This window comes from Adiantum capillus-veneris, chromosome 12 (genome assembly GCF_014529385.1).
Source record: "Adiantum capillus-veneris isolate H3 chromosome 12, ASM1452938v2, whole genome shotgun sequence".
Classification (NCBI taxonomy): Eukaryota; Viridiplantae; Streptophyta; class Polypodiopsida; order Polypodiales; family Pteridaceae; genus Adiantum; species Adiantum capillus-veneris.
This window is the reverse complement of record NC_140942.1, coordinates 114,171,527-114,243,615: the sequence shown is the minus strand read 5'-3', so window position 1 is coordinate 114,243,615 and position 72,089 is coordinate 114,171,527. Positions and strand designations below refer to the sequence as shown.

At 42.8% G+C, this 72,089-nt stretch overlaps 1 protein-coding gene across 3 annotated transcripts; it reads right to left on the bottom strand.

Moving 5' to 3' along the window:
• Positions 1–13,483: 13,483 nt before the first annotated feature.
• Positions 13,484–52,208, bottom strand: EMB976 (Tetratricopeptide repeat (TPR)-like superfamily protein). Of its 3 annotated transcripts, XM_086525601.1 has the most exons (4): positions 51,584–52,208; positions 15,121–15,649; positions 14,251–14,541; positions 13,484–14,160 (listed from the first exon to the last, which is right to left on the bottom strand). In XM_086525601.1, the coding sequence occupies exons 1-4, from the start codon at positions 52,133–52,135 to the stop codon at positions 13,868–13,870; spliced, it is 1,665 nt and encodes a 554-aa protein (XP_086381727.1). In that variant the 5' UTR covers positions 52,136–52,208; the 3' UTR covers positions 13,484–13,867. The 3 variants fall into 3 exon arrangements, with proteins under 3 accessions (XP_086381727.1, XP_086381726.1, XP_086381728.1); XM_086525600.1 differs by having other exon boundaries at positions 14,251–15,649; positions 51,584–52,207; XM_086525602.1 differs by having other exon boundaries at positions 14,251–15,659; positions 51,584–51,718.
• Between the last annotated feature and the right edge of the window lie 19,881 nt (positions 52,209–72,089).

The following is a 72,089-nucleotide window of genomic DNA, read 5'->3' as shown; positions in this document are numbered from 1 at the left end:
CCTGCTTGCGATATAGACATATACAGTAGCCACATCACAGTTTGATGCAATGATAAACACAATATTGTAGCCGCCTACAGAATTTGACAAGACACAAAAACAACAGTCACCTGCAACACTCCTGCACACACACACACACACACACACACACACAGTAGCCTCGCATCTATCAACATCAATTTGTTTTTCTTTCAAAATCAACCACACATATTATGTTCACTTCCATATAAATTTGTCAATAAGATTTCATAAGGACTTCTACCTTGCCTACTTTCATCCACCCCCCTGCCCCTCAGCATTCTCTCTCTCTCTCTCTCTCTCTCTCTCTCTCTCTCTCTCTCTCTCTCTCTCGTGGTGCGCACATGGTGCAGCCACGAACGATGTTCAACCAGTTTTATATAACCTAGCCCACCAGGTTTTGGGGTAACGTGGAACGCTTCACTAACGTAGCCACCACAATGAACCTCCCCTCTCGACATGTTTGCGACGACCACACAGATCAACAGCAAATCTGTTTCTTTGACTTCTTGGCAGCGTTTTTCTTCTGCTTCAATATCCCTTCCTAGCTTGCAAAGTAAGATCTTCTTCTTCTTCTTCTTCTTCTTCTCTCTCTCTCTCTCTCTCTCTCTCTCTCTCTCTCTCTCTCTCTCTCTCTCTCAAGTCCCTGCTCCCTTTCGAGAGGAGCGGAGTACCTTTGATAGGTCTCCAATCCTGAGAAACAAAAACCAACAGACATTGCCTTAGCTACTACTTAGCCACAAGCATGAACCGTTAGTGAAGGATTGGTCATATCTCGTTATGGCGGAGCGTGACCACCATAACCCTATCTAAAAACTATCTATAATCAATTATACCTAAAGGTATACATCTTAGAGTGACCAACCTATGCGCTTTTTTTCCCATGTTTCAGAAGCACAACCGCCATGGTTCGTCTCTTTTAAGATTTATGAATTAAAAAAAAGAAAATTATAGCGTTGGAAAGTTACGCGACTCATCGAGTCCACCCGTCCATAGAATGATATCATGAGGGTATCATTCTCCCACTTTCCACAACACACTCACCCTTTTTTTTTTATATAATTACTAACACACTGTTTAAACATACATGTTCCTTTACTTTATTTATGATACTCGTTCGTTAAAACAACCCTTCAAACAGTATTACAAACAATAGTCAAACAAAAAGTCGTTCAATTTTAAACCAACAACCCTTGGATTAGGTTCACTTAAGAATCTCTACTTGCGTTATTATGTCCGATCGCTATATACATTATTCATAAAAACCCTCGTCATCCTGAGCGTCCCATATTGCTCGACAAGTACTCGTTGTGCTAATCTAAACGTACTCCCACCACAACAACAACGATGCCAATCTGGGCGTCATCCTCACGCCACGGCAAAACAAAACTGTAATATCTAGCTGGGCTAATCTGGGTGTAGTCCCACCACAACGTCAACGGTGCCATCCTGGGCGTCATCTCACGCCTCGGCAACTGCCACATAATGCCAGCGCTAATAAGTAGAGAGACTTGAGAGAAACCATATCGAAGGTTTTGGACAAACATTCTTTCCTATAGCAACCAGTTTAACCAGACATTCTTTCCTCCTTGTCAAACATATGCCGAGTTTCTTGTGGTTAAGCCCGTTGGTTTCGGTCCGTGTTTTCTTTTCATAAGGTAGCTAATATATTTCTGTGGTTTCGCATATGCAATGATGCATAACTTGAAGCTGCAATACTAACCTATACCATAGCTCCGATTGATCCGATTGGTGGAGACATAACATGTTCCGCAGGAGTTCCCCCGTTACTTGTACGAGCTTCATGATCATTAGCGCCTTGGGTTCTTGCACGCTTTAGAGCCATTTTTTTGTACTACATGTAGGTTATACACTTAGAACTTTAAATTGGTTCCGTAGTAATTTCCTTGAAATCTAAGGTCGTTTTTACATATAAGTAGCTTTGTTATTTTTCTTGAATATTACTTTACTAAAACTTTCTAAAGAGAGTCTGTAATTTGAACCCTCGCCAACTCGGATTCGCATTTAGTGTTATTGCACTGCACCTAATTTCTATAGATAAAAATCTTTCCTATTCTTAATTAATAAAAAATTAAGTGTGTAAACTACGAAATTGAAAGTTTAGAAATGCATTACTTTTATGCATGTCATTTATAATCCAATTCTAACTTCAATTTCTATACTTCAACTAAATCAATTTTTAGTATTATTCAAAATACTAATCAATCTAATTGACAATAAAATTGGTGAATGAGAATTTCATCATGCATAATAAGAGTGTGATGAGTACTCTTATGTATTAACTTTCAATTAGCTATGCATAAGTTAATAGATAAGATGTACTAACTAGAGAGAGTAGGTATACTTAGAGAGATTAGAGAAAGAGAGAACACACACACATCTTTTCTAGAGCTAATTGAATCTTACTAATTCATTAAAAAAATTAGAGTAAAAGAGAACACACACACATTTTTTCTAAAGCTAATTGAATCTTATTAATCCATTAGAAAGATTATAGTAAAAAAGAACACACACACACATCCTTTCTAAAACTAATTGAATTTTACTAATCTATTAGAGAGATTTGAGTACAAGAGAACATACACACGATCTTTCTAAAATCAATTGAATCTTACTAATCCACTAGAGAGATTAGAGTACACTACAAGAGGCTATTCATATTAGCGACGCTCACACAGCGACGCTCAAAAAAAAAAATCCCGGCGTCGCTATGAGCGTCGCAAATTTACAAAGAAATTTGCGACGCTCATAGCGACGCCAGCTGGGTAAAAAAATAACCGAGCGCGCCCAAAAACTTAGATCTCAGATCTGAGTTTTTCGGCGCCCTCAAGCAAGGAGCAGGTAACGCTCTCCCTCACTCTCTCTCTCTCTCTCTTTTTCTTCTCCACACACACACACACACACACACACACACGAGGAGAGGAAGGAGAGCCAGGTATGCTCCTTCCCTCTCCTCATTCTCATGTTCCCTTCCCCTCTTTCTCTCTCCCTCTCTCTCTCTCTCTCACACACACATAGTGTTTTTGAGAGAGAGAGAGAGAGAGAGAGAGAGTACAAACAAAAACAAAAACGCACACACACATACATAAACAAAGAATGCACACACACATTGAGAGAGAAAAAGAGAGAGAGAGCATGCATAAACAAAAAACGCACGCATTGAGAGAGGAAAAGAGAGAGAGAACATGCATAAACAAAAAACGTACACATTGAGAGAGGAAAAGAGAGAGAAAACATGCATACGATCCAAAAAAACGCACACACATTGAGAGAGAAAGAGAGAGAAACTAATTTAACGTCGTAGGAAACTAATTAAAATTAAAAGACCTAAAGATCTAGCCGACGAGGAGTTGAACTCAAGACCTATTATTCAAGAGGGAAATGGCATAATCAATCTATCATACTTGGCATGGGTGATAGAAAGGTTATACCATTTATCTCTTTTTATTGGCACACGCGCACACACACAAGAAGAAGAGAGTTATAACGTCGTAGGAAACTATCTTAAAAGACGTTAAAGATTAGGTTATATGTAGACTTACATTAAATTAGATTTAGGTTTATTTTTAACTAGATTTACGTTTATTTACGCTAGATTTAGATTTACGTTATATTAGATTAGATTTAGGTCTCCATAGACTGCGATGCCTGCATGAAGCGGGTGAAGAAAGCCCTCAATGGAATATAGGGTATTGCTACCTTCACTCATGGTGGGCTCCGTCGATCCAAAAGTACTGGTGAAATGTCTTCAGAAGATAGGGAAGAAGGTGGATCTTCAGGGCAGCAAGAGTCACTACATCCCCGACACAATGACCATCTAGACAACCTCTAGTCATTAGACTTACGTTAAATTAGATTTAGCTTTATTTTTAGTTAGATTTACGTTTATTTAGATTTACGCTTATTTACGTTAGATCGAGTCCACGCAAGAATTACTTACGGTTTAGGGTTTAGAGTTAGACGAACAGTGAAAAGATCTACTGTGAAAAGATGTTAAGATGCTGTGAAGTGCTACAGCTAGAGAAGAGGCAAAGGGGTTTTGTCCACTACATGCAGTATCATGTAGACGTGGGTGTGTAGATTTCTTGTACCCACAAATATAGGTATTGACCAATAAAGACGAGATTATAACCCGGTGGTTCTGATCTCCGTGCACCTCTAGACCGAGGTGTGCGGGGATTGGACATGACTAGAGAATGTGAGGTAGAGAGAGAGAGAGAGAGAGAGAGAGAGAGAGAGAGATAAGACGAAGAATGCCAATAGAATATTAAATTTGTTGTCCAGGTTATAAGTTTTTTATCCTCATTATGAGTAGCGACGAGGATGTGGGACCGTCCAACCGAAACACCTATCTCTCAACGAGGGTCTTATGTCCTTGTAATCAATGCAAGCATGCTGTGCGACGGACAAGACGTGTTTCTTTGCAGCACGTTCGCGAATTCGGCGAGTTCGATCCATCTATTATAGATCGAGTTGTTGCCAATTATAACTCGTCGGACTCTGACGCTGGCCAACAAGCAGCAATCTTGCAACCCAATAGACGTGTTCGTAGGCGCTTTGGTCAAGCAGCATATGTGAGGCCACAAGATGTAGCCTCTGACAGCTCGGGGGATGATCATGCAGAGCACATTCCCAACGAGGCAATGTTTGAGCCCGAGATTGATGAAATGATTGAGACGATCATGGATTCAGAAAGGCTTATCTATGATGATATGAAAAGTGAAGCCGATACGCCATTGTATAATGGAGCACGTATGTCTAGATTGAAAGCACTCCTGGTTCTTCTCAACATGCAGGCAAAGTTTGGATGGAGTGACACTAGCGTCACAGCGCTTTTCAGGTGATCTATTACAATTAGTTTACTTTAATAAAACTCTAAATGTATAATGATCTGATAGATTTTTACACGACTGTATCATATTTTTATGTTGTGTAGATTGTTAAAAGAGCACATACTACTAGCTGACAATGTGATGCCAGATTCCTGAGATGAAGCAAGAAAGATTTTGCGAAACTTGGGGATGGATTACAATTCTATCCACGCTTGTCCTAATGACTGCATTCTTTTCAGAGGGGAATACATAGACATGGAGAAGTGTCCGAAATGTGATTCCGAAAGATATCGAGTAGATCTCCACGGGACAAAAATTCCACAAAAGGTTTTGCGACATTTCCCTCTGCTTCCTCGTATCAAGCATTTCTTCGAATGTAAGTCCATGGCCGCCCTAGCATCATGGCATGAGGAGAATAAATCTTCGGATGGTGTGCTATGAATTCTTGCAGATTGCATAGCGTGGAAACATATAGATGGAACATGGTCGGATTTTGCCAGGGAAGCTCGAAATTTGCGCTTAGGCCTGGCTATGGATGGCGTAAATCCATTTGGTCAAAGATCAACATCTTACAGTGTATGGCCCGTTGTCATCGTCAACTACAACATTCCCCCGTGGTTGACTACGAAGAAGGGGCACCTATGGCTAAGCTTGATTGTGCCAGGGCGATATAAAGTGGGGAATATGGATGTGTATCTTCGTCCACTATTGGAAGAGCTACAACAATTGTGGATTGGCATAGAGGTGGTGGATATGAGCCGACACACAGGACGACGGAATGCTTTGATCAGAGGCATTCTAATGATGACTATCCCGGGCTAATCGAATGCTCAGGTGATCTATTGACACTCCTCACTCAGACACTGTAAATCTTGTTTTTTCCCATAGTTGATCTATTATCATGTGTATACATGCAGGGCTTCAAACAAGCGGATACAGAGCATGTGTCACATGTGAACCTAAACTGAATGCACGTAGGGCACCCTCACTGAAGAAGCAAATCTACGAAGGTCATCAAGCATATCTTCCAGAGAATCATGTGTTACGCGACGGCTTTTTGGGAAGAGAGCCACCAAGGATGTCTGCACAAGCATGGTTAGAGCAGAAGGAGATGTGCGATGACGGATTGCCTCCAGGGATGAAGAGACTATCTCTATGGTACGAGGACCATACTGGCCCCGACTCATGATCAATCACTTGCTCGATCCAATGCACATATTCAGAATGTGGGTAATCTACTATGGGACCATTTGACCGGCAAGAAAGATACTTTGGGAGCCAGAGTTGACCTTAGAAATGTGGATCGTATGGAGCAATATTGGCCGCAAACAGCGTCTGATGGATCGATAAAACTCCCTAAAGCACCATGGATTTTCACAGGAGCCCAAGAACGCAAAGTAAAAGAGACCATTCGATCTTTGCGGACCCCCACTGGCGTAATGCACTCGCTCTGAACGTGTTTTACTAAAGAAGGAAAGCTTACCGGTTTGAAGTCACACGATTGGCATAAAATGTGTCAGGTACGTTCATAGTGGACTTTAATATCATTGCATAAAATGTGGACTTTAATATCATTGCTGCACATACTTTACAGTTTATTTTACCGGTTGCCATTGAGGGATGTTTGTCTCTCGACATCCGTAACACTATCTACAAACTTGCAAAGCTGGTGCAATGGATCTCACAAAAGGAGATCAACGTAGACTCCATACCATTCGCCAAACTAAATGCTGCGGAGCTTGTGTGCATGTTTGAGAAACATTTTCCTACTACAATGCTAACCATTCACGTGCATCTTCTTGTTCACATAGTTGATGAGGTGGAAATAGCTGGCACAGTTCATTCCAGATGGATGTTCTTCTTAGAGCATTTCATGAAAACGCTTAAGGGATATGTGCGTCAAAAGGCACGTCCGGAGGGTAGCATGGCAGAAGGTTGGTTGGTATCAGAGTCCCTAGTGTACATTGGAGAGTGGCTAGACGGATTTGATAAATCCCGGGACACGCTATGGCGAACCATAGATGATGAGCGCATATCTGGGATTGTCATGTGCAATCTCGGTGTTGAGAAGAAGATGACGGAAGATCTAGAGGCTAAAATCAACCGATTTTGCATGCTTCACAATCCAGTGATGCAAAAGTGGATTTCACAATATGAGGATGCAAAGCAAGAGCGACAAAGAGCACGAATCGAGTGGAGACGGGGAAGACGACCACCGATGCACTATCCAGCGGTTCTGGAGAGCCTACCAACCTTCATGAGCTTAAGATGGTTGCACAACCAATTGAAAAGCGCACAACAATGCGGTGACGAAGTGACTGAAGAAGACTGGGAGTACTCTCGGGATTGCGCGACCAAGGTAAGTTTGCAATGTACGACTAGCAAGTGACTTTATTTATAAACGTTTGAACGGCCACTCATAATCTTTGTTCGTTGTAGTATAAGTCATACACAGCAGCATGGTGTAAAGGTCGACATTTTAGGGTGGAACGAATCGACAAAAAGCGTTTTACTCAAGATTGTGGAATCATGGCAAAATTTGAACAGTCTAGTCGACGACGTTCCTCTGATGCAGATCCTGTGGTGGCGGAACTCACTTACTTCGGCACGCTGTAAGAGATTTTGAGGATCGATTACAGAGGATTTTTTGTCGACTTGTTCGACGTGCAATGGTTCAAGATAATCATGGAGGGTCGCAACGCTACTGTGCGTAGAGGAGAGTCTGGTTTTCTTGAGGTGGATTCTACTAAGAAATGGACTGACCTAAGAGACACTTTCGTACTACCCGAGCATTGTGAACAAGTAAGTATGTAAATAGTTAACATCCCCCTTTTACAAGTTATGTGCTTGAAAGCTCTCATGTAAGTTATGTGGCTCTGGCAGGTAATATTTCATCCTACAAAGTCTACATCAAACTGGTGGTACGTCATAGAGGTAGCCCCTCGTAGTGCAAGGACGTATGAAGGCTACCATGTGCAAATCACAACGACATCAATGGAGGAGATCAGAGAAGATGCTCAATCAGAAGCCGCTGCGGTGGTGCCAGACGAGCATCAAGATGCTACTACTCTATATGGGGTGCATGCAGAGGAGCTACAAAATGAAACAAAGGATATGTGTTTAAACGGAGAGCTCTATATAGATATAGGAAGTTATGCTGAGTTATGCGAGGATGAGAGAGAGATCTCTTAAAGCCACAAATATTGTATTTGAACAATTTTGCTCCGTGTTGTAAAAGCTCTGGCTCTCTAAGTACCTTCCATGGTGTATAACGCTCTTTTCTACTCGCACTCACATCTTTTGATTGAAAATTCTGAGTTTTCGACTTGCCTCTTCTATCACTCAATTCATTGCGTCATTGTATTTATATGCGTCATTACGTCATTGTATTTAATGGTCTTTGCGTCATTGTCTACTCTATTTATTCAATATTCAGTTTAAATATTCGTGTGTTTAATGCAGGTATGGATGATGAGGAGTTTCTTTCTTCTTTGTCACCGCAGCAGAGACAGTGGTACGTGGAGCGTCATCGCGCGTTCCTACTCCATCCGCATCTCCCTCTCTTTCGGAGCATTCGGCGCGCTCCGAAGCTTCGGCGTCGACGAGACGAGCTTCACACTCGTCTAAACACCGGCGCTCTAGTGGTGGCGGTGGCGGTTGTTGTGGGGATTCCGCCACCGATGCCTCCACACCGCCTCGTGTTCGACGAAGCTCTTTACCCTCCCCTTCTTTGCCCGCCCCCACACCAGCCACAGCATCGCCATCTACGTCAGGTTTTGCACGGCTGACTGTTCCTAGAAGCTACACACCTCTACCTACTCCGCCAGGAGCCACCCCACTCGACACTCCTCACTTCGGGGCCCAGACGCCAGTGGAGACACCTGACGTCCGTACCCCCATCGACACGCCGCTAGAGACCCCTGCCGGGACACCCAGGTTCACGCGTCACCGGCCAGAGGGCTTGCTTTACTCCGTCGACATCAGCGGCGGCATCATCATGGATGATGACGGCAAGAAGGTGATCTCGCGCATGCATGGTCTTTGCTCTCAGCTGTTTAGACACTACATACTAAACAAATGGAGTGAAGTACCAAGTGATTTAAAAAACAAAGTCATCAGCATACTTCATGATGAGTTTCCCGTTCCAACACGGGATCAGCGCTTCAATGAAGACCTGATGAAGATTCGAATGCGCGAATACTGCAAACACAAGCGTTCCGAAGTGCAAAAAGCAATCAAAAATGGGTGGAACAGGCCAGATTGGCTGGCCAAAGAAGATTGGAAGAATGCGAAGAAAGCAGCGCGCGAGAATCCCGACAGGTGGAAGCAACAAAAGGATGCAGCCAGAGCGCGAGTAGAGGCAGGGAGCTCGTACCACTTGGGGAGCGGTGGATGGGCATCATTTGAGGCCGATTTTGTAAGTGTTTTCACATTGCTCTTTATGTTCGATAGTTTAAGGTTTATGAGTTTTTTAATTCTAACATAATAAAATCTTTGTATGTTTTGACAGTGGTCGATGACAGGACGTGATCCCACACCGTACGAGCGCGAGTACGCAGGCAGGAAGGGCTTAAACGCCCTGATGGACATTCTCAGTTCTCGCGGCGGCATGGTTAGTATTAGGGTTTACTCTTTTTTATTTTTTGTATTGTTTTATAAATGTCGTTATATGTTTATACTTACTGAAAGCTGTCTTATTGTCTTTTTTTGCAAAATCCGACAGATACGCCGCTTGGACGCGATGAGACGTCTGACTAGACGACGTCAGTTTAGCCGTAGCTAGATAGCATTAGTTTAGGGTTTCTCATAGCTTATGTATCATGAGACGGATTTTATACGTCTTTTTGAACCATGTATATTATTACATTTGTCACCGCAGTTCCTTTTGCCAATCAATTCTTTATGCCTATGATGTTGTACAATTGTCATTATTACATTTGCCAATCAATTCATTTTGCCTATGATGTGTACAATTGTCAATTTTGCAAACAATGTGTCTTGTGGGTGACTATTTTGGGTCTATTATCTACCCTTGCACTTTTTTTAAAAAAGTGAATCAAGTACAATATGGTTGATGGGTGGCAGGGCATTCAATGCCCTGCCACCAAAAAAAAAATCTCTAGGGCGTCGCTATGAGCGTCGCTATTTATGGCTCTGTAGCGTCGCTATGAGCGTCGCTATAGTCTTTTGTGTAAACGTCGCTATAACCGTCGCTATGAGCATCGCTATATAGCGACGCTTATAGCGATGCATATAGCGACGCCTATAACGACGCATATAGCGACGCTCTCGTAGCGACGCTCTTAGCGACGGTTTTAGCGACGCCGGGGGTTATAAAAACCCAGTGTATTTCCGTCGCTAACAGCGTCACAAGAGCACACAACCTCTTGTAGTGGTAAGAGATAACACATACACATCATTCCTGAAGCTAATTGAATCTTACTAATCTATTAGAGAGATTAGAATAAGAGAGAATACACACATCATTTCTAAAGCTAATTGAATGCTTAATTAATACGTACCTTACTAATTCAGTAGAATTTTTGCTCTCTTAGTGTTTTATGGACGCCGTCTCTCTAAGAGAAGTGACAGCACTTCGTGAGCGCTATAGAGACAATATTTATGTTTAAAATGTGAGTATGGATGCTCTATTAATAGCAGAAAAAAAAACGTCCAACTTTTGTTCCAAAAAAGAAAAATATAATTTTTTATAGAATTTTACTTTTTTTTAAAAATTCATACTCGCGTTTTTGGTCCTCTTGTGGTACCATCAGCTTGACCAATTTGTCCTCATCATCAAGAGATAAGGCCACACAACCCTCCTCATTAAGATTAATCAAGACTAACCTCTCCTTTTCATGTGACTATGTGTCCCACTTTGTCCCCTTTTATGTGAGTCCCAGTGAGTCCATGAGCCTTCATGTGTCCTCCATGTGTATCCTTTGACTTTATAATTATTTTGTCCCCTCCAATGTGAGTTTAGGTGAGTCCATGTGCCTTCATGTGTCGTCCATGTGTATCTTTTGACTTTATAATTATTTTATTTATTTCTTTAATGATAACTTACTTTACATTTTCAAGCTAAACTTTATAGTCTTAGACTAACTTTACACTAGTAAGAGAAAATTATACAATCAGTAAATAAGTATTGTAATAAATTAAACAGTCTTTTGTATAGCTAAACATGTCAAAATTTTGTAGCGTAAATTTTAAATTCTAGGTTTTCTCAACATACGGTTCATAATTTGAACTCGAATAATGAGTGATGGTTGAAAAATTCAAATGCATAATAGAACTTGTGTGAAATTCGGAAGTAGAGACCTTACTCTCTCTCTCTCTCTCTCTCTCTCTCTCTCTCTCTCTCTCTCTCTCACACACACACACACACACGTGCGCACGCGCATGTACACATGTTGAATAGATTGTAGCAATTTCATTGCTTTTTCCTTCATACACGCACAACAATATGGTTTTTATTCAAATCTTCTCGTTCGTAAAAATATGGTTTTCCCTCAAAGCTTCTCGCTCATCAAAAAATGGTTTCGATTTACAAATTGGGTCACGGATTTCATGCGTACAAGGATGTGATCGACGTGTCTAGCACTCTCATGCACTTTGCACTCACATCTCCACTCTCTTTGTTTTCAATGTCCAAAGAAACCAAATCCGTTTAATTCACAAAGAAATTTCAACGCAGAAACATCATCGAATTTTGAACAACCAGATTCTACTAAGGATAAAGGAAAATCTGTGGTCAATACGATTCGTGTCTCAGAGGATACGACTATTCTTATGAAGCATGCTCAGTGCAATTCTTCAGTTTTGGAGCCTCTCTCAAAGCAAGTTTTGAGCTTTCTTGGAACACTTAACGGTCGCTCCATCAATGTTTTGGTGGACAGCGGATGTTCTAATAATTTCGTCAACACTCAGATAGTTCAACAGCTTGGCTATGCAGATCTAGAGGGTGTTTTCTTCTTGAAGTCGTTGTTCTCGAAGCTCTACTGTCACACATGTCTTCATTTTAGCAAGTGTTGCCGAGTGGATTTCGATGACCTTGGCTTCGACTTCTTTCACTTTGTTGGTTGTAAGATCGGCCATGGACTCAAATCGTGCCTTAAGCTTGCTAAGGCGAGCTTTGAGATCGCAATTCTCCTCCATGACCCGATCGAGATCTACTTGGAGTCGCTCGATTCGATCTAATTTGTTCGGTGCCGCTAAGACGGCAGCAATGCTCGGTCGTGTTCGCCCAACGGTCTTCGGGGGTTTTTAGTTGGTCGTCATGCTTCCAAAGGAAAGCTTCTCTTTCGCTGAGTGACCACACAAAACCGACAAACCTCTTGCTTATGTGTAGGGTTTGATTATTATATTAAGCCATGTATTCTCTTACTCGGGCGGAGGCTACACAGGCCAGCGAGGGCATTGCTGGCGACTGTTAGGCGGCCGCTTCACGGGGCAGTACCGTCAGCGTTGCTGGACAGTACCGACAGGGCCGATGCGGGCGGTGGTTGCAGGAGTTTGTTGGCGCACAGGGTCTACAGGGCGTTGGCTTGCACGGGGCAGGGCTGAGAGAGAGAGAGAGAGAGAGAGAGAGAGAGAGAGAGATTGTTGAACCAACCAATCTTGGCAATGAATTGATACTTTTACAATGGGGACAATGGGTTGCATATATACCCACCTAAGTAAATTGCCCTACCCAAACTTTGACAAATAAGTAAAATAAATACCTAAAGGCCAAAATAAATAATGAGATCACATTGGCATTTCATTTGAGATGACATAACTTTAACATTTAGTCCCCTCAGCCACCAGTTCCAAAGTTGGTGGTTAGCATTATTTCAAGACCCTTATCCCCCTTTGAGTCAATTGCGCTAGGAAGGAGAAGGGGAGCCAGGAGAAGGTAGGAGCCGTAAGGCAGCTAGCGCGGAAGAGACTCAGATAGGACTGCTGAGGGGGCAATCAATTGAAGAGAAGGGTCTCTTATAGTGCTAAAGAGGGATTTGACAATGGAAGATGGGTTGCTGCTGAGGCATGGGGTCTCCTTTGAGTAGGCAGGCCAGCGGTCAAGAGGGAATTCGCCATCCGGGTGAACTGGAGAAAGGTCCTCATGGGAGTCTCTTTGTGTACTAGGCGCAACCTCTCACTGAAGGGAGCAAATAGAGATTTTTTTCATGGACACAGGAGATTTCGGGGCCACATTGAGCATAATTTACATATAAAAAACTCTTGTCGTTGTATCTTGAGATTCCATGATAATGTGAGTTTTAAGCTGTGGTTGTGAGGGGAGGTCTAAGTCATTTACATGTTGAAAAGGAAGTGAGTCTAGTGTATTAGACATATAAAAAGTGTTTAGAGCTATTCAGAGCCAGCTATTAAAGAGAAAAAGTGTTTAATCTTCGGTCTTCTTCAACGTTCATACAACATTTCATTTGTCCCCTACATCTCTTTGACTCTCTATCTGATTACATCACTCTATAGCAAATCACCAGCTCTCCCCATGGATTTCCTTATCTACAGCGAGAGATCTCTCTCTCTCCATACAATTATGAAATCATTCTGAAAAAGGAACCAGGACAGCCTTCTGAAACTCTAGTGGTTCATGCATGGACACATGGTTGGACAGAAAGAATTTTTAGTCAAGCTTGGCCAAAACACATACAACCCAAGATGCCTCATGGATGCTCATTAGAGCTTCATTTCTATGGTTATTCAGTAAAATTGAGCCTTCCTCTGTTTCTTTTCAAAGTTACAATGCTGGAATGACAGCTTTCAGAAACTTGTATTTGGCCAATGGGTTGGTGATAGTCACAAGCTACACGATGAGGCAGTCCAACACTTAATACCATGAAAGGAAACGAAACACAAGGCTCTTGGTATGCTACCTTTACTTCCCATTTGTAACTACCCAACGGAGAGTTTTTTGCGATGTAAGTATGCACAAGCATGCATAGATGAGTGCAACGAGACAGAAAGACAAAGAGGATCAGCTTGGGGACCTGCTACTTTGACACATCGCAAGCAACCTCGTCAGAAACCAGCTTCTCCATGGTCTGAAGTAGCATTTCAGCTTCACTTTCTTGCCCACACTTGTTGCATGTATTGATCATTGCATTATAAATTTTTGTGCTGAATTGTAAACCAGCGCTGTGCCCTTCCTTTATAAGTTTCAGTGCTCGTTCGCACTGCTCGGTACTGTTAAATGCATTGACAACAGAGATCAAAGTCTCTTCGCTTGGCAGAATGCCCTGTGTCAGCATTTGAGAACATAAAGATTCCACCATATCCCGAGCACCTGGAGCAGCCCAAATATTGTTCCATATTAAAGGAGTAGGAGTAGCAGTTTTCATCTACCGAAAATTAGCATAGGGAAGACAGAACTTACCGCGGCTGGTATATTTGGATATAATTTTATCCGATAACTTTACATCACATTCCAACAAGCATCTGAAAAGCCCCATGGCTGCTTCCTGGTTCCCAAATTCATGATGAATAGTGAACATTATGGATGTTGCCAATGGATCCACCTGCTTGAAACTTTGATAGACCGATGCTGCATCAGCCACCCTTCCCACCTTTCCATAAGCCCTCATGAGCATAGTCTTGACAGCTTTATCAGTAGAGAAGCCCTTCATTTGCATCAATGAAAAATAGAAATCTGCTTGTTGCAGGAGGCCTGCATAACAGAGATGACTGAGAATGGCATTATAAAGCTCTTCATCAGGCAGTACACTTGAATTTTCTAGCTTCAAAATCAAAGCATTCCCAGCTTGAACCATCTGCATCTTTTTGTACAGATTGAACATCCAAGTAAATGCGACTGCATCTGCAAAACCTCGGTCCAACATGGAATCAAGTACGGACTCAGCGTGACTTAGCTGCTGCTGCCTCAAACAGCATTGTAGCATGACAATCCAGGCATGCTTTGTCATTTCGAACCCCCGAGATTGCATCTCATCAAAAAGCTCTAGTGCCAAATCAAACTGGCCCGCTTGCATCCTCACCCTAGCCATTAACACAAATAATCTGTCAGACACTAGTAGTTTCGCTTCATCCATCTCTTTGAAAGCCTCCTCAGCATCCGCAAGCATGCCTAATTTACCGTAAATTGAGATTATTGTCCCATATATCACTTCATCTGCTGGAAAACCCAGACTCTGCATTTCAGAGAAAAAGGCAACTGCTACTTGGAACTTACCAATATTGGTAAAGAAATGCACCAAATAGGTGTAAGTGTGCTTAGTTAAAGTCAAACCTTGTAATTTCATGCGCTCATAAAGCTCTAGAATGTTGTCTAGCCTTCCTAAATCTCCCATCATCTTGATGACTGTACTGTAAAGAATCTCGTCAGGTAGATGCCCCTCCTGTACCATCTCCTCAAAAACATCAAGAGCCTCTACAGATTTCCGTTCCTTTCTGAGAACATTGACAATCACTGCGTAAGTGTATTCGTTGGGCTTCACTCGAGCAGTAAGCAAATCTCTCCAAACTTCAATGGCATTATTGTACAAACCTGCTTTGTACAAGGAAGAAAGCATAAAATTCAATACCACAATTGGTGGGACAAGGCCTTGGGAGCGCATCATTGTATAAAATGCCATCATGTCATTTATTCGATTTGCCTTTCCAAATATACAAATTAAGCTGCATATCACTACTTCATCTGGCTCACAACCTTCCCGCAACATCTCTGTATAATAAGTTTCGACTAGATCAAACCTGCCTGCTTCACCACACTTCCTCAACAGCATTGTATATGGAATGACACTAGGTATGTAACAGCCCTGAAATTGACTTTCAAGTGATACATATCAAAAAGGGCAGTGTTGCTCATCCACAATTAACATACTCATAAAGACACATCAGCAAAAGCAGCATATGGTTTGACATCAACAATATAACTGCTCATAAGGACACATCAGTATAATAAGATCGATCATCTTTCCTGTCCTCCCTTTAAGGTATTATGAAACAGGGTTACCTATATATCACCCTCAGAAAACGACAACAAAGATAACAATTTTCTAAGAGAAAATTCCACGACACAACACTAGCTTGCCAAGGCATATGGCACCAGGCAGCTAGACATAAAATTACACCTTTTTTGAAAGCATTTTCAAGTAAACAAGGCCGACACTAACGTGTAGACAGCGGCACTGCCTGCTGTTGAGAGAGAGAGAGAGAGAGAGAGAGAGAGAGAGAGAGAGCACTTGACTGCTTTGAACGACAGAGGGAGAAAGATAATCTATTTTTACTAGGAAGCCTAAAAAATAGCCTAGAAAGCGTTAAAAAAAGCCTAAAAAATGTGTACACAATTTGATAGGCACCACGCCTATATCACTACCTGTAAGCGGGCACTGCCAACAAATGGGTTTTTACGAAGGTAATTTAGCTTTTCTTCTTTGTCCATTTTCTTGTGTACCTTGCTTTTGTGTTTTTATGAGTGTTTTAGCCTCTCATATAATTCGTAAGTTCAAGCTATTCTAACCTTCAGGACATATATATGTGAAGTGGTCCAATTAGGTACCCACCATTTTGGAGAAATGAAAAACCTTGCAAAACATCTAAAATGCAAAGTGAAAGATGATTGTTAGAAGATGAAAATCCTTAAGGTGTGGGAAAGTCAAAAGACTTTACATTCTCTTTATATAAAGAGGTTAGAGCACGAGCATGCTCCATTTCTTTGCATTCCATTGTCTTTTCTTCTTCTTAAGGTTTCTTGAATTTTTACCTTTCCTAGTCTTTCTTTCTCCTTTTTTAAAATTGGTAGCCAAAAAGAGATCCGGTTAATTTCATAAGAAGCTTCAATACTGAAACAATTTGACCTTCAAATATGTTGTCCGCTCCAAAATGTCATCTGCCTACTAATAGAAAAATTACTCCAAAATTTTCATGGGTGGAGCTTGAAAAGTTTCCAATCATAAGACATTCCAGACCAAACATTCTATCCTTGCTTCCTTCTTTCTTGTGTGACTTGCTTTTGTGGTTTTGTGAGTGTTTTAGCCTCTCTTATAATAGATATTCTGACCTTAAGGCTTATATATATGTATATATATGAAGTTTGGTCCAATTAGGCCCCCACCATTTCGAACAAATGAAAAACCTTGCAAAACATCTAAAATGCAATGCGAAAGGTGATTGTTAGGAGATGAACATCCTTAAGGTATTGAAAAGTCAAAACACTTTACATTCTCTTTATATAAAGAGGGTATAGCACGAGCATGCTCCATGTCTTTACATTCCATTGTCTTTTCTTCTTCTTAAGGTTTCTGGAATTTTTACCTTTCATAGTCTTTCTTTCCCTCCTTCCATACAATAGATAACCAAATGGAGATCCAGTTATGATCATAAAATGCATTAATACTGAAACAATTTGATGATGTCCATTCCGAAATGTTATCTACCTACTAATAGAAAAAAAAAGAGAGTTGATAGTCTTGTGACAAGTGTGTTAAAATAATTTATTTAAACTCTCACTGGACCTTTTAGTCTTCTGGCCAATAGGAATCAAGCAAGACATTGGGCTGTTGGATGCTCATTGGACCCCTTGGTAGACAGTCCAATATACTTCTAGGGTGCTTAATTTCTATTGGTTCTTTTATCAAGCATTTTTTAATTGATTAGACTAATTTTACTCTAGCCTAATTCTCATTGGTTCATCTCTATGGCCATCCAATAGGATTTGAGGGGAGATTGGGGGCATTTGGGCTAGAAGCCTGCCTTGTCTCCATTATTCCCTTTGTGTAAAGGGAGAGCTTGGGAGTGTGTATGTGTGTGTGTGTGTTTCTCTCTCTTCCCCTACCTTTAGGACTCGCCCCCTCCTTCCTAGGGATGTGGGAAGACTTTTTAGTCTTCCCATAATCATCAAATATTCCCCACTTTTGGCCATTGGACTTTTTAATTAAATTTTGGAACCTTAGTGTCACGTGACACATCCAACCCTAAGTGTCTGTGTAGAAGCTACAGCACGACAAGGGTTCAGTCAGTCCAGTCAGTCTAGATTAGAAGTGATCTGGCACTTTTGTGAGTCTATTCGTAGATCGTGCATGCCCAGTCACTTAGTGTAGATGCATATCCTCTGGTTGCACACAGCATGATCATAAGCATTCCCGTCAGAATCCATCAAAATCCTTCAAAGGAATTTTCCAGTGCATTTAGCCTATTTTACCTATTTTTGGCATTTTTCACGTATTATTTTTTAAGTGACTTTTGTTGGAAAGTAGGTAGGGCAAATTGAGTAAGTTTATATATAAGCAAACCTAGACTAGCACTAATTGGCAAGAGAGGCAGCAGGAGCTCCACGCTCAACAGGCATCTTCTCATCAGAAACCCCCCCAAGAGACCTAGCGTTTTTGGAGCAGAAGCCAAGACCTAGCGTTTTCATCACCAGATCAGCTAGCGATTTGCTTTGCAGATTCCGGCGACAGCAAACCACAGGCTTCGCGTTTTGCATCAGATCTTCACCGCATAGCCATCACAGGACATAGCGTTTGCATCAGCAACCCATCGCCAAGCTTCAAGCAGCCTAGCGTTTTTCATCCCATCAAGAAGCGCTGCAGATTTTCAGCCTTTGGATATTTTCAGCAGGTGCATTTCAGCCCTCTATTCATAGCCATTCCGACCCCGACACAGCAACAGATTTTCAGCCCTAAAGACCAGCAGAATCAGCGTTTTCCTTGGCGTTTTCGGCAGCAACAGATTTCAGCCCATAGCGCTTTTGGACAGCAGATAAAAAATTGCAGGTTTCAGCCCTTAGGTCGGCTTCGCTATCCCCGTCGTCATCGCCGACATAGCCTAGACTTGCATCAGTCACATGCATTCAGTTGGTACTAGTTTGTGCAATCATAAGTAGACCACTCTCGCCGACGAGAGTGGGCCTTCGGAGGAGGGTTTTACAACGTCTCTGGTGTCGTATCTCTCTTCTCTCTCTATCTCTCAGTCTCATACACTTGCACGCACAGTGTCCATTCACTTTGTTATGATCATTGCACTCTCTCATTAAGAACGGAAGGCTCTCCCTTCCATAAGAACAAAAGGAACCTTGAGCACAGTTTGGAGCACTCATCTTGAGCAAAGTTCAAACATTCATTCCACTGCACTTTATATTGGTATCAGAGCTTTGGCAGTGCTCTGTATCACTTAAGGAAAGAACCACAAGAACCACATAATTTTTTTTGCTTGTTGCGGTCGCACCCAAGTTCACTTGGGCGTGACGATTCCTAATCGTGTTTTTGAAGAGTGACAGGAAACTCAAGAAAGAAGGGCTTGTCCAGCCTCCCCTTGTGCCTCTTTTCACTCATTGAGAGCGGACCATGCACTTAGCGGCCGGCCAATCGACGTGAGGTGGGAAAAAGAAACCTTGGTGTGAGCGCAAGGCCCCCAAGGGGTGCGCCCGCGGAAAAGAGTAGAACTCGGGTGAAGAGAAGATCCTTCTCAAACACAGATTGCAAGCGAAAGAAAACCTCAAGAACCTCAAGAACCTTAAGAACCCAAGAACCCAAGACCCTCAAGAACCCAAGTTCCTCGTGAACTTAAGAACCAAAGATCATAGTGCATGGTCATCACCCAAAGCGGAATGGATACTTCGCATACAGGTGATGAGCATGAGAGAGGCGACGAAGAGTTCTCCCCACCAAGAGATTTTTCTGACCCTCCCCCTTCTCCATCTACGCCACGAGTTGTACCAACTTCCATGGAGGTGATGGTCAAGTCGATGTTGGACATGATGGCCCAGCAACAAGAAGCCAATCGCGAAGCAACTCGCCTTGCGCTGGCACAACAAGAAGCGAATCGAATTGCGTTGGCACAACAAGAAGCAAATCACATTGCTGTAGAACGCGAGCACGATGAACGAAAAGAAAGAAAAGTACAAAGAAAGGAGGAACGGGAAGCTCAAAAAGCGGCCTTGGAGGCCAAGCGTGAGGCTCAAAGAGAACTACGCACTCAAGAATTGGTTTGACAAGTACTTACCTCGAAGTCCGAACCAACCAAAGATCGTGGGAGTTCCTCAAGTGGCGCAAGCCACGATGCGGATTCCAACAATCCAATCACAGAGAAGTTGACTTTCAATAAGTATGATGGTAAGATGGATGCTACGGTTATTCATTCTTGGTTGCATCAATTTAATGCTTATTTTGCGACAACTAAGAAGACAGGGAATAGCAAGGTTTTGAAGGCAGCTATGTACCTTGCCGGTGATGCCATCAATTGGTACCACACATGGCAAGAGGCACAGCTAGCCGCGCACCTAGAGGAAGCCGACGAATTCACGCCCCTTTCCTTCAATAGGGCTGATTTTCAAGACAAGCTCAAGGCGCGGTTTATGCCACCTCAATACCTCACACGATTGAAGGACGATTGGTGCGCTCTCAAGCAGAATGGTATGCCGGTTATGTCTTTTTCTAATTGTGTTTTGCAGCTAGGTACCCAATTACGCAAGTCGGATGATGAACACAAAGAGGCATTCCTTTATGGATTGAACGAGTAAATCAAGTACGATGTCGAGGTGCTCGATCCAATCGATCTCAACGAGGCGGTAGCGATTGCTCTCGCACAAGAGATAAAGCACAACAAGGGAAAGCCTAAGGAGAACAAGACTTCCACAAGTACCTCTCAGACTTCTCAGAACCCTCGGAACGGTAAGAACGGTAAGACTGGTAAGAACGGTAACTCTTCTAACCAATCTTCCAACAGTCTCTCAGAAAAGAATTCTTCCAATGAACCTAAGGGTAAGGCTAACACAATTGCTAAACCTAAGCTCACTCCAAATGAAAAGGTAGCACAAGGAACTGTAGGAGGATATATCACGTCGGAAGAACAAAGCACTTATTCTAAGGAAGGTCGTTGTTTTCATTGTCACATTAAGGGTCACATAAAAAGACCATGTCCTAATCTTGAATCGAATGAATCTAAAGAATCCACAGAACCCACTTCCTTTGTCAATGCAATTACTGATAACACGAGGTGCCCCAAGTTTCTCTTGACCCTCCCATTAATGGTTCTCTCATTAAATGTTATGGTCATATGTCGGGGCAACGTTTTGTCATATTGTTTGACCCAGATAGTATGCATGATGTGATCAATCCCTCTCTTGTTGAGAGGGCCCGCCTAGAAGTTAGTCAGAAATCTCCTCTCGAGGTCTTTGGCTTTGTTCCCGGTATGGACTCTCTCATCACGCAAGAGTGTCTTGGTGTGTTGTCTACAATTCAACAAGTTGCTTTCACTAGAAGATTTTTTGTCTCTCCTCTCTCAGGATGTGATATGATTTTGGGCATTCGATGGTTTCGTGAGCTTAACCCTCTCATTGATTGGAAGGCTAACACTTTCACTCTCTATGCCAAAAGTGACTCTCCATTGTCATTCGTGGAGAGGAAATTGTTCATTCTCCCTCTCTTATTGCTAATATGCAGGACAAGATTGAAAGGATTCAGGAGAAGGAGACTCTCTCAGTCTCTTCTTCTCCAAAGCATGACACACAAGATTTGCATGATTATGAGAAGCATGATGATGATTTCATTAACAATGATGAGCATGATGAATTGGATGATAATGATGAGCATGATGATTTGCATGATCAAGATGTGATTTCTCACAAGCATGATAATTTGCATGAAGAAGACGTGATTGTTCAAAAGGATGGTGAGTTAGTTGATGCTTTTTCTAGCGAAGCTAACCTCGTTGCAGATTCGATCAATCACGAAGGATCGATCTTAGCTCTCGAGCCTCGGTCCAAAGAACCCCTTCAGGAAGAACCTATCTTGGCTCTCGAGCCTAGGTCCAAAGAACCCTTACAGGAAGTATTATGTGTTCGCATGATTGATACGCACGCATTGTTCGAGTGTTTCACTCGTGATCGTTTCCTGTATTTTAGTCAGCGTCTTAATGTGATCCCTTTTCCTAGGCATGACATATTGTACGTTGAGCACGTTTCACTCATGGATGAGCACGAATGTATGCGGATTATTTATGAAAAGCTGAAATGTATGCATTCAAGGAAGTCACATTTTATGTCTCTTCCTTGGCACGACACAATTGTAGAAAGAGCACATGAAACTATGAGCATCAAGAGTGGGCATTTCCATTGGGTTTTGCCACACTTGATTGATTTAGATAAGCACGACACAATTCGATCTCATTGTTTGCGAGTGTGTGATGAACGGTTTGGCACTCCATCTCTTTGTTCATCTACATTGCATGCACAATTTTTTAGGAAGACGAGATTTTTTCCATTCACTTTACATGGAATGGGTATGTTCATGTTTTTGTGTTGGAAGTGGTTTCAAGAATTTTCAGCCATGGAGATTCTTGAAGAAGAAAGAAGCATGACTCTAGACGAAGTTGAAGCATCGAAGGAGCCACAGAAGACTTTGTGTCGCTTTCGGCGCGGCCCAAAGAAGCAAGCATTGCAGACCTTTCTGAAGTTCAAGTACCGCACGACCCACACATCCGAGTGGGCCGGCGAAGAGTCCCTTCCAGGATTCCGGATGCTATTGGCGATCTCCCTCGACGCCATACAGTTCGGTACCAGTACCTTACTTTGAAAAGGAGGGGATGTCACATCACACATCCAACCCTGTGTGTCCGTGGACAAGCTACAGTACGACAAGGGTTCAGTCAGTCAAGTCAGTCTAGATTAGAAGTGATCTGGCACTTTTGTGAGTCTATTCATAGACCGTGCATGCCCAATCACTTAGTGTAGATGCATATCCTCTGGTTGCAAACAACATGATCATAAGCATTCCCATTAGAATCCATCAGAATCCTTCAGGGGAATCTTCCAGTGCATTTACCCTATTTTACCTATTTTTGATATTTTTCACTTATTATTTTTAAGTGACATTTGTTGGAAAGTAGGTAGGGCAAATTGAGTAAGTTTATATATAAGCAAACCTAAACTAGCACTAATTGGCAGGAGAGGCAGCAAGAGCTCCACGCTCAACAGGCACCTTCTCAACAGAAACCCCCCCAAGAGACCTAGCGTTTTTGGAGCAGAAGCCAAGACCTAGCATTTTCATCACCAGATCAGCCAGCGATTTGCTTTGCAGATTCCGGCGACAGCAGACCACAAGCTTAGCGTTTTGCATCAGATCTTCACCGCATAGCCATCACAGGACATAGCGTTTGCATCACCAACCCATCGCCAAGCTTCAGGCAGCCTAGCGTTTTTCATCCCATCAAGAACCGTGCATACCCAATGACTTAGTGTAGATGCATATCCTCTGGTTGCACACAGCATGATCATAAGCATTCCCATTAGAATCCATCAGAATCCTTCAGGGGAGTCTTCCAGTACATTTACCCTATTTTACCTATTTTTGACATTTTTCACTTATTATTTTTAAGTGACTTTTGCTGGAAAGTAAGTAGGGCAAATTTAGTAAGTTTATATATAAGCAAACCTAGACTAGCACTAATTGGCAGGAGAGGCAGCAAGAGCTCCACGCTCAACAGGCACCTTCTAAACAGAAACCCCCCCAAGAGACCTAGCGTTTTTGGAGCAGAAGCCAAGACCTAGCGTTTTCATCACCAGATCAGCCAGCGATTTGCTTTGCAGATTCCGGCGACAGCAGACCACAGGCTTAGCGTTTTGCATCAGATCTTCACCGCATAGCCATCACAGGACATAGCGTTTGCATCAGCAACCCATCGCCAAGCTTCAGGCAGCCTAGCGTTTTTCATCCCATCAAGAAGCGCTGCAGATTTTCAGCCTTTGGATATTTTCAGCAAGTGCATTTCAGCCCTCTGTTCATAGCCATTCTGACCCCGACACAGCAGCAGATTTTCAGCCCTAAAGACCAGCAGAATCAGCGTTTTCCTTAGCGTTTTCGACAACAGCAGATTTCAGCGCATAGCGTTTTTAGACAGCAGATAAAAGATTGCAGGTTTCAGCCCTTAGGTCGGCTTCGCCATCCCCGTCGTCATCGCTGACATAGCCTAGACTTGCATCAGTCACATGCATTCAGTTTGTACCAGTTTGTGCAATCATAAGTAGACTACTCTCGCCGACGCGAGTGGGGCCTTCGGAGGAGGGTTTTACAACGTCTCTGGTGTCGTATCTCTCTTCTCTCTCTATCTCTCAGTCTCATACACTTGCACGCACAGTGTCCATTCCCTTTGTTATGATCATTGCGCTCTCTCATTAAGAACGGAAGGCTCTCCCTTCCATATGAACGAAAGGAATTTTGAGCACAGTTCGGAGCAGTCATCTTGAGCAAAGTTCAAACATTCATTCCGCTGCACCTTAGCCTATGGAAGTCTTAATGGAGCTGAACCTTAGGTCTTTTAAGCTCTATAGATGCACATTGCTCTTTTGCAGACTGTCCCCCTTTGGAGCCCTATTTTTCCTCCTTTGGATCACTGCTGAGAGCGGTTTGACAGCCTTACCAATATTCTAGCTTTTACTCCCGTGGTACCTCCTCATATTAAATGATCAGTTTAACATGAGAAAATCAATCGGGAGAATTAGATATTAGTTATTATGGCATTACCTCTCTCTTGAAATCATAGTCGTCCTCGACTATGAGATAAAGAACATAAAGCCTAGTCATTAGTCCGTTTGCTAGTGGGTAGAGGATCCCTATTTTACCTTACGACACCGTTCCAGAATGGATGACTGGTCCACTTGGTGCTTGAGAGCTTTAGCTGCCGCAAGCATCTCTGCACATTAGTCCGTATCAATCTTCCATAGTAGAGTGACAAGCTCTACTTGGTGTTCAGGAGACGTCGTCTCCACAAACATGATCCTAAGCATGCATACTTATTAACATTTGTGCACAATAAAGAAAAAGAGAGTCTTATAAGACAAAAACTTTGCTCATTTATACATATTTACATTTGCTTACTCTAGGAAATCATTGTAAGCATTGACAAGGTTTAGGTTATCCTTTAATTGTATGCCTTGCATCCATCTAGCATCTTCAAAAGGATAATTTTTAAACTTGATAAAATATCGTCGGATGGTCTTACTGCCTCTCAATACCTTGTCTTCATGTCGGAGAATGGACTCGGGCTGCAACACCTCTTCTTGGTCCTCGATCTCCGATGGGTCTTCAATGGTTGCTTCTTGATGTGGCTCTCCTTTGTAAGGCTTTAGTAGGCTCACATGGAAAGCATTGTGTATGAGCCAATGGTTTGGCAACTTGAGCTAATAGGTCATCTCATTGATCGGCCTAAGAATCTGAAAGGGACCATAGTACCTTTTTGCTAACTTAGTGTCACAAACTACTGACGTGTCAAAGCCCTGAAGAATGGAGTCAACTTGCAGATCCTGGCCGAGGGGCCTAAACCCTAAGAAGAACAAGCAACAACAGAAGAAGAAGTCCTACCAACTTATGGGGACCCCGTACGTTGCAGCTGTACGAACGCTCCGGATTTTCTATTGGCTGATGACGTGGCAAATTGTATGGATTTCCGCGTTTTGCACTGACTGCTGACGCGACAGACTATACGGTATTCCATGATTTACGCTGGCAGCTTTTTAGTATTGCTTTTGGACCAGAAGCTTTTGAGTTTGAAGGCTTTTCATGTAAACTGCTTTTGGGACCTAGGGCCTTTGAACATGAGGCCATGGGCTCATTGTCTGGCACGCTTCCTGGAGAAGGTGTAGAGTCTGGCATACCGGCTTGTACTGAGTTGATGCAATATAAAGAAATATCGAAAGGGACGCCAAGGTTTGGGGCCAATACTCTCTGGGGTGGAATTCCCCCACTCCGTGTCGTGTGTCGTCTTCCCCTTTCAATTCAATTGTTATTGAAGTGTTAAAAGTTTGTTCAGTCTGTTCTTTTCTATTGGCACGTGGTGCCCGTCTTGTGACAATGGTATCGAGCATCAAGCGTGTGCTTTTCTACAAACATACCGGTCCTACAAAAGAGCAGACAGAGCTATTGGAATATCACTTGAAGAATCTTCGTGCCCCAATCTCAAACTTATTAGCGACTCCCACCCATACTTCATCGCGCATTGAGCACGCTCCTGTCTTCACCACTCATGTCTTACACGGCATAAGCCCAAAAAAAAAGATCACTTGCAAGAGAAGGATCCAAGATTTGTTTCAGGTCCCTGTTTTTCCTCAAAAGCAGTGCCATGCAGATATTGATGTCTATAGCTACCAAGCCGCACACTTCCAAGGACTTGGCAAGCTTTGAAGAAAATTTTTGTCCGAAGTTATATGGTTTCTGACATCTTCCATCGGAGTGCAACTTCTGGCAGAGTGGGGTATCCTAAAATGCTTGCCATGGAAACCCTAGCAGATTATATCTTGAAAATTTCTCAACATCTCTCAGTAGATGTCTCTTCTCGAGCTGATAACCTTGGAGGTCCAATGTGATTGCTATGTCTTCGGACTACCATCGCCGCCAGAGAAACACTATCTGTCCAAGAGCCGATGGACCATGTTGTGGTGGGCTACGACCTCATAGAAGGAACCTAACCCTAATTTTTGGTGCAAGTTTCAGGATGGAAAGTCAGTTGACTTTTCGAGCTCGACAGATGTCGAAATTGCTTTTTAAGTTTAAATTTTGTCTGAGAATCTGTTTGAGAACTTGTTTGGTAATCCTGTTTGGAATTTGTTTGAAATGGATGCTATCTGTTTTAAACCTGTCTTGGTGTCGATGTGAATTGTTTGACTATGGTTTTAATACTAGTTTCAATGATTGCTGATTTTACTCCCGGGTTGAGAAGTGAGAAATACTATATGGGTATTGTTTGAACCTCGGAACGACGCAGGCCGATGCTTGGGGAGTGTTTCATTGTATGTTTGAAAACCTCGGAAACGACGCAAGCCAATGTCTGGGGAGCATTCCGTTGTATGCTAGAAAACCTCCGAACGACGCATATCGATGCTTGGGGAGCGTTTGGTTGTATGCTTGTAAAATAATTGTTGTTGCGACTCCCAGCCCGCACCTGGATGGTTATGCGGGAGGAGTATTAAGAAGTCTGAGCAGTGGTTACTCTTAGCACCTCCAAACGACGCAGGCTGCAGTCTAGGGGACGTTTCGTTGTAAAAGGCCTCTATATCTCCTGGCCCGGACCTTTTTGGGTTATGCGGGAGGAGTGGTGAGGGAGTCGTTGAATATCTCCCGGCCCGAACCTTGTGTTGCGGGAGGAATGTTCATCGGCGACTTTTTGTTTCTATGTCTTGTAACATTCATATGTGAGCATTTGTGTTGCATTGTGATGTGCCAACTATTGAATATTCCTAACTGGATGAGATTGCATGGGTATGTAATTTTAGTGCATCAAGACAACCGTGGAAGATCACTGCGGTATGCGTGTGATGGCTAATTTTACTACGCCAGCATATCAAGAGTTCCGAACTGGACGAAAGGAGAAGCCAATTCCTTGATCAAAAGAGCCGAAAGGAGAAGCCAACTCCTTAACAAAAAAAAATAGCAAGTTGATTGTGCCTCGGAATGTCCCGTGGAATATTTTTGAGCTAACTTGAGTTGTTTTACAGATATGCTCTAATCCCGGACGATTACTTTCTTTCAAGAAGGGGGGATGTGTAGCACACTTGGACACTCCAAGTCAAGAATCAATCACCACAGCACCAAATAACCACTTCAAAACAATTCACAGATCACAATAGATTTGCATTGGCCCGGCGGAGTTCCGTGCCTAGAGATATTGGCCCCAAAGACTGGCGCCCCTTTCGGTATTTCTTTATGTATTAAATCAATGTCAAAGTACAAGAGAGCGGTTAGGGTTTCACTCTCAGACTCTGCGTCCAGATGCTCTGTAGAGTAAGCCCTAGTCCACCAATTTATTTGTTTACAAGGGATGCCCAAAAGCAGAGCCCCAAAAGCTTCCAGAGTTAAAAGCAAAAATTCTCTCTCTCTCTCTCTCAGGAGAGTAAAAATAAAGCAATCAGTTTTTTCTCTCTTCCATGGCCCATGCGTAGAGAAAAGCAGATAATTGCGTCGCTAGCTGGGCTTTTTTTCAGCTCCGCAAAAATCCGGAAACATCCGTACTGCAGCCACGTGGCATTTTAGCAGTTAGGGTTAGGGTTTCAGCCACTTTAGGGTTTCAGCCAACAGTTAGGGTTAGGTTTTCCAAAAATTAGGATTTTTGGCAAAAATTAGGGTTTGCAGGAATTAGGGTTTCTGGCAATTTCTGCTCTCGATAACCACGTCATCACTTTGTGACATACCCCCCTCTTGAAAGCATTGTAATCACCCTCGATTACCCTGCAAAACCGACAGAAGCCATAAACCGTCCTAGCAGACACTGACTATTAGTACGAACATACTAGGAACACACATCTAGCACATGTACCAATCGACATTCACATCACATGACATTCAACATTCATTCGGATCTTAGACCATGATTTATCAGCAATGTAGCTAGCAATCGCATCTAGATCCAATCGGGACCTCATCGATGTCCGATTGACTAACCCCTATTGCAACCATGTCTATTCGAGATCAATCAGACCAAAATACTGCAGTCATTTCGTCTATCAGTTCCTGCATTGAAAAGAAGTCAAGAACAAATCAGTATCATAATCAGGAATTCCATTTCATAAAGTCATACAGCAGAATACTGTCAGCTTTCAATCTCCCTGAAGCTCAAAGAGATATCAGTGACTAGTATCTAAATCAAGGCATCTGTTGACAAAGGAGCGGAGTGACTCCCCTCTTGTGCATCCCACTGCACCAGATCTCTGGCCAAGCTGAATTCTGGGTTCCATTTGGAGTAGACTATGCTAAACCAAAAGCATCGAGGTAAAGTTTCACAATCTGAGGAGTATCTACTAGGTCCTCCTCCTCCATCCACTTCGCATCCAATGCAGGATAGTTCTTGAACTTAACCAAGAACCGCCTTCGGACTTTACCTTTATTCTTCATATCCTTATGTGCCAAAAATGTTCAGGAACAAGGATCTCCTCGTTTGCTTGCTCATCAGGCTCCCCATCATCAGGCACATCACCCTTAAAAGGTTTCAAGAGACTCACATGCAATGCATTGTGAATCCTTCAAGTATCTGGCAGTTTGAATCGGAAGGAGACATCATTTATCTTTTCAGTGATCTGGAAAGGTCCGTAGTATCGCATACTAAGCTTTGGAAAAAGCGTCTCCTTTCCCTTTTTCTTTCTTAGGCGTGCCTTCTCAAAACGTAAGAGCACCCAATCATCCTCCTTCAATTTCAAGTCGCGACGATGGCAATCCGCTGCATTTTTTCTGTCGTTCTTGAGACTTCTACAAAGTCTCGCGAACCTTGGCAAAAGTCGTATCTAAGTCTCACGTATATTCATCCGCTTCAAAAATCTTATCTTTCGTGCTTAGGAAGGGTGGAACCTTCGTAGCACCTTCAACAATCTCAAATGGCGCCTTCCCCGTCAAAGAGTGTATCGTGTTATTGTAGGCAAATTCCACCAAAGGTAGGTACTTTTCCCATTGAGTCTTCTAATCCAAGATATAAGACTTCAATAAATCTAGAACCAATGAATTTGCAATCTCAGATTGCCCATCAGTCTGCAGGTGGAACGATGAAGAGAACTGCAACCACGTGCCAATGTTCTCCCAAATTGCCTTCCAAAACAAACTCGTAAATCTGGGGTCTCTGTCGGAGACAATCGTCTCAGGCATGCCATGCAATCTGAAGATCTGGGCCACAAACAGTCTCGCTAAGTGATCCCGCTTGACTGATTTCTTCACTGGAATGAAATGAGCCTGTTTGCTAAATCTGTCAATAACAGTCCAGATACCATCGTGACCACTCTGTGTTCTCGGGAGATCAAAAATGAAATCCATTGCAATACTTTCCCAGGGGCGGGTGGATATGGATAAAGAATGTAATAATCCCTATGCCTTATGCCTGTCAAACTTGACCTGCCGGTATACTAAGCAACTGCGAACAAACTCTTCCACATCCTTTTTGAGTCTCGGCCAAAAAAAGTATCTCTCTACCCCCTTCATGGTGGTAGCAACTGTCTCCCCATCCCGTATCAGTGTGAAAATATCTACAAAATCTATATCTGTGGCATATTGGTCGACCATATCTCGACCCTCCTCTGATGTATCGCGGAAATAGCCAGAACCAACGGCTTCCGAGACAAAGCATCTGCCACCACATTCTTCTGTCCATGCATGTGGACAATCTGGAAGTGAAACTGTGACAAGATGTTCGCCCACCGCATCTGCTTTTCCGAAAGCTACTTCTGTGACAAGAAGTAGCACAAACTCTGATGGTCTGTAAAGACAGTAAAATCCGCTCCAAGTAGGTAATGCCGGCACTAAGTAAGAGCGTGGATAACCGCCAAAAGCTCTTTCTCATAAATCTGTGCTGTCATCTCCGGCCTTGAGAACAATCGGCTCTCGTAAGCAATGACATGGCATTCTTGCATTAAGACCGCACCCAGACTACGACCACAAGCATCATAATATACTTCAAATGACTTCTGCAAGTCCGGCAAAGTCGAAACAAGTCCTATAGTCAATTTTTCTTTCAATGTCTGAAAGGCAGTTACCTCTGTGGATCCCCACGAGAAAGGGACTCCTTTCTATGTCAAGATATGCAAAGGGGAAGCAACCTCAAACTTTCGTATGAACCGCCTGTAGTAGAACACAGTCCCAAGAAGCTTCTAACTTCATGGGCATTCTTCAAATCGGGCCAATCACGGATAGTCTCTAACTTGGCCGGTTCCATTTGCACACCTGCTGCTGAGACAATGTGTCCCAAAAAGTGTATCTCTGGTAGGAAAAATTCACTTTTCTTTGCATTAATCACTCACTTGTGATATCGTAATGCCTGAAAGACCTGAAGCAGATGATCTCTATGTTCAGCCTCATTCTTGGAGAAAACAATGATGTCGTCAAAGAAAGTGCCAACAAATAGCTTGTACTCTCGAAAAATCATGTCCATCATCCGGTTAAATGTCGCAGGAGCATTGGTTAAGCCAAAAGGCATCACCAAAAACTCAAATAACCCAAAAGTAGTCCGGAAGGCTATCTTGTAGACGTCTCCCAGCGCGATTCGGATCTAATGATATCCACTCTTCAGGTCAATCCTGCTAAAGCATGAGGATCCCTGTAACCTGTCGAGTATATCATCGATCCTAGGAATCGAAAATCTGTTCTTGATGGTGATTTTGTTGAAAGCTCTATAATCGATGCACATTCTCCAAGATCCGTCTTTCTTCAAAACCAACAACACTGGAGAGCAATATGGTGAAGTACTAGGCTGGACAAGACCCTTTTCCAAGAGGTCTTTCACTTGGTTCATAATCTCGTCATTCTGTGCTCGCCTCACACGGTAAGGTGGCCGATTCGGTGGTTCGCTTCCAGGTATCAGATCAATGGTATGATCTTCAGGACGAGCATATGGTAACTCGCTTGGTAGGCCCTCTGAGGAGCAATCGGCGTGAGAGTGGAGAATGTAACAGACTTGGACACTCCAAGTCAAGAATCTACCACGACAGCACAAATAACCACTTAAAAACAGTTCATAGTTCACAATTGATTCAACACTGGCCCGGCGGAGTTCCGTCCCTAGAGATATTGGCCCCAAAGACTGGCGCCCCTTTCGGTATTTCTTTTTGTATTAATCTGTGTTCAAAGTACAAGAGTGCGGGCAGGCGCTCACACTCAGACTCTGCATCCAGATGCTCTGAGTTGTGAGAGGCCTGCTCACATATTTGAAGTTACAAGGGTCGCCAAAAGCAGATCCCCTAAAGCTGAAAATCAAAAGCTTAAGTAAAAGCTTTGGAAAATAAAGCAAAAGTTCTTTCTCTCTCTTTCTTTTAATAAAGCAAAGAGGCTTTCTCTCTTTTCCCATTGCGTGGAAAATCAATACCAAAAGCTGAAATCACAAACACCCCACGCAAAAGCAAAAGCAATGCCAAAAATCTGCTCAGCTTTCCGTAAATCGCGCTGGTGTCCGTACAGCAGGCCACATGTCAACCCGCCAAGTCAGCAAATCAAGGTTAGGGTTCGGATTAGGGTTAGGAAAGAATTAGGGTTTTTGATTTTAGGGTTAGGGTTTCATCAAAATTAGGGTTTCGGGCAGAATTAGGGTTTTTGATTTTAGGGTTAGGGTTTCATCCGAATTAGGGTTTCGGGCGGAATTAGGATTTCTGATTTTAGGGCTAGGGTTTCAATAGAATTAGGGTTTCGGGTAGTCACGTCATCACTTTGTGACATAGAAAATCTTGGCATTCTTTATCAAGTTTAGACATATTTATCCTATCCTTATCGCTCAATTCTTTCATAAAGATCGAGTAAACAAACAGACTAGATTTTATTAATTTTGAAATGGCCGAAGCCAATACAATAGGGATAGACTCGCCCTTCAGTTTAATATCAAGTACAATGGTTCTGCCCTTCTCTGTAGTCAAAGTCACTTTTCTCGCTCGATAATCGACCACGGCATTGTTCTTGTGATACCAGGGAATCCCTAAGAGAACATCACAACCCTCCAAAGGCATTATGAAGAAGTCCTCATGCCTCAAATACCCCTGACAATGCAACTACCCCTGACAATGCAACTGAAATATGCCAATGACACGTGTAATGGCTACGTCTTTGTCGGGTGCCGCTAGAACTGCCTCCGCAAGTGGTCCCATCCGATCGAGAGTGATCTCGAGCCGCGCCGCCAATTCCAGTGAAATGAAGTTGGCCTTGGCTCCTCCATCAAAGAAGATCAGGGCCTCTTGATCTTTCACTTTGCCCCAAGCTCGGCAAAGTTCTGTACTCTCGTCCATGGTGTTGGGATCGGTACCCACGCAATCTGGAACCAATCCTCTTTTCATCTTGCCTTTTCGTCCATGTTCCTCAGCTGCTCTCGAGCTCTCAGGCCTGTCGTCGTCCCTATCATTATGTTCTTTCTGTGCCTTTTTAGGGCACTTCGCGGAGATATGTCCATGTTCCCCGCATCCAAAGCACTTCCCCTCCTTGATGAAGCGAGCTCGCTCCCGAGGAGTAAGCTTGGGTCGTGCATCCTTTTTCTCTGGGTTGCTCTTTTTCTTTCTACTTTCATTCCCAGAAGTCTGTTCGGCTCGTTGTGTCATGGCCTCATCTGTGGGGTAGGTCAGACTACCAGAGTGAATGGCAAAGCCCCGCTTCGCATGACTCATCAACTCCTGAATAGAAGCTGACTTCTGTTCCAAGCAGTGATCTCGGATCTCTGTAGGTAGACCCAAGGTAAACCACTCAAACTGTTCTCTGAGCGAGATCTTCTTGAATGAAGAGGCGGATAGAAAAGAGCTCCAAAATCTCTCACAGTAAGCATTTATTGTATCTTCCTTGGTCATCCGAAGATGGTTCCAAGCAGCTCGTATATCGCGTTCATACTCTTGCGTCAACCAAGAAGAAATAAAAAGCTTCTTAAATTTCAGCCATTTAACTGACGCAGTCTTGTTTAAAAGAAGCGTGGACCACCAAGTTCGAGCATTCCCCTCTAAGTAAGAGGCAGCTCTCCGAATCTTGGAGTGCTCTAAGTAGCCTCCTCCCGCGAAAGCGATGTCAAACTGCTGTATAAAAGACAAAGAGCCTTCGAAGCATCTAAGTTCCTGAAAAAGTATCAAATTTGATCGAGTGTCCACCTTCCTTAAACTCTCGGACTTTCTTGCTTTTATCTTCCAGAAAGTCATATTGGTTGGCTTTTTAAAAATTCTTCTTGTTCGCATAAAAGTTTCCGTCATCGGAGTCTGAACTGTCTGTAGACGAGTCCTCAGTAGAACTGTCAGTCACTGGGCGAGATTTAGACTTCTTTGACTTTTTCTTGCCCTTTCCGAAGCGTTGTTTCTTGCTTTGCTTTTTGCCTTTTCTGTCTTCTTCGCTCGAATCTGAAGAGCTAGAAGAACTGTCAGAAGAAGAAGAAGAAGAAGAATTGGGTACTCCTTCAAAGTGAACACGCTTCTTCTGTTTCTTTGCTTTGTCAAATGTCGCTTGACAACCCAAATAACCCAGGAAGTCAGTGCCCTTTTTACGCTTTTTGCCGTGCTTTTTGGCTTTCTTTTGTGCGTCAAAAAGCTGAGCAATCCGTGCATCAACCACCTCTTCTAATTCCTTCTCTGAATATTTCTTGTGAGCAGAAGGTTTCTTGAGAGTGGGTTTCGGGGGTGGTGTAGTGGTTTTTGCCACTGCTCGTGCACTTCTTGAAAAGAAGTCTCGCTCATATATTTTGCAAATTTTGGGTCCTTCGCAAAATTGAGCATCATCTTTGTTGCATCGCCGATCAATTGACGATGCTCCATCTCTTGTCGCTCCGTCTGAGTAGGCAGAGGCGGGCCATACACTGCCGGAATCTTCGTTGTGATCCCTGCCCGCATCTCCAGATGCAGAGGGAGTCGACTGATCCTTGCGTGAAGCCGTAGGTGCCGCGGAAAAAAATTTGAGGATCGGATTTCCCGTAGAAAAGCAATCGGCCGTGCTCTGATACCACTGTAACAAACTTGGACACTCCAAATCAAGAATCAATCACCACAACACCAAATAATCACTTCAAAACAATTCACAGATCACAATAGATTTGCACTGGCCCGACGGAGTTCCATGCCTAGAGATATTGGCCCCAAAGACTGGCGTCCCTTTCGGTATTTCTTTATGTATTAAATCAATGTCAAAGTACAAGAGAGCGGTTAGGGTTTCACTCTCAGACTCTGCGTCCAGATGCTCTGCAGAGTGAGCCCTAAACAACCTATTTATTTGTTTACAAGGGATGCCCAAAAGCAGAGCCCCAAAAGCTTCCAGAATTAAAAGCAAAAATTCTCTCTCCTCTCTCAGGAGAGTAAAAATAAAGCAATCAGTTTTTTCTCTCCCTTGGCCCATACGTAGAGAAAAGCAGATAATTGCGTCGCTAGCTGGGCTTTTTTTCAGCTCTGCAAAATCCGGAAACATCCATACTGCTGCCACGTGGCATTTCAGCAGTTAGGGTTAGGATTTCCAAAAATTAGGGTTTCTGCAAATTAGGGTTTGCAAGAATTAGGGTTTCTGGCAGTTTCTGCTCTCGGTAGCCACGTCATCACTTTGTGACAGGATGTAACAAACTGCTGACATATCAAAGCCCTGAAGAATGGAGCCAACCTGCAGATCCTAGCCGAGGGGCCTAAACCCTAAAAAGAACAAGCAATAGCAGAAGAAGAAATCCTACCAACTTATGGGGACCCCGTCCAATGGGGCTCAAGTGACATAAAGGCATTAAATTAAAGCAGGACCCACACACGCGTGGAATGATGACGCGGCAGTTGTAAGGACGCTCCGGATTTTCCGCTAGCTGATGACGTGACAGACTGTATGGATTTCCGCGTTTTGAGCTGATTGCTGACGTGGCAGACTGTATGGAATTCCGTGAATTACGCTAGCAGCTTTTTGGCATTGCTTTTGGACCAAAAGCTTTTGAGTTTGGAGGCTTTTCATGTAAACTTCTTTTGGGGCCTAGGGCCTTTGAATATGAGGCCATGGGCTCATTCTCTGGCACGCTTCCTGGAGAAGGTGCATAGTCTGGAGTACCGGCTTGTACTGAGTTGATGCAATATAAAGAAATACCGAAAGGGGCGCCACGGTTTGGGGAATACTCTCTGGGGTGGAATTATACCACTCCGTGTCGCATGTCGTCTTCCCCTTTCAGTTCAGTTGTTATTGAAGTGTTAAGTCTGTTCTTTTCTATTGGCACGTGGTGCCCGTCTTGTGATAGTACATTTGGTGTCCCGTAGGATTCTTGTCTGTCGTGTGCCTTAATTGAGCCTTGGGAAACTTAAGCAAGACCCAATCATTTTGTCTAAAGGCTACAACTCTTGTAACTATGTCAGACTTTGTAAATAATTAATTTATTTACGAGAAAAGAATTATCTAATTAGTTGTGTGCACATCAAAATAGATTTAGCAATTCTGGGGCCTCAGGTGCGCCCAAGTTTGGGCTAGTGCACCTCAGGGAGACCCTAGCAGAAAATACCCTGAAGCCCTAGCGATTGGGAAATCGAGTCTTCAATGAAGGGATAGATAGTAGACTCAGATTACAGGCTCAGAAAATTACGCGCGCTAGTGCAAGCACAAGAATGAGATGGGGTCCTTAGACTATTAACCCTAAGGCCTGATTATTTTACGGCCTAAGGATAAGTTAGTTAAAAGTATCTTAAATGATTTGCGTTGGACCAAATGGCCGGACAAGTGTGAACAGGTAATGCCAGAGCATTGCTGGTATGGCAATGCGCTAGGGAGCAGCTAACGTTTTCATTTGTTGCATCTATGTGTGCAGTTGTGCACTTAATTGCACATTTCATCAACTAGCATAGGATTTTTAAAGTCAAAAGTTGAATGGTTTTTAAATTTTAAAGTAAGTGTGCCACTTCGCACACTTTCCCATGCAATCTCTCTCTCTCTCTCTCTCTCTCTCTCTCTCTCTCTCTCTCTCTCTCTCTCTCTTCATGCTAGCGCCCCCTCTTCTGGGAGGCTATAAGAGAGCAGCCCCTCCCCCTCTTGCCAGGTTAGCAGTGCACTACCCCCCCCCCCCCAAGTTGACCATCCTCTACGCAGTGAAGCTTGAGAGCAGCACCTTGTGGTGTATGTGGAGCCTCTGAGCACCCATCACCTAGAACAAGGCCTCTCATGGTTGCTTACAGCTTTGGGGAAGTTTCATCGCGTAAAGTAGTAGAAAACTCTCTTTCTCCCTTGTCTAGCTGCTGCAAATTCCCTGTTTTCAGCCCCTAATCACTTGTATTAGGGTGAATTTCAGCAAAGTCTTAATAGAATCTCATTCCCCACTACCTACTCTACACATACACCAAGTTTGGAGCATTTCCATCGCGAAAAGGACCTCCAATTTGGCATTGGAACACACTCAGGTAACAATTTCTGGTTATGTGCAGAAAATTACAGCAAGCGTGTGTGTGTGTTTTGCATGTTTCTGTGGTTGGTTAATTGCAGGAATGATTACGTCCAAAGTGACACAGTTAGCGGAAGATAGACCCTCATTCGTGAGAGCTTCCGATGAGTTTTGTGGAAGGTAGACTCTCCCCTACGAGAGCTTCCCAAAATCTCGTAGAAGAGGATAGATCCTCTCAGTAGTCAGAGAGCAGTTGTTCTACTCTCTCAGTCAGAAGCAGAAAAAGGCCAAGAAAGAATAGAGGACGGGCTTTCGCCCCGTTCCTGTGCTTGTAAAGATTCTCCCTTAGTAATAAAGATATCCTCTTTATGGGGGGGGACCAGCCCATCTTCTAGTCCCCAATGAAGTGTCAAGTTTTCTCTCTCTCTCTAATTCTCTTGAGTATTTGAAGTGCAATTAAACGTCAGTTTACGCTTCCGTATTTTTGTGACAGTGGTATCAGACCAAGGTCATCTCTCTCTTCCTTAAGGGATTGACGACTCTTGGCAGACTGCAGAAATGGGAGGACGCGAGATAGAGTTCTCTCTCCTTCAACAGCAGGTGGAAGAGTTGCAAAAAGCTCTCTCAAATCCAGAAGTCCAAAAGATTCTCCATACTCTTGAGAAAGGGAAGGAGAAAATGCTGATGGGGTCGGGAGAAATCCCGCAGAACCCAAAGGCGCCAGAACCAAGGAAAGATCCTTTGATTGGAACCTCCCGCATGCACGAGAGGCACAGGAAACCTTCAGAACGTCATGTGCGGTTTAACCCAAAGGTTCAAGAGCAGGATCCCCCTGATTCCCCTCAGCTCTCTTTCATGAAGAATCTGGATGACATCGTTGCTCCGGAAGACATGTTTCTTGACGATCCTTCGCAGCAAGAAGTGCATTCAAGGGAAAAGACTCCTGTCCATAACGAGTCTAAGCATAGAAAGAAGGAGCACCGTAAGAGGAAGCACCACAGGCAGAAAACATTCAAGTCGGGACACAAAGATGTGAAATTCGACACCTACAATGGACGGCGTGATAATGACAAAGCTTTGGCTTTCATCCGCCAATTCGAAGTTGCATTTGCTGAAGGGAATTTTAAAGAAAGATCCAAACTTCGCCAGCAGTTGGTGGTTAACCCTTATCCTGGAAGATCGTAAACCCCAAGATTGGACTGCTTTCAAGAAGGAGTTCAACACACAGTTCCTTCCTCCAGACTATGAGGAAGAGGTAAAGAAAGAATGGGATCGACTTTCACAGTCGGAGAACAAAACTGTTCCACGCTATGTGGATAGGTTTTGGGACGTTCTCTTGAAAGTCACTCCATTCAAGAAGATTGACGATTCGGAAAAGATGCGCAAGTTTGAAGCAGGATTGCATAAAGCCTTGCAAAAGGCTATGAAGCTTTACCCTCGAGGTAACTTGCAGATACTTATGGAATCAGCCCGCATAGCTGATGGAATACATGACAAGGGTACTCCCAGGAAGATGGAGCAAAGCACTTACCATGCCAAGCGGAAGGCTCTCCATGAGCAGCCTACCTCTTCTACTTCTTCTCAAAAGAAGAAAAGAACCGCCTCCGAAGCAGAAGCAAAGCCAAATCAGCCCAAGAAAGGGAGATATCTCTCTCCTGCTAAGTTGCGAACCTACATTAGTGAAGGAAGATGCTTCAAGTGCGGACAAGTTGGTCATATGAAGGGTGACTGTCCTACCAAACCTCCACAACCACCCTCTTCCAATGCAGTCCCAGATGTACAAGGAAATACAACCAAGGATGGAAAAGAAAGAGCTCTTCTTAAAGCATGGGGTAGCATCAACAACCAACGGGCTCTCATTTTGTTTGACCCTGGTAGTACAAACAACTTCATCTCTACCAAGCTAGCTGACGACCTGAACTTGCAGCCCAATCGTTTTGGAGTTTCTATTCAAGCACAATCTGCTTTCAAAGGGCAGAACTCAAACTCTACTCCAATCATAGGGAAGTTGAATCTAAAGGTCGACGACTACAAAGATCAAGAGTCTTTCTTACTAGCTTCACTTGAAGGATGCGATGTTATCTTGGGAATGCCTTGGCACTACAAGATGCATCCCGTTCCTGACTATGTTCAGAAAACCTTATCCTTTGCTCATAAAGGAAAGGAGTATCTTGTACTTGCAGATGCAGGTGATTGACGTATTCCTATCGCCAATCACATTGCCATCAAGAAAGAAATGAAAAAGTGTGTTTCAGCGTACTTGATTTTTGCAAGAGAGAGAGATGTGTCTGTTTCACAACTTTCTTCCTCTTTAGAGAAAAAAAGACTTAAGTTATTAGAAAGTTATAAAGATTGTTTTGCAGATGAACTTCCAAATGAACTCCCACCTTCGCGACCTGAGGATCATACAATTGATTTGATCCCAAGAAGTTCTCCTCCAAATCAGCCCCCTTATCGTGTTAGTCTAATGCAGCAAGAGAAAATTCTCAAGCAGGTTAACCAACTTTTAAAGAAGGGCTTAATAAGGCCTAGTACTTCTCCATATTGTTCACCTGTCTTGATAGTACAAAAAAAAGATGGCACATTCTGCATGTGCATAGACTATAGATCTCTAAACAAGATCACAATCAAGAATCGATTTCCAATCCCTCGGATTGACGACATTCTTGACAAGTTACAAGGAGCAAGTGTTTTTAGTCGTATAGACTTGAAGAGCGGTTATCATCAAATCCGCATAGCTCCTCAGGATGTGCATAAGACTTCATTTAGAACAACCTTCGGGTTGTATGAATTCTTAGTGATGCCTTTTGGACTCACTAATGCACCAGCCACATTCAACAGAATGATGGATAGAATCTTCCACTCATATAGAAGCTTCACAGGCGTTTTCTTTGATGACGTCTTAATCTTCTCAGAGACGGAAGACGAACACTATAAGCATCTCGCCTTAGTGTTTGAAGAATTACGCAAACACAAATTATTTGTGAATGCTAAGAAGAGTGAGTTTTTTCTAAAAGAAATCCACTATTTGGGCCATATAGTATCTCACAATCAAGTGACCCTGATAAGATTCAAGCAGTTGTAGAATGGCCTCCGCCAACTACAGTACATGATGTACGAAGTTTCCTTGGCCTCTGTTCTTATTATCGGCGTTTCATTCGAGCTTTTGCCGTGATAGCAGGTCTGCATGACCTGACAAAGAAGTGGATTCCATTCCATTGGGGGTCTGGACAAAAACAAGCTTTCAAAAAGCTTAAGTATCTACTCAGTCACGGACCTATTCTCACCGTCCCTGATCTTCGCAAACCTTTCGAGGTATACTGCGATGCATCTGGAGATTGTGTAGGAGCAGTTTTGAACCAAGAGGGTCACGCAATAGCCTATGAAAGTTGGCACCTTAAAGATGTAGAGTTGCATGTTTCCATATACGAGAAAGAGTTAATGGCAGTAATTCATGCTCTTTCCATTTGGAAACACTATCTGTTAGGAGCTGATCTTATTATCAAGACAGATCATCAAAGTCTTCGCTACTTTCTCACACAGAGAAAGTTATTAGAAAAGCAGATGAGATGGGCCAACTTTCTTTCAATGTTCCATTTTCAGATTTTACATACTTCTAGAACGAAGAATGCACTTGCAAATGCTCTCTCCAGGCGTCCAAAGATCAATGCACTAACAACAATTTATCATGAGGAACTAGAATCTCTCAGCGAGATGTATCCTCAAGATCCAGACTCCGCCACAATTTGGGCAGATCTTCAAGCAGGTCACTCAAGGCCACCTTATTCCATTAGGGATAATACGCTCTATCGTCAACAAGCAATATGCATAGCTCAGCCCTTACGACATAAGGTGATGGATGAAGCACATAATTCTCCTTATGCCGGGCATCGGGGAATTGCTTCCACCACTAGTGCCCTCGAAAGGTATTTCTTTTGGCCAACACTCCGTGCGGACATTGAAAAACATGAACATGAGTGTTTAGTCTGCCAAAAAGTAAAATATGATAGACATAAAGTTTATGGCAAGCTTCAACCGCTCCCTGTGCCTAACACGCCATGGGAAAGTATTGCCATGGATTTTATTACGGATCTTCCTAGATCCAAGAATGGAAATGATGCAATTTGGACTATAGTAGACAGATTCAGTAAGCAAGCACATTTTCTTCCAGTAAAGAAGACGATCAAAGCTGATCACATGGCTAGAATATTTCTAGCTCAGATATTTAAACACCATGGATTGCCAAATGTCACGATTGTGACTAATGTTGCAGTATTACTTCTCTTCCTAGTTGCAGATACGCGAAGTGCCATGCCAAGTAGGACCCCTGCGCTTGGATGGTCACACCCCTTCGCCCAAAGGACGTGTCACTTCGTCAAAAGCCACACTCCTTCGACGACTGGTCACACCCCTTCGCTCTACCGGTGCGACTCTTCAGAGCAAATTTTTCCCGGGACCCGAAGGTTGTGAGCCTCTCACCCTCGTCGCTACTCTCCTCCCCCCTTCCCGGAGTTACATGGAAGCAGAAGAAAGGTGGTACGTATGTGCATACGAGCATATGAGGTAACCTAAACCTTATTTCTCAATTCTGTAAACAGAAAACAAAACACAGATGTGTGTACACGCGTGCACGTACCCATGAATGGTGATGCTGGTGGCCCTGCCGTTGACCTTTCGAGGGATGTACCCTTTGGCTGCCCCTTCGTGTTCGCACCCTTTCCCGCCGGCGTGCCTCTACGTGCTCGCACCCTTTGGCGTATGATCTGCTGGCTGCCGTGCCCCTTGGCGTATAACCTACTGACTGCCGTGCCTCTTCGACATACCTCCTACCCAAGCATTGGCTGCAGCCTGTGGCGAATCATCACAAAACGCTGGCAGCCCTTAGTTAAAACAGCCTACGCTGGCAACCTTGGTAAGTCAGCGCTGGTGATTTTTTTTACGCTGATGCCTTTTGGCTTTGCTCATGTACCTTTTACCCATTTCACACAAAGGTCGGGCACTTTTTAAAAAACTAAAGACCAAATATTTTTTGAAGGCCACTTTGGGCACCCACTTGAACATTAAAAAAAAAAAAAAGCTCACGAATTCAGCCAGCCACGAATCCAGCCAGCGCTTAACTTCAGCACCCCTTGCTGACCCAACTTTGATCGCCCCCCTCTGCTAGCCATTTTCTGGGTACTGCCGCTCGTGTGGACACGCCCCTTTCCCTTGGCAATCAAATTTCAGCAGCCGACAATGGAACTTCAACCCCTGTGAATGTGCCATGGCCAATTCTCCAGATGAGTTCGAAGGCTTCGTGTTCATCACGTAACTGAGTTACCTGGACGATATTCCCTATGAGCTGTCAATATGTCCAGAGAAGGTGACAACGATATTTCACCCGAGGATCCGATAGCAGTTGTCAAAAAGCAGATGGCAGCACTTTCCAGGAGCCTTGCATCAATTCACACTCGCTTCGAGCAGATGCAGACGCAAAACGCTTCCCGGAGTCACTCAACAGCTTCTCAGACAATACAGGCATCTTCTTCCGACGCTTCAGTGGTCGACCAGGAAGGACCACTCAAACAAAAGCCTTCGGAACTCAAATTTTCTCACCCAAAGCATGGTTTCTCAGAGACAACTAGACGCAAAGTACCTTCGTGCGAGCATCAAAAGTCTCAGCATGAATATTCTTGGAAAAGTTACAATTCTAAGCAGCAAACTTCTTATTGGAATCATCAGCAACAAAAGCAGCAATACGAAGCTTCCAAAGGATCACCAGTGATATCAAGATGGGCTTACTTAGTGGCACAGATATCCGACCCTAGTCAAGTACTTGGTCGTGAACGCTACGACGCTGGACAAGTTCCCCCTCGCGAGCCATGCCCTACATTTAAGTCTTTCTTATCTCATGGTGGTAAAGTTGAAGATTTACTGATCCTTTCCTTGTGCAAGAGGATCCTTCAGAGGTCTAAAAGGCAACAACTCCCTCGACCTCCCCCTTCTCAACCGGAAGCCTTAATACCCGCAGAGAAAGCTGAAGATTCAGAAGATTTCAATTCTTGTGTGACAACGGACAAGCACATAACCCCTTCTTTGGCCGTGCTCCAGGCAGGAAAAGTAGCCTCGTCACCGCCCTTGCACAATACAGTCTTTGTTTCTAAAAAGATACCAGATGCTACAGTGAATGATAATTCTTCAAACTTGAAGACTCCAGTTCTTACCTTCAGCGGTGCAAAGTATAAAGCAGATACAGACTCTTGCGGCCCGACTTTAGTCGCTGCAAATGAATCCTTGGACACAACTTGTTCCACAGATAAACCTTTACAGATGGATATACATTCAAAAACTACTCTGTCTCAGTCTACAACATCCCTTCAGGAGGATTTTACTGTTCCAGACAAACCACGGGAATACCTTATAGATTTCCAACCAGTGGTCATCACTCAACAGAAAACTAAAGTCGGTTTACCAATAATTTCACTCGAAGCAGATACAAATTCAATCTTTTCTTGGACAAAGCTCGAAGTTACAAATGACTTTGACAAAGGCACTAATCAAGTTGCAGATATGATACTCATACTTTTGACAAAGATGAGACAAGTTGCAGATATGATTAGTTTTCAATTTGGCAAAATAGTCATGGTCAATAATAGCGCCATGACGTGGGACTTAACAGAAAGAGCTTTGGATGCAGAAGCACAACAACAATACATTTCCTTCTCCCGGAGTTTCTACAACTACCCTGGGTTTTATTTAAAGAGGGAGGGAATGTCACGATTGTGACTAATGTTGCAGTATTACTTCTCTTCCTAGTTGCAAATACGCAAAGTGCCATGCCAAGCAGGACCCCTGCGCTTGGATGGTCACACCCCTTCGCCCAAAGGACGTGTCACTTCGTCAAAAGCCACACTCCTTCGACGACTGATCACACCCCTTCGCTCTACGGGTGCGACTCTTCGCCCAATGGTTGCAGCTCTTCGCCGAAAGGATGTGTCTTTACGTCTAAAGTCATGTCTCTTCACTAAGAGACATGTCTTTTCATTTATGTCTCGTCGTCTCCTATATAAGGAGCCTATTGTACTCAGTTTTCAACAAGTCATCAATCAATCAAGCACAGAGTCTTCTAAGTCTTGTTCTGAGTTCAGTTTCAGTTTCTTAAGTCTTAATCATGAGTTTAAGTATTTAATTAAGGATTAGCGACTAGAATCCTTACACCAAAGACTATTGTCAGCGATAGAGATCCCCGCATGACTAGTCTATTTTGGCAGGCATTGTTCGAAAACTTGGGAACTAAGCTTGATTTTTCATCAGCTTATCATCCTCAAACAGATGGTCAAAGCGAAATCGCTAATGCCACTCTTTTAGATCTCCTCCAAGTGCTATGTTTCGGAACGACAATCCAAATGGGAACAGTACTTACCAATAGTTGAGTTTGCGTATAATAATACCATACATTCCTCAATTGGTAAAGCTCCCTTCAAAATTATTTATGGGAAGCCACTCTTACTTCCTACTATGGTGACCAAAGAAAACATCTTCGCCGCAGATGAATTTGTGCGTAATATTGATATTGCCCATCAACAAGTAAAGCAAGCGATTCTTCGTACTCAAGAGCAACAGAAGAGAAAAGCAGACAAGCACAGAAGGAATCTCAATCTTGAAAAAGGACAATATGTCCTGCTTCGATTTGAGAAAGCTAGATTGAAAAAGCGGGTCAGCAAAGGGAAAGTTGTCAAACTTTCCCATAGATTTTACGACCCTTTCAAAATTACAGATAACGTCAATGACGTGACTTTCAGATTGGATTTGCCTTCTAACTGGCGCATCCATAATGCTTTTCATGTCAGTCTCCTCCGACCATATGTTGGACCTCCTCCAGTGGCGCCAGTACAAGAAGATCCTCCATAAGTCGAAGAGACTGAGGAAATCCTTCAACCTGAACAGATAATACACCACTCGGAGAGACAACTCAAGTCGGGGGAGTCTACATCGAAAGTATTTAGTCAAGTTCAAGCATTACACTCCTTTAGATGCAAAGTGGATGCCTGAGTCCGATCTTAAGGACTACCCAGACATCTTGCACAGTTATGTTGACGCTCTACAATTGAGGTCAACTGTTTAAAACCAAGAGGGATGTAACTATGTCAGACTTTGTAAATAATTAATTTATTTACGAGAAAAGAATTATCTAATTAGTTGTGTACACATCGAAATAGATTTAGCAGTTCTGGGGCCTCAGGTGCGCCCAAGTTTGGGCAAGTGCACCTCAGGGAGACCCTAGCAGAAAATACCCTGAAGCCCTAGCGATTGGGAAATCGAGTCTTCAATGAAGGGATAGATAGTAGCCTCAGATTACAGGCTCAGAAAATTACGCACGCTAGTGCAAGCACAAGAATGAGATGGAGTCCTTAGACTATTAACCCTAAGGTCTGATTATTTTACGGCTTTAGGATAAGTTAGTTAAAAGTATCTTAAATGATTTGTGCTGGACCAAATGGCCGGACAAGTGCGAACAGGTAATGCCAAAGCATTGCTCGTACGGCAATGCGCTAGGGAGCAGCTAACGTTTTCATTTGTTGCATCTATGTGTGCAGTTGTGCACTTAATTGCACATTTCATTAACTAGCATAGGATTTTTAAAGTCAAAAGTTGAATGGTTTTTAAATTTTAAAGTAAGTGTGCCACTTGGCACACTTTCCCATGCAATCTCTCTCTCTCTCTCTCTCTCTCTCTCTCTCTCTCTCTCTCTCTCTCTCTCCATGCTAGCGTCCCCTCTTCTGGGAGGCTATAAGAGAGCAGCCCCTCCCCCTCTTGCCAGGTTGGCAGTGCACTACCCCCCCCCCAAGTTGACCATCCTCTACGCAGTGAAGCTCTCCATTGAAGCTTGAGAGCAGCACCTTGTGGTGTATGTGGAGCCTCTGAGCACCCATCACCTAGAACAAGGCCTCTCATGGTTGCTTGCAGCTTTGGGGGAAGTTTCATCGCGTAAAGTAGTAGAAAACTCTCTTTCTCCCTTGTCTAGCTGCTGCAAATTTCCTGTTTTCAGCCCCTAATCACTTGTATTAGGTTGAATTTCAACAAAGTCTTAATAGAATCTCATTCCCCACTACCTACTCTATACATACACCAAGTTTGGAGCATTTCCATCGCGAAAAGGACCTCCAATTTGGCATTGGAACACGCTCAGGTAACAATTTCTGGTTATGTGCAGAAAATTACAGCAAGCGTGTGTGTGTGTGTTTTGCATGTTTCTGTGGTTGGTTAATTGCAGTAATGATTACGTCCAAAGTGGCACAGTCAGAGGAAGATAGACCCCCATTCGTGAGAGCTTCCGATGAGTTTTGTGGAAGGTAGACTCTCCCCTACGAGAGCTTCCCAAAATCTCGCAGAAGAGGATAGATCCTCTCAGTAGTCAGAGAGCAATTCTTCTACTCTCTCAGTCAGAAGCAGAAAAAGGCCAAGAAAGAATAGAGGACGGTCTTTCACCCCGTTCCTGTGCTTGTAAAGATTCTCCCTTAGTAATAAAGATATCCTCTTTATGGGGGGGGACCAACCCATCTTCTGGTCCCCAATGAAGTGTCAAGTTTTCTCTCTCTCTCTAATTCTCAGTATTTGAAGTGCAATTAAACGTCAGTTTACGCTTCTGTATTTTTGTGACAGCTCTTTTGTGCTTATCAGCAGCAACCTTTTACCTTTGCTGAGAGATGGATATAGCATCCTTAATCTTTTGGAAAGATTCTTACAGGTTTCGGCTATATTCATGTGCAGCGAAGATCTTCCCATGTACCTTGAGTAGCAGGGGACTTTTTGATCTTCCCTCTATCACCTCAAAAGGTGCTTTTCCCGTGGAAGTATGTAGAGTGTTATTGTAAGCATACTCCACTAAAGGTAAGTACTTCTCCCATTGATCTACTTCTGTGACATAAGCTTTTAGTAGATCAAGAATTGTTAGGTTAGCTATTTCACTTTGGCCATCCGTTTGCGGGTGATAGGCCGAAGAGAAGTTTGGCCTTGTACCTAAATTCTCAAAGAGACCCTTCCACAAATTACTGGTCATTCTAGGGTCTCTACCCGACACTATGAACATTGGCAAGCTGTGGTACTTGAAGATTTGTGATATAAAGAGGGTTGCCATTTGATGTACTGCTAAGAGTTCCTTCTCATATATACCTAGAGCTTGCTCAACAGGGTCGAGCCTTCGACTTTCATAGGCTATGGCGTGCCCTTCTTGGAGCAAAACAGCTCCAAGGCAATCACCACAGCTTGTAGGCTAAACCACCATTGCCTGGTAGACTTTTGAAAATGCATAGCTACATGACCTGGCTTAGAGGACTCCGTAAAGCCCTCATCTCCAAACGCCGCATCGAATTGTTGGATAAAGCCCGAGACTTTGTCCGTAGCACCAAGGTGCCATCGTAGGTAAGGAAAGAGATGTTATTTCCTCCCTCTGTGAACTTTTTAAGCTTGGACGACCTTTTCCAGGCGGCATAGGATTTCCTATGGCCTCTTCTCTTGGGCGGTTCAAGAGCTGCACCATCACTTTCTTCAGAAGAGAAAGAGGATGAGGATGGAGAAGAGGGTGACCTCTTTCTCGCCTTTTTCTTCCCTTGTTCCTCCTTTTTTGCACCATTACTTTCTTCAGAAGAGAAAGAGGATGAGGAAGATGGAGAAGAGGGTGACCTCTTTCTCGTCTTTTTCTTCTCTTGTTTCCTCCCTCTTTGAATTATGGTGAAGAGGAGTATGCGATGGTCTTCTCCGTGTAGGGGGTGTTAGAGAGCATTTTGTCCGCCATCTGCGCGGAGCCATCTCCGCCGAGGTGGCAGAAGACTCGCTTCTTTCTCGTTTTGAGCCCTTCGTACGGATCCTCCTCTTCTTCCCTTATCGGATAGTCTTCTTTTGGAATTCTCACCAGGAGCTTTCCTAGGTACTCTCTTCTTGGTGGGGAGTTTGGAGAATACCATGTATACGCAATTGCTGTAGCACTTCACCTTGGAGGGATGGATTGCCCAAGGCTTGTTGAAGCCTAGAAACAAGATAGTTTACAAGCATAGGGGCATCATTACTTGGTTTATCATTAGCAAAATCAAAGCTATCAACATTCATTTCAAACTCTTTACCCTTGTCAGCCATACTAAGAAATTTTAGATGTAAATTTTTACTTGTACTTTGGCACTTCAAGCCCTAGTTGCTACTCCCCTTTACCTTCAAAGATGCGCACTCAAGCATCTATATCCGTGGCTCGAATATTATTAATTGCAAAGAATAGAAGAGAGGGTTTCCAGAGCAGAGACAGCACCCGTTCCTGTCAAGCTTCTAATATGGTTAAGCCATAGGCAAGCCCCATAGGACTCCATTATTAAGACAATAGCTCTTGACGGTATCCCTGTTAACTGCATAAAGCAGGCGTGCTTCAAGGATGAAAAATTCTTATCCTACTTACTCTTTTGCAATTAATAACACCAACCATTTGTAGCAAGCTTGAGGACCTCTCTTCTTGAGCAAGAAAAAAGAAATTAATAGCTCTGATACCAATGTAACATTTAATGCACTAGTAACTTGTTAGATGCAGCAGAAGTGAATGTTGAACTTTGCTCAAGATGAGTGCTCCGAACTGTGCTCAAGGATTCCTTTTACTTACGAAAGGGGGAGCCTTCCATTCCCTTAATGAGAGAGTGCAAGTGATCACAAACAAAGTGAATAGACACTGTGCGTGAAGGTGCTGAGACTGAGAGATAGAGAGAGAAGAGAATACGACACCGGAATGTTGTCAAACCCTCCTCCGAAGGCCCAACTCTCTATGGTGAGAGCGGTCTACTATTGATTGCATAAATCTCTACAATGCGATGGACTTGCTGACGATGTCGATGACGATCAGGACAACGACGAGACGGGCTGAAATCTGGAAACGCCAATGGCTGAAATCTGCAAATCTTGTAGCCGCTGAATTCTGACTCTATGTCGATGACGATGTCGATGGCGACGATGTAACGACGACGCACTGAAAACGCAGATGCTGAAATCTGCGTTTTCCGGGCTGAATCGGCAAACTACGCTGGATCTGACCGTGCGACTGAGGATCTGCTGCGGGGGACTTCTTCTGCAATGTTTGACTGCTGAAAACTGAAAACGCTGATGCTTCTTGATATTTTGTCGCGGTGAACCTGCAAAATGCTATGCTGATGCAAAAACACTAGGGCTGAAAACTATCTTGCTACTGCCAGTTCTCCTGCAAATGCAAAACGCTAGGCTTCTTGATATGTCTTGTTGCTGCCGGGGCTAATCTGCCCTGCAAAAAACGCCAGGCTGCCTGTGGCTGAAAACGCTAGGTCCTTGCAGATGCAAAAACGCTAGCTCTGCTCATGTGGGGAGTCTTGCTGAGAAGGTGACTGTTGAACTTTGGTTCCTGCTACCTCTGCTACCAGAAATGTTAGCGCTAGGGTTTTCTTATATAGTTCACTTGCTAATTTGCCCTGCCTAGTTCCCAACAAAAGTCACTTAAGAATAATAACTGAAAAATATCAAAAATAGGAAAAATAAGTCTATGCACTGTAAAAATGCTCCTGATGGGTTCTGATGGAAGTCTGATGATCATGCTGTGTGCAACTAAAGGATATGCATCTACTCTAAGTGTCTAGACATGCACGGTCTGCGAACAGACTCACAAAAGTGCCAGATCACTTCCTATTCTAGACTGACTTGACTGAACTAGACCCTAGTCATGCTGTCCACGGACACATAGGGTTATATGTGTCGCGTGACATAACTTGTGTGCAGCGGAAAATGATAACATAGTGAGCATTTCATTAAGAACAATATACCTTCATAAGTTCAGAATAGTCTGAACTCACGAATTATAAGAGGAAATAAAGCACTCATAAAACTATAAACACAAGGGACACAAGAAAAGAAAAGAAAAACAAAAACCAACAAACAAACAAACTAAATCACTTTGTTTGCTACGAAACAAAACTAGATAAAACAAAACGTTATTAATTGAAAAATGTTTTTAGAAAAGGCATGTGTAAAATAAGTTGACGCAACTTACTTGGCTTAAAACAAGTACTCAACTTTAAGCAAAAAAAAGGATAAGACATCTTAAAAACTTAATCCTAGAAATCAAACTTCACACAACAACTTCTAACGGAACACATTCTTAAGTCCTCAGGAAAATGATAACAGAGTGAGCATTTCATTAAGAACAAGTTACTAATGAATAGAGAGAGTACTTGGTTGGAGAAAGCAACATAACAATTACACCGAGCTGGCATAGACAATACTTGAAAAGAGAGAGAAATAGAACAATTGACAACAATTGAGAACCGGATTTACATGGAGCCTGTCCCCCCTCCAAAAAGGCTTTGTATTATAGCTTCTCCCATCAAGGGAGACTTTTGTACAATACAATCTTTGTGTTCCTTGACAAAACTCGTTGGTGCAATGAAGATGGAAGCTTCATGCACCAATTTATGCTTAAAAAACACTCCTAGTGGGCCTAGCCTCAGTCCTAAGACCTCACACACCTTCAAAGATGGTGAGAGCTAACAGGGAATGAGGAAAGATGAAGAGAAAGAAGATGTATCTTACGAGAAAGGAGTATTCTCCTCACATAATCACTCTTATAGCATAGCTTAGCTTAGTAATTGGCATGGTAGAGGAGATGAGCATGCCATTGAAGCTTGGCTCTTGGTTGGATTTGCATTCCATAGCCAAGAGTTTTGGTGTAGGCCTCTACTTCTCAATGCTTGGAGAAGGAGATGAAGTTCTTGCTCAACACATGAGTTGTGTGTGTGTATAGCAAAATTAGTTAGCCTAAAAATGCCAACTCTCTCTTCTTGCTCAACCCCTCTTCCCGTTTGCTCTTGCTAGCTTCCCATTGGCTCCTACAGAGCTTAGCCAATAGCAATTAAGAAGCATAGTTGATAGTCTTGTGACAAGTGTCTCCCTTTTCTCTTTTGTGAGAGCTTTAGGTAATTAAAATAATTTATTTAAACTCTCATTGGACCTTTAAATCTTCTGGTCAATAGGAATCAAGCAAGTCATTGGGTTATTGGATGCTCGTTGGACCCCTTGGTAGACTGTCCAATAGTGTTCTAAGGAGCTTAATTTCTATTGATTCTTTTATTTAGCATTTTTAAATTGATTAGACTAATTTTACTCTAGCCTAATTCTCATCGGTCCACCTCTATGGCAATCCAATAGGATTTGAGGGGAGATTGGGGGCATCTGGGCTAGGAGCCTGCCTTGTCCATTATTCCCTTTGTGTGAAGGGAGAGCTTGGGAGTGTGTGTGTATTTCTCTCTCTTCCCTTACCTTTAGGGCTCCCCCCCTGCTCGCCCCCTCCTTCCTAGGGATGTGGAAAGACTTTTTAGTCTTCCCATAACCATCCAATATTACCCACTTTTGACCATTGGACTTTTTAATTCAATTTTGGAACCTTAGCCTATGAAAGTCTTAATGGAGCTGAACCTTGAGTCTTTTGAGCTCTATTGATGCACATTGCTCTTTTGCATATTGTCCCCCTTTGGATCCCTATTTTCCCTCCTTTGGATCCCTGCTGAGACCGGTCTGGCAGCCTTACCAATATTCTAGCTTTTACTCCCCTGGTACCTCCCGATACTAAATGATCAGTTTAACATGAGAAAATCATTTGGGAGAATTAGATATTAGTTTTTATGACAGAACTTGAAAAGTTTTCAATCATCGAGACATCCGTGCTTCCTTCTTATGGAACATAGTTAAATTGAGCCTGTCTGTTTGAAACAAATAGATTTATTTTAGGAACTAGACATCCAATAAAGCAAAAAGTTTCACACTTCATCCATGCGTGCCAAAACATGTTTCATGGTTACCACGCTTAATTCACCAGCTTGGCATCAAACTCTAGGTTCAAAATTTTGAAAAATGAATAATACATGCATGAAGAAACAGTCTTAGAAAATATACACTTATGCCTACGTACAAAGCAAAATATGTACCTGCAGTTTCATCCAGTGGAAGAAGTCACATGCTGAGGCCACACTTTTCAGCTCTCTGAGGACGATGCACATATCTTTGAACGAAAGAGAGCCCACCCAAGGGTTCATTACAACACCAAAGTCGTAGGAGTCTTTGCTCTTGGATGCAAGCTTGGAGATGGTGTAGATCGCTTTGTCAACGTACTTATTAAAGCGATAATCGACACGTCCGTCTGCAAGGAATTGAGCCATTTGTGCAGGTGAGCGAAGAAGCCAGTTGACTGTCTGAGTGCCAGGCTGGTTCTTTCGGAGCTGGCTGTCCAATGATTTCTTTTGTTTGATGACACGCCGTGCTCCATCATCTGAAAGAGCCCACCTCTTGTTACCTGGCCTCTCAAAAAAAGCATCGCTGAGCTTTACACGCGCGTCTTCATTGTCTTTCCTCGCCACAACCTTAAGATGGTAGACTCTTCTGAGCTGCACACGCCGTTCGGACGCGAATCGAGACAGACTTTGCTTGGGAGCGCTTATCGTTTCGCCATAAACGCTACTGTAGATAAGCTCCCCCGACATGAGGGGGAAGTGGTTCAGCCTAGTATGAACCTACGATCACCAGGTGCCGTGCACGGAGAGACATTAAAAAAGTGCAACAAACGGATGCAAACTTTTTGCCATTTCGACATGCATCCGTTTGATCAAATCAAAACAACAACTTGTTCCGTCTGACCACGTCCTATGCGCACAAGTGGTTGTCCATTCACGTTTGTTCCTTTCTGGAGGAGTCACGCGAAACAACAATCTACAAACGATAACCTTACCAACAAAAAACACCTAGTGTACAAAATGCATGAAAAAAACGCAAGATAAAAAAAGATCTCATTGTTTGACAACCACATAAACGAGAGATTGACAGCCACAAAGTATGTTGTTCTAAGTACATCAAAATGGATCATTGACAACGATACAAAAGCTTCGGAATTGCTGCTCATTGGCAGCCATAAACGAAAATGCTTGAGAACCATAATGAAAACCTTGTAGGAGTACACAAACAGAGGTGTTCCGCATCGGCAACATAAAACAAGCTACATGAAAAAATCTACAACCATGTAGGACATGACTCAATCCTCGGACTCCGAATCATCATCAAGTCTTGCAAAAGACAACTTTATGAAATTAGACATAAGCTTTATGGATACATATTTTAAACCTTAGTTGAAACAGAAGAAAGGATGAGTTTGAAAATAAAGAATAATTATTGAATCCACAGCCTGTTGTACCTGGACCTCATATGCTTTGAAACAGAAGAAAGGATCAGTTTGAAAAAATAAGAATAATTATTGAATCCACAACCTGTTGTACCTGGACCTCCTATGTTTTGAACCCTCAAGCTTCTATGGCGGAATAAAGATGTCCCCTTCTCTATAAGGCCATCTCGCGATAAGCAAGATTATTGTCATCATTGGGAAGTGGCTCTTGGGAGTTGGGATGCGGATCTCGCTGATCATGAGGCTCCGCCTCGCCTCGGATTTGCACAAAGTTGTGTAGGAAACAACATGCTCCTATCACAATGGGCACGAAAGTAAGATCGACGTTGATATCTCATAAAATCCACCATCTATTCTTCAAGAGACCAAAGGCATTTTCACTTTCATTGAGAGTTGCCTGTCAAACTCTCGCTTTTCACATAAAAATTGCCATGTCTTCACTCGCTCTGGCTTTACCAAGAATGTCCTCGCTTTGTAGATTGAGTCTACGATCAAATAGGGTCATATTGTCTCCCCCTGAATGTACATAAACTTACTGCTCTCGCTTCTTAAAAGTAATCTTGCAATCTCCACGAAGATCTGGTGGCACTTGGTCTCTTCCTCCTCTCTGATCCTTGCAAGTCTCTCCTCATGTAGCATCGTAGTCATGTCAAGCTCTCACAAGGTGCTTGTATTCTTATCTTTTGCACACTCGTAGGCCTCACACATCTGTTTCATCACATCACCCATCGTCTTGGCCATTGTGCCCAAGCTATATTTTTTTGATTGCTTGATTTTCTTGCCGAAGACGTCGCCCAAATCCACAAAATCTGGTTGTGAATTTTCACTTGAGCTATCGTCGATCTCAGCACCATCTAGGTATATAAGTGCATCTATTGTGGAGGATACATACTATGGATCTCCCTGTCAAGTGCACCAGCTATCCCTGAGCACTTTGGAGTCTTCCCCCACAAAGCATCACACATGTCAAACAAAGGATACTGACATTAGAATATTGTTTGGAAGATCTTTTTTGTGGAGCTTCCTTAGTGTGTCAATTCGGTTTCTTGCATGCTCTAGGTTGAAGCTACCATTGATCTCCCTATTTAGAGCAAAGACTAGGTATTCCCAATCTTTTGGGCAAAAATTATGTTACCATATACATGTGGTAGTGATTTTTGTGAACACACTAGGACCGCCGGGGCATTTTTTCCCTCTTTACGAGGTTTTTTCCCCTGTGCATTGTATATACGCCCATCACTCTAGGGCTATCTATCTTTCCATTTCACACTAATTAATACACTCTCTGTTGTGTGCCTTGAGCTTCCTTCGTCTTCTCCAAGCTGTGTGTGTTTCTCTACAACCCTAATTTCAACAATTGGTATCAGAGCATGTTACGTCCTCCCGGGCTTAGTCGCCAACCGCTCCAGCACACGCTTACTCATTTTTCTCCGACTTCAGTGAGCTTTGGCAAGTGGTGATAAGGGAAAAAAGAAGATGCATTGCCATTATTGTAAAGCTAATGATCACTTGATCAAGCAGTGTCCTAAGTTGAAGGCCAAAGAGGCTAAAAAGAAAGAGGGTGGTTCCATTGCAAATGTTGGTTCCACTACAAATGCAGCCATTGTTGAGTCTTATGTGAAAGGAGACTGTGATGCTGACGTTGATGCAGAATGGGCTTTTAGTGCAGAGTGCACGTACAATCCCGTTGTCCATGATGCATGCATGTCAGTTGCTGCAGATTCACATGTGTGGTATTTCGATAGTGGTGCTACAAAGCACATTACCTCACATCGTGAATTGTTCACCTCTCTCAAGTCTGTCCCTCATGGGAATTCAGTCACTTGTTCCAACAATGCCTCTTATCCCGTTCAAGGAGTTGGAAAGATTGTGCTTACTGCTGCAAATGATAGTTTTTTCGCACTTGTTAATGCACTTTATGTACCTGGGATCAAGAAGAATCTTTTGCCTGTATCTACACTTGCTAGACTTGGACTTGTAGTCAAATTTGTGATAACAGATGTACAGTTCATGATCTCAGCTTTGGTGATGAAATTGTTGCATCTGGGCTTTTGTGCCATGGGCTATATAAGCTCACTTTGTATGACAAGTGTGGAAAAAATTTTGCAAATGCAATTGCAGATTCAAGGGCTATTTCAGATGCAAAACTTTGGCATGCACGTTTTGGTCATCTTAATTTTGCCAGTTTGCTGCGTTTGCAGAAATCTGATATGGTTGCTTCTTTGCCGCCTCTTGAAGCACTTGTCAAACATGTTTGTGAAGGCTATATTTTGGGTAAGATGCAGCTTTCGAAGTTTCCAAAGGATGGTTCAGCTCGGGCCACATGCAGGTTGCAGCTTGTGCATAGTGATGTTTGTGGGCCCATGCAAACTCCGTCCTTGGGCAATTACCTTTACTTCATGACTTTCATTGATGCTGGCGATCCTACTGATGTCACTCTTTACCAAACTGCTATTGGATGCCTCGTTTATGTATGCAACACAAGGCAGGATATTCAGTTTGCAGTCTCACAGGTCAACAAATTTATGCATACCCCAGGAAGCATTGGCAGGTTGTCAAGAGAATTTTTGGCTTGTTTTATCCCAAGGGTCCCGGTATCATTGCCGCCAGACTTACATGCTTTTTCGGACTCAGATTGGGCTGGTTGTTTTGACATGCGAGTGTCCACAAGTGGTTTTTGTTTCATGCTTCGCAGTTCATGTATATCATGGTTGAGCAAGAAGAAACCTACTGTGGCCACTTCGAGTTGTGAGGCTGAGTACAGGGCAATCTTCAAAGCTATGGTTGAGTGTGTATCGCTCAAACACCTTATGGCTGATTTGGGTGTTGGACAGGACACTGCCAACACTATCTACACTGACAATTAGAGCGCACTGGCAGTTGCACGGAACCCAATTTTTCATGCTCGCACAAAGCACATTGAGGTGCATTACCACTTCGTCAGGGAGAGGCTCTCAGCAGGAGAGGTCGGCTTGGCTTATGTGCCAACACAGGACAACCTTGCATATCTTTTCAAAAGGCATTGTCTCATGAGAAGCTCGAAGCTTTCCGCAAAACTTTGGGCTTACTCCCCTTTGTGGACTGATCATGTCCTCAGCGCATGGCACTTCCCTTTACTCATGTACCAGCTCTCATTCATCGCATCACTCCAGGGGGGTTTTGTTACCATATACATGTGGTAGTGATGTGTGTGAAACACACTAGGACCGCTGGGGCATTTTTTCCCTCTTTAGGAGGTTCTTCCCCCATACATTCTATATACGTCCATCACTCTAGGGCTATCTATCTTTATATTGCACACTGAGTAATACACTCTCTATTGTGTCCCTTGAGCTTCCTTCGTCTTCTCCAAGCTGTGTGCATTTCTCTGCAACCCTAATTCCAACAAATTATCCCTTTTTAATGTGTAACCACTGCTCCTCATAGACTTGCCGAAGAGTATATGTGCTTTTGTCATCCCATATTACTGTCGTTTCCCTCTAGCACTTTGTCCTTTATATGTTTTTTTATGCTTCATGTGGTATCTGCACTAGTGGTTGAGTGTTTGCATGTGTGACGTGTGGTTGATCAGTTCTAGTATGTGCTTGCGAGGATATATCTACCTTTGATCGCTTTTTCTCAATTGAAGGAGGTGTAAGCATAGCCTCCTCCATCAAACCGAGGTAGGAAACCTGCCCAAAAGGTGTTGCATCCTGGGAAACAGGAATGTATTCCTTGCATTCATCCCCCACTAGTGCCGAGTGCAAATGCATTGCTCAAGAGGGCCTAAAAGACTTACCAGCCTCCCCATGCCTAGCTCTCTGCATGCAAGCAATGGCTAGAGGTGGAGAAGACATACCGCGAAGACAAGGTTTGATCACAACAAATCAATATTATTAATAAACATACAATAAAATTCCAAGCTACTTTTGTCGATCACATACATGTACACATGAAATCCATGACCGAATTTGCAAATCAAAACCATTTTTTGACGAACAAGAAGCTTTGAGGGAAAACCATATTGTTGTGCGTACATGAAGGAAAAAGCAATGAAATTGTTACAATCTAATCAACATGTGTACATGTGTGTGTGTGTGTGTGTGTGTGTGGTGTGTGAGAGAGAGAGAGAGAGAGAGAGAGAAGAAGAAGAAGAAGAAGAAGAAGAAGAGCTTACCTTGCGAGCTAGGAAGGGATATCGAAGCAGAAGAAAAACGTTGCGATGAATTCAAAAGAAATAGATTTAATGTTGATCTGTGTGGTCGTCGCAAACACGTCGAGATGGGGGTTCATTGCGGTGGCTACGTTAGTCAAGCGTTCCACGTTACTCCAAAACCTGGTGAGCTAGGTTATATAAAATTGGTTGAACGTCGTTCGTGGCTGCACCATGTGCGCACCGAGAGAGAGAGAGAGAGAGAGAGAGAGAGAGAGAGAGAGAGAGAGAGAGAGAGAGAGAGAGAGAGAGAGAGAGAGAGAGAGAGAGAGAGAGAGAGAGAGAGAGAGAGAGAGAGAGAGAGAGAGAGAGACGACGTTGAGGGGCAGGGGGTGGACGAGAGTAGGCAAGGTAGAAGATCCCATGGAATCTTATTGACAAATTTATATGGAAGTGAACATAATATATGTGGTTGATTTTGGGAAAAAAATTTAAGTGGTATGTGAGAAGATATCGTGAGACGATGCTGAGGGGCAGGGGTTGGACGAGAGTAGGCTGTCCAAAACTTCTTGTGTCAATATCCACATTTCTGGCCATGTGTTACTGACTACAGTAGTGCCTACATTTTGGTGGTGCTATACGATGCCAGGGAGCGATGCCCAACTCAAAGTTTAGCCAGAAAGAGTTTTTGGACCACGCCACGTTTGTAGAGAGAATGTAGAGATGCACTATGCACATTGGCGATATCCACTCGGATTGATGACTATCATGCTCCTCATGAACATTAGCGAGCAGATGGCAGCTTGCGCACATGCATCAATGTAGAGAGAATGTAGAGAAGTTGACGCATGCTCCATCTTATACACAAGGCTGTGCACGAGGGGAGCAACCTTGGAAATTAACACAAAGCATTCAATGAGGAGGATTTCGAGGTGCAGTGCAAAAAAATTGAGGCGACCAAGAATCGGGGTAGTGCAAAAACTTAGGGCTTTGCTACCTAGTTTTGGACCCATAACCTTACATCCCAAATTTTGAGTCCCATGGGGTAAGCAATTCACCCACACACATGACATACCCCTCTCCGTTTTTATGACCTTTTATTGTAATCCAACATGCGTTTAATTTTGGTGGGGGTTTAGTTTTAATGTAACGTCTACGGTTGCAATTTCGCTAGTTTTTGTGCGTGCACTTGGGGACCATGGATCCCCTCACCACCCCTCATTGAATGCGCTATGTTATCTAATATCGAGGGGGTGCAACCACTTAGAGATTCTCTTGTCATGGTGAATAAACGTAGCACTTCAAGTTAAACAACAATTAGTCTTGCTTGGTGGGCCTTTGCCGTACATAATCTTACAGATTTTGGAGCGCAACTGGTTACTTGGTTGGTTGGTTGGTTGTGATTGTTGTCGCCTTGGGTTTTGTTGTGGTGATACGAGAAAATGAATAGAACTGATTGATAGGCACCAATAATAGCTCAGCTTGGGACTTGATGAGAATTGGGAAGAAGCAGGTTGTGTCCCAGAGTGCTCCATATACGATAAAGAGCTACTAAAGGGGGTAATTGAATCGAGCAAAAGGGTTACGACTTAACGTGCTTTGGTAGTTATTTGCAGATTGCACCATTCAACCTAGTAATATCGACCATTTAGTCTCTAAATCGTGGAACCATCTTTGAGATACCAATCTTATTCTCAATCAAGCATAGTCAATTAACAGACTATACAAAATGAACTACAATATCGACCTGATAATCGTTTACGAATGTCATCCAATTGTGCAAGCTGGCAGACAATGTTTGAGTCAAGCTACAAAAAAGCAATGCGAATAGCTAAACATATCGTGTTGTCACATACTGAAACTGCAAAATATACAGTGCATGTCATGCAGAGGTGCCATACAAAAGTATGGTGGAGAGCTGGCACTGTGGTCTCTCCAAAAATTATAAGAAATGAAAGACATGCCCTGTCCCGTAGCGTTTATGTGTTGCGCGAAGCAAACGCATAGTCATGGGGTGCTGGATACAGATAAAGAACCTTGTAGTGTTATCGAGTTGAAGTCGCGCTTGTGTAATTGAAACGTCCACTGTTGTGAATATATGTCCTCCCTGTCATACACAAAACAACACTAAGACAAATAGAAAAGATGCACAATATACATTAAACTTAAAGAGACTGCTAGTAGTGTGAGAATTTTCCTCGCTTTGCATCCTAAAAGAGCTAATGCTTCGTGGCCCAATCCTTGTTGGGCATATGTAATCAATGCATTTCAAGAGATGACATTTCAGAAGGCAGTGCCATATGCCTTCAAGGGAATTTGACAAACGGCCATAGCACTGTGAAGATTAATGAGGCCTTTCCCTCGTGCCCTCGACTAGAAGTCTCCTTAAGGTGGTAGAAGCTGACCTCCTCGTACTGTGGGACCATCAGTGTGCTTGGTTGGCTTTTGGTTGGAGAACAAATACAACCTTCAAGAGAACGGCATCGTTTCCTTCAGCAAGGTCTCCTATGGCAAATTTGCAGCGGTGATGGAGCAAGGGGGCATCATCATGTATGCCTCCACACCGCTATCCTTCTCGCTACACGGGCATCACCTTGACATACAATAGTGAAGGGGGAGTTGTGATCTTTCAATAGAAGAGCAACAACAGAACGCGTGAATGCTACAACTCCTTCAACATTTCTATACGATCCAACGACAACAACGTTGATATTTTCTTCATGCTCGATTAGGATAGGAACTTCTGTCGTTTGCATTGCGAACAGTCTCATAGCATTAGCATAAAAATGTGCTGAACGGGCCTGCGAAGGCAATGAGGTTTGGTGATTCGACTCCAGATTAGGCCAAGTGATCATCGATTGAAATCTGATATCTTCTGTTTCTGCAGCACTAGAACAAACCTCTGCCATGGGTTGACTGCATGAAATATTTGATCTTTGAGAGTGCTCATCACGTCGACAAGCATCCGAAGTACCTTCCATCTTGATGGTCTACAAAATATAAGCAGGGTTTGAAAGGTCTCCGATACTCTTTTTCGGTTCTGCCCGTCTTACTACTGCATGGGCAAATTGCATGGAAAAGAATCGGTGTGAATCTTGATCAGAATTAGGCATGGGGACCTGCTGCATATCATTTCCATGAACATTGAAGGATGGCCGAGGGCACAAGATTGTTGAATCGGCATGAGCTATACTTGGAGTGGCATAATGCTGGCCATAACTAGTTGTTCCTGCATAAACGAGCTAAGTAAGGTAGTTGAAGCTGGACATACTGTTCAGCTGGTCACTGGGTCTTGTTGCACATAAAGCTGCTATGATCGCTACGAGGGGAAGGTGCACGTAGGCTTATAATTAGGTATTGACGCTTCACTACAAATCAAGGCTGATTCCAATATGCCGATGGGGCAAACAGTGACATTGTTGACCTTGTACTACTGGAATGAATAGGGAGGAGCTTGGCCTATAGACTGTATGTTACTGAAGAATGCTCTCGTCATGTTGACGAGGTCGGCTTTTCTTCATGGCTCTTCGCTGAATAGGTATAAGGTGCCAATACCATAGATGCCACTTCCAACACCAAAGATGGGAGTTGCTCCAACACCATAGATGGGCGTTGCCACTTTCAACACCATAGATCAGAGGATTAGAAGACAATAGGGTCTGTGTTTGATGGTTCCATTAAAGCTCATGCATAAGCAAAGCCATCATCACCTACATACTATCCATCATAGCCTACTCTCTCTCTCTCTCTCTCTCTCTCTCTCTCTCTCTCTCTCTCTCTCTCTCTCTCTCTCTCTCTCTCTCTCTCTCTCTCTCTCTCTCTCTCTCTCTCTCTCTCTCTCTCTCTCTCTCTCTCTCTCTCTCTCTCTCTCTCAAAGAGTGGCCAGAGACAAGCCTGCAGACAAAGCTCCGAGCGAACTACTTGTGGCAAGATGAGAAGTATGGTAACCTTATGATGGGGTTTTATGGTAGAATGAATGATGAACATCTTGGTCTCATCTTGGTGATCTTTACCCACTGTTATTTTTGACAGGAGCATCGAGACATTCCACTTATGAAGTGTTTTTGCTACATTGAGCGTTCTGATTTTGTTTTTACATCTTCTCAATCTACATGACTATTTGTAGAGAGTGTAATTTTATGATGTTTATGAAGATTTCAGTCAAGTGGAAGGACTTACCCGAAGAAGGTTCTACTTGGAAGAACATTGGTGTTATTAGAATTGATTTTCACTTTTGTTTTCGTGGACAAAAACTCTTCTCCAAGGGGGGAATAGTGGAAGGACAAGTATCTTGAGCAGGGCTTGGGGAAAGGGAAGGGGGTATGAGCCCACATGGCATGGAAGTGGGACCCATGATAGGCTATATAGGTGTTGGATGGGTGGAGATTTGCATGCCATAACCCAAATCTTACAACCTTCCTTTTATTCAACCCTCAACCATGCTAAAAATTGACATCTTGAAAAATCTCCATCAGACAAATCTTATCATTTCAAACTTAAGTATCAAGAAAGAAAAAATCTTTAGAGCATTTCTTCTTTTTGCAAAACTCACTGGAGTGAGTGATGTTATATTGAGAAAATCAAACAATTGCAAGACTAGCACTGTTCACAATCCAAGCCAGGGAATCCATAAGACCAGGTAGATACAAGGGGGGGTTCAAAATGCACACAAATGACCTAGGCTATCCCTAGCTTACCAACATCGCATTGATGGCCCAATTCCATTCACTAAGGTCCTTGCTTTTACCAAATGAAACAACTAGTTCTTTACTTTCTTGCATGATCTCCAAGAAGCTAGCACATGAGAGGTCGTTCTCAAAGACTCAACAATTGATGGCCTTCCAAATTTGCTTATAGTAGCAAAATTTAAACAATTTGCGTACAAATCAGCAGCACTTGGCTTTTCATCCCCCTACCACCAAGGATTAGGTCGTTCTTGTAGAACCCAATCTTCAAGGTCTTTTGAATCCATTTGCACATCTTCCCTGTCAACCCACATATAGCTGGACCCTCCTTGAAAAGGTGCACAAGGTCCTCACTCGCCACTTTGTAGCCAGAACGCCTATCGGCTCCAATCCCTTTGGCTGATATCTTCACTCCTGTCAGTATAGTCCCACCATAGCACTTTCCAAAGAAAGAGCTTCATCGACAGAGGCCACTATGGGTCCAAATGTTGTTAGTAACCACCCTCCACCTTGCTTCCGGCCATTTCTTACCCCATAGTCTATTAAGGGATAGAACCATTCTGGTGAGGCCAAGAGACAATGGTAAACATCTTTGGTCTTTGGTTTGCCTAGAGGTCTATTCTTGGTTGGGCCACCTCCATGCCTTCTAGTCTTTAGAGCATTTCTTATTCCCACACCCCTTGGTGGCATCTCGCACAAAGAAGAAATGTACACAAACATTACAAATAAAGTGTCAATGCTATCATCTTTAAGCGACTTGTGGTAAATGAAAGAGGAAGAAATGAAGAGCCTAGATTCAATGGCTCAACATAGCATTTAGCTTGCACAAGAGTAAAATCCCACATATGCTCTCTCTCTCTCTCTCTCTCTCTCTCTCTCTCTCTCTCTCTCTCTCTCTCTCACACACACACACACACACACACACACACACACACACACACAAAATAGCTTGAGTTCTTTCTTCTGACTCACAAGGGACAAAAAGAAGCAGGGCCGATAAGTATTTTTGTGGCTCCTCATCTACATCTCTATTAAACCACCCATTACGTGATCACACAAACAGCTATCGTAGTAATAGCAGGTGTTTGGGCGCTCTGTTAAGGGCAAAATACCAGTTGCCAAGACCAACCCATACTCCTGTGTGCGTGGAGTACTGTTAAAATAACCTCTTAGTTGATGACCATAACTTCGATACAAATAGATCTTTTGAGATGGAAGGAATTGGGCTAGCAGGTATAACCGCTCTGAAAAACCTGGCTTCATTGAATGTTCTACGTAATAATACTGTGGCCCTAGGCCCAGAGCTTCTGTAACCATAGCCAATCTGATATTGTTCCTAAAATGCTCACGACCCCAAAGTGTTACACGAGTCACTCGATCTTTGTATGACCACCATTTAGTCTGGGAAACAGAGGTTCCTAAGTGTGGGAATAGATATAGTTCATAACGGAGTAATGTTGTTCTCCGTGTAGAATCACCTGATTGATAAAGGTGTGCTTTTGCTATGGAAAAAACCAGTTCTTGATTGTAGGCCATTTTTTTAGCACTCCTGAATGCAAACATGCGGATATGTATATTACCCTTGTACAGTTACTCCTTACTGCTACCTTTGATTGGTTTATATATTAGTGTCTTCTGGCTTTTATAGACTCACTTTCTGACTTTGAATCAAAATTGGAAGTATGAATTAATAAAAAAAAATGTGTTGTTAATATGCAGCACATCGTACACTGTTTAGTTCCTTGTTGGATACTGTACCCCTGTTATTGGATACTTGACTTAAGCCGAGTATATTGGTTTGTGGATAGCTAGGATGTGTGGGATAAAACTGAGCCTGTTTTTTTAAAAAAAAAAGCTCGATAGTCAATTCAAACCGGGTATCGACTGCATTGGGGTTTCTAGTTGGTATTCTGTATGTGACTAGATATTTATTTGATGTGACCTTGCTTTAAGGTAAATAAACATCTCTATATACTGTACCCAGTTGCTGGATGCATGACATATGCCGAGGATTATGGTGTGTGGATTTTATATTGGGATGTGTGGCTAAACCTGAGCCAGGTAAAAATAAAATAAAATCTCGATGTCGAATTGAACCGGGTATCGACGGATTTGGTGTGTCCAGTAGGTATACATTATAAGACTAGATATTTTATGATGTGACCTTGCTTTAAGGTAAATAGCACATCTCTCCCTCTCCATTTACACTCTGTAGCGTATTTTTACCTCTCTGTTGTGTCGGGCTGCCTGCAACACGTCTTGTGCCTGCGCTAGGGTTGAGGTGGCTTGTGAGTATAGTCGCATATACTGATGTAAGGTCAGACCGGATCTTCAGCGGGGACTATCCCTGAGTATCTGGCCCGTATGGGTGGCGTCTAACTTTGTAGCAGGACTGTGACAGTGGCGGATCTGCTCCCGATTCGCTTCAGTAATGTATAAAAGCCCCCTAAAATTGTGAGTACTCTTACTCACTTGGCATCGTACTATATTCACTTGTGTGCATTCTATACTGTGTGGGTGAGTGGATACTTCCTACTGGGTGCTCAATCATGCCGAAAAAGAACTTGAAGGATACTGTGGACGCTTCGTCGTCTCCTAATCTACAGGTTTTATAAAATTCCTTGTCTTACATTTGGAATCTCTGTAGCTTCACTGTAACTGGTTTTTTGAAATTCTTTAAAAAAAACCAGGTAGTCTGTTACCGTATATTTAACCTAAAGCTAATATGTCACTCTGAAGCTTTGTTGATGAAATGATTTGAAAATTTGGAAACTTGTTCCGAATACTTTTTACTGGTCTTTTGGAGATTAATGAATGTGTAGGTACTCTTTTGCTGCTGTGTGACAATTTGGAAATTATATATTTCTTTGACTAATGATGGTCGATGTCGTAAAATAAACAAATAATTAAGTTGCAACCTGGTTCTGGAAACTGAGTGAAAGGCTCGGTTAAACTAAGTATTGCCTGGATTTTTGTGAATGATGGGAGTTGTATGCATGGTTGCCGTTTAAAGTGTCGTAAAACTGGTCTATGAGGAAAATTCTGTTTTTTTAAAAAAATTGGGGGAAACTGCCAGGTAAGAGGCCGTTTTTGCTACTAAGGAAAGAGTATTGTATGTACTTTTTAGAATGGAATTGTATATTGGTGCGAAGATGTTAAGATTCGGTTAAAAATCTGCTCAATAGATTAAATTAACTCGTGTAAAAATTAAAAAAAACCCAGAAACTCACAAATAAAATGAGCTGTAATGATCATATAATGTGGATTTGATATTTTGGATTACGGCTTCACTAATTTACTGCTGTCCTGTGTATAAAATTACAGTCACTTGATAAATTTAAATCTCTTGGTAAGGTTCCTATTGCATTAGATCTGCGGTACACTTGTTTGAGGGCACTTTATACTGGTTTCTGTAAAGGCGTCCTGACTTCTCTTAGTGCTTGTTCTCTTATTCATGATAAAGCTAAGAGTTGCTACACATCCGTTATTGAATATGAGTGGCAATACATACTTGGTTTGTATATTGAGCTAAAGTATTGCAGCACATACTGGATTTATTAAAACTGGTTCCAAGATTCTGGTTTTTTTCACATAAGATGATGTTTCTTTTGATACTGTTCGGTAAATTACCTTTACTTCAACTCGGGAATTGAGTTATATATGGCTTGGCTGGGTTGGAACCTCGGCTATTATATAAAATTTGTTGGTCTTCATTTGCTGGATTAAAAAGAAACACTCAAAAATATAGAAGCTGACTCTAACCTAAGCATCTTGCAGTATATACAATAGTGCTTCTAGGAATAAGTTATAAAATCCTCGGTTATAGAAAGTCGTATAAACTCCCTTTTATACGGATCTGTTCTGGTTTTTTATATGTCGTATCTGTCTCAGACCAGGTTCGAGTCTGATCGAAGGACTGACTCACCTAGTGCCTTATATTTTTTTAATTAAAACAACTGTCTATTTCTGGCTAGTGATACAATATAACAAGACATGACTTGATAAGCATTAATATTTCTTGAGAAATGTAGTTTTTTTAAAAATATATATATATATCAAAAGATTTAGAAAAAGATGGTTTTAAAAAAAGAGAGATATATGTATATTAAATTGAGGAATGAACAGGTACATTGCTACTTTATGGTGTGCAATTTCCTTTATCAGATTGGCAAAATTTGCCAAAGAATGGTTTATTTCAAAACTAAACAAAATACTTGTTAAGAACAATATGTTTTCTTTAAGGTGACATGGATAACAACTGGGATGCCCTGCATCACCTGCGTACAGTCACGTGCTAACGAACTGTTTTCTTGTGGCTATGGGTGCAGGTGAGGGCTACCTTCCTTGATTAAATTGTCGAGTTCTTAACAAATGGAGGATATCTTAATGTGACGCAAATTTTCCCAGACTTTGGGTTTATGGATTATTGAACTATATCTTGTTATCTTCATTACCTTGTACAAAATTTATTTTCAACTGCAAATAAATTATTGTGCAATACCACTGTACTTTTCTAGAATTCATGGTCTGTGAATAGCTCGTGTTCGTTTGCGGATATGTATTTAGATTTAAAACTGCTACACACACAAGGTTGCCAACTACAAGGCAAAAAGGCCATGACATAGCTTCCACATTAGAGGTAGAGAGGATGTCCTCCGCACTCTTGTGTCAGGCTTAGGTGCAGCACTAGCCACCGAGTAGCCACCATAGAAGATCCTGGGTATAAGTTCATCTCTCCAAAAAACCAAGGTAACATATAACGTATATACTCTTTCACTCTTGCAAAAAAAAATTCTAGCTATTTACATGTAAGTAATTACTATGCGCGTGTTTCTCAAACTTTTTTTCACCGGCCTTTTTTACAAGTTTCTACTATCGATATGATTGGTGAGTATATGTGCATGTGTGTGTGTGTGTGTGTGTGTGAGAGAGAGAGAGAGAGAGAGAGAGAGAGAGAGAGAGAGAGAGAGAGAGAGAGAGAGAGAGAGAGAGAGAGAGAGAGAGAGAGAGAGAGAGAGAGAGAGAGTTGCCCACCACTCTTCCACAAGTAGCCATCGCTCATTGATTGGTTGTAATCTATCACGTTCGTCAGCGTTTTGCTTCTCAAAGCAACATGGGTGGAGCTCATGCGTGACTTGGAAAGGTGTCCAACAATCTTGTTTACACACGGATGCCTACTAATGTCATGCCAACTCACACATGACCATTGGCCAAGTGTGACATGGGCCTAGGTCCCTCCTCCTCTAAGGCCTATCGCAAGCCATGTCTGACATGGGCCTAGGTCCCACCTTCTCTAAGGCTTGTCTGGCAGGCTTCTCTTAGGCCTACTTTAGTAAGCTTTAAACCACAAACTCTTGCCTTAGGCCCCTGTCTCACACTGGGACATGCAAAACGCAACCCATCTGAGATGGCGATTCCTCATTGTGGCTATGCAAAAATCAAAAGGTGGTCACTTCACCTTGTCAAAGTGCCGGCCTTACCAGCTCGGCCATCTTTTTCCTTACACGACCACCTTCTAAAAGTGAAGGTGCGAAAGCAGCTTGCGAGGCTCGAGCTCTGATAGCCAGCTTCAAACGCGGACAACTTACCATTTGGCCACATGCACCATTTTGGCCACATGCCATTTGTTGATAAAAAAGACCGTTATGTGATCTAGAGTCTAGTGTGACATTGTGAGGCCGCCCGCCATCGAAAGGGAAAGTGGGTGGGTGCCCTAGTGTGACAAGGGCCTTATACAAAATGGAGGAAAAACGTGCAAGTGTGCGGGAGAAACAGTGAAATGGAGTGTCTGTAAAAGGTTTCCATTTTCCCAGATTTTGCAAAAGAAGATCGAGCAAAAGTCACTTGTAACGTTTAATGGTCTACTAATAACTTGTGTGTAGCGAAAAAACAACATAGACATAGTGAGCATTTCATTAAGAATAGATTCCTAATGAGCATAGCAAGAGTGCTTGGATGGAGAGAGAGCTACAAAAGCATAACACCTAGTTAGATAGGCATGAACAATACTTCAAAAAGAGAGAGAAATTAAGCTATTGACAATAATTGAGGACCGGATTTACATGGAGCCGGGTCCCCTCCAAAAGGCTTTGTATTATAGGTTTCCCCAATCAAAAAAGACATTTTACAATACAATACTTTGTGTTCCTTCAATAACTTGCTGGTGCAACGAAGATGGAAGCTTCAAGCACCAAGCTTACACTTGTAAAACACAACATCAATTCCCTCACGGTCTCAGACCCAGGACCTCACACGACCTCACACACCTTCGAAGATGGTGAGAGCTAGTGGGTTATGATAGTAGATCTAGAGGAAGAAGAAGTATTCTTACGAGAAAGAAGTACTCCTCACATAATTACTCTTAATAGCTTAGCATGCATTGAAGCTTGGCTCTTGGTTGGATTTGCATCACAAAGCCAAGAGTTGTCGGTGTAGGCCTCCCTTCTTACAAGCTTGGAGTAGATGATGAGCTTTCCATTAAAGCTTGAGAAGGAGATAGTCTTGTTTATTTCATACATGAGTTTGTGTGAGTGTGTGTGTGATAATGCCTTGCAAAAATCAGCCCCCTCTCTCTCTTGGTCGACCCCTCTTGCTATTTCCTCTTGTTGGCCCCTCATTGGCTCCTGCAAAGCTTAGCCAATAATAAATTAGAAGCATAATTGCTAGCCTTCTGACATGTGTCCCCCCCCCCCCCCCCCCCCTCTCTCTCTCTCTCTCTCTCTCTCTCTCTCTCTCTCTCTCTCGTGCAACCCTTTTAGGGAGAATTTTTTTTAAAGCACATTGAAGAGATTTAAAAAAAAAGTGTATTGACTTTTGCACTTAGGACAAATAGAGAGAGATATTTATCGTACATCAAGCATTTTCTTTTTGACAAGTAAATTTACCAGCCCTTCCATGCAGTGGCACCCACCACTTGCGTGTATCTATCCGACCTACGACCCCACCTGCATGTGCGACGTCCATCGTCTTTCTATTTTCTCCCTATCATGCATGGCTTGGCATTACCCCAAGATTCATTAAATTCACCATTCACTTTTCATTAAACAAAACAAATACCCCCCAACTCACTTTGTGTTCACTACAAAAACACATTTTTTGATGTTTTTCAAAATAAAAAATCTCTTTTCTTTAGTCCTTTAGGAAGGCTGTCCAATAGTCTTATAGAGAACTTAATTTCCATTGGTTCTTTTATCAAGTGTTTTTAAATGAATTAAAGTACATTTACTTTAGGCTAATTCTCATTGGTCCACCTCTATGGCCATGCAATAGGATTTGAATGCACCTTGGGGGCAACTTGCCTAAGAGCCTGACATGTGTCCACTATGCCATTTGTGTAAAGGGAGCTTGGAAGAGTGTGCGTGTTTTTCTCTCTCATCCCCTACAAAACTGGCTCACCCCCTCCTTGATAGGGATGTGGGAACACTTTTGAGTCTTCCCATAAGCATCCAAATTTCCCTAAGGTTTGACCATTGACCATTTTATTTAATTTTGAAACCTAAGCTTTTTAGAAGTCTTAATGGGCTAAACCCTAAGGTCTTTAAAGCACCATTTGTGCACATTGCTCTTTTGTAGATGGCCCCCTTTGGATCCCTATTTTCCCTCCTTTGGATCCCTACTGTGACCAGTCTGCCAGCCTAACCAATATTCTAGCTTTTTCTCCCTTGGTACTTCCCCATATTAAATGATGAGTTTAACATGAGAAAATCATTTAGGAGAATCAGATATTAGTTATTATGACATTATTTTTAGATTTGATGGATCCATTTGGATGCCATCTTGAGAGATAATGTGACCTAAATAATGAATCCTCTTGTAAAACTAACTCACTTTTCTTTCAATTAATATAAAATTTATTCTCTCGTAAAACTTGAAATATTACCTGGAGGTGTTGCTTGTGTTCGTCTAATGAGTTAGAGTAGATGATTATATCATCATAGATCACTCTAGTAAAGGTTCGGTGAGGCTTGAATAGATTCTTTATCAAGCGGTTAAATGTGGCTGCTGCATTGGTCAAGCCAAAAGGCATGACAATGTACTCGTAAATACCAAACGTAGTGCGAAATGCGGTCTTTACAATGTCTTGATCAACTATCCTTATTTGATGGTAGCCACTTTTTAGGTCAATCCTACTGAAGTAGGTCAACCCTTGTAGCTTATCAAATAGGTCTTCTACCCGTGGAACGGGAAACCTATTTTTGATAGTGATCCTATTTAGTGCTCTATAGTCAACACACATACGATATGTGCCGTCTTTCTTTTGCACTAATAACACTGGTGAACAAAATGGAGATGAGCTAGGCCTAACCATGCCCTTCTCAATTAAATTATGCACTTGCCGCATAATCTCCTCTTGTTGAACTTGGGAAACTCTATAGGGAGGTTTATTAGGCGGTGAACTTCCTGGAAGGAGTTCAATTGCATGGTCATCATTGCCTCGTTTAGGAGATAGTTCATAGGGGATGTCGTCAATAAAAACATCTTGAAATCCCTTGAGAAAATTGGATAACTCTAGCTCCTTGTGATTGTTTATATTTTCTTTTGCTGAAGCTTTAGGTTCATTTTGAGAAATTTTAACAAAAATCATGTGCATGGAAATAGAAATCTTTATTGAATTATTGAAAGCTTGCTTATGTACAATGGTATGATGTTACCCAACTCCTTAGCATCTATGTACATATCTTTTTTTTCTTGAATCTAAAGTAGATTTGCCTTTCAAGGAATTTAACATTGGCGGCCATGCAATCAAACCATGGTGCCCCTAGGATTACACCCTCGTGCTTGAGAGGAGAGATAAAGAAGTCCTCCTTGTCCACATACCTTTGGACATGGAGCCTTAATTTCCCAATTAAGGGAGTGACTGAGGCTTCTTGCCCCTTGAAAGCACCATCGGCAGGTAGGAAATCTCCCATATCATAGGCTTGAATGCCTAGCTTGGTGGCCAACTCTTTCCCCAAGCATGGCATAGAGGAGATCCTTTGTGGTCTTGGATTTTGACCAAGGTAACTCTAGGAGGCTCATTTCGTGTATTCTTGTGGGGGCAATAAGGATAGGCATGCCCTTGCTCCCCACACTTGAAACATCGGTTATCTTTACGATAACGCTCTAGCTCTTCAGGAGAGAGTTTATTTTTGCCTTTATAAACTCCCTTCTCCTTAGCTTTGTTGTTGTTGGGGTTACCTTTGGGAGACTTTTGGACATTGTCCTTCCCCTTAGGCTCGTTACGGTCCTTGTTTTCCGAGGGCTTAGGATTTCTTTTAGCCCCTTGTTGGAAATTGATTCGTGAAGCCACCATGGTATGGTGTATGGCTGCAGATATGGTGCGTGGCCTTTGGGAGTTGACATACTCCGCCATATCTTCAGTTAAACCCGCATAAAATTGTTGTTTTTTCTCTCCAAAATCCATATTTTTAAAGACACTGGCTTTAAGATGTAAGTCCCAAAACTTGTCTACATATTTGTGAATAGATTCGTAAGGAGAGAGCTTCAAGCTTCACCATTCGGTGAGTACCTTGTCTTTGGCAACGGTAGCCAAAAACTGCTTCATGATGGAAGCTCTTAAAGCTTTCCATGTTCGTGGAGCTTCATCGTTTGCCTCTAGGCTAGACCACCATTGCTTGGTGGAATTTTGAAAAGGCATAGCTACATGAAGTAGCTTAGAGGACTCCGTGAAGCCCTCATCTCCAACGCCGCATCGAATTGTTGGATGAAGGCCAAGACTTTGTCTGTAGCACCAAAGGTGCCATCGTAGGTAAGGAAAGAGATATTCTTTCCTCCCTCTTTGAACTTTTTGAGCTTGGACGACCTCTTCCATGCGGCATAAGATTTCCTATGGCCTCTTCTTTTAGGTGGTTCAAGAGGTGCACCATCACTTTCTTCAAAAGAGGAAGAATATGAGGAGGATGGAGAAGAGGACCTCTTTCTCACCTTTATCCCTTGTTCCTCCTTGTCTGCACCATCACTTTCTTTAGAATAGGAAGAGGATAAAGAAGATGGAGAAGAGGGTGACCTCTTTCTCGCCTTTTTCTTCTCTTGTTTTCTCTCATCCCTCTTTGAATTATGGCGTAGAGAAGTGTGCAATGGTCTTCTCCGTTTAGGGGGTGTTGGAGAGTGTTTTGCCCACCGTCTTTGTGGAGCCATCTCCGTCGAGGTGGCAGGAGACTCACTTCTTTCTTGTTGTTTCGGTGGGGGCTCTACCATTGAAACTTGAGTTCTCCTTTGAGAAGGAGATGTGTCGTCAAGTAGTAGATTTTTGAGCCCTTTGTACGGATCCTTTTCTTCTTCCGTTGTCAGAGAGAGGTCTCTTTTGGAAGTCTCACAAGGAGGCTTCCTAGGTACGCTCTCTTCTTGGTGGGGATTTTTGAGAATCCCATGAGTATGTAGCTGCCATTGCACTTCACCTTGGAGGGATGGATTGCCTATGGCTTGTTGAAGCCTGGTAGCAAGGT

What these genes read in the sequence shown, in the direction of transcription:
- EMB976 (XM_086525600.1), bottom strand. Translation starts at nt 52,135, where the DNA reads ATGTCGGGGGAGCTTATCTACAGTAGCGTTTATGGCGAAACGATAAGC. An exon ending in TCCACTGGATGAAACTGCAG is followed by an intron (nt 15,650 to 51,583) that starts GTACATATTTTG and finishes AGTCAATTTCAG; the next exon opens with GGCTGTTACATACCTAGTGT. An exon ending in ATCCAAATATACCAGCCGCG is followed by an intron (nt 14,161 to 14,250) that starts GTAAGTTCTGTC and finishes GGGCTGCTCCAG; the next exon opens with GTGCTCGGGATATGGTGGAA.